The 62,784-nt window shown below is 41.2% G+C and overlaps 3 protein-coding genes across 4 annotated transcripts; 2 read left to right on the top strand and 1 right to left on the bottom strand.

The window, feature by feature from the left end:
* The first annotated feature begins 2,154 nt into the window (after positions 1-2,154).
* Positions 2,155-10,549, top strand: LOC128676930 (protein toll-like). Its single transcript, XM_053757390.2, has 10 exons — positions 2,155-2,615; positions 4,248-5,163; positions 5,433-5,614; positions 5,935-6,080; positions 6,318-6,431; positions 6,949-7,254; positions 7,503-7,727; positions 8,016-8,204; positions 8,314-8,495; positions 8,983-10,549. Exons 1-10 carry the CDS (start codon positions 2,462-2,464, stop codon positions 9,332-9,334), a joined length of 2,766 nt encoding a protein of 921 aa, XP_053613365.1. The 5' UTR covers positions 2,155-2,461; the 3' UTR covers positions 9,335-10,549.
* A 1,940-nt stretch (positions 10,550-12,489) lies between these two features.
* LOC128677326 (uncharacterized) lies at positions 12,490-14,993 on the top strand. The gene is made up of 2 exons (XM_053758076.1): positions 12,490-14,853; positions 14,952-14,993. Exons 1-2 carry the CDS (start codon positions 12,490-12,492, stop codon positions 14,991-14,993), a joined length of 2,406 nt encoding a protein of 801 aa, XP_053614051.1.
* A 1,939-nt stretch (positions 14,994-16,932) lies between these two features.
* Ser (Serrate) lies at positions 16,933-34,552 on the bottom strand. Of its 2 annotated transcripts, none has more exons than XM_053757388.2 (16): positions 34,320-34,552; positions 24,676-24,831; positions 24,046-24,177; positions 23,775-23,829; positions 23,437-23,688; positions 23,280-23,340; positions 23,025-23,158; positions 21,805-22,155; positions 21,034-21,392; positions 20,466-20,613; positions 20,146-20,247; positions 19,907-20,002; positions 18,974-19,429; positions 18,581-18,777; positions 18,059-18,400; positions 16,933-17,682 (listed from the first exon to the last, which is right to left on the bottom strand). In XM_053757388.2, the coding sequence occupies exons 1-16, from the start codon at positions 34,383-34,385 to the stop codon at positions 17,161-17,163; spliced, it is 3,429 nt and encodes a 1,142-aa protein (XP_053613363.1). In that variant the 5' UTR covers positions 34,386-34,552; the 3' UTR covers positions 16,933-17,160. The 2 variants fall into 2 exon arrangements, with proteins under 2 accessions (XP_053613363.1, XP_053613364.1); XM_053757389.2 differs by having other exon boundaries at positions 18,059-18,397.
* Positions 34,553-62,784: the final 28,232 nt, after the last annotated feature.

Raw genomic sequence — 62,784 nt, 5'->3', positions numbered from 1 at the left:
CCAACCAACCAACCAACCAACCAACCAACCAACCAACCAACCAACCAACCAACCAACCAACCAACCAACCAACCAACCAACCAACCAACCAACCAACCAACCAACCAACCAACCAACCAACCAACCAACCAACCAACCAACCAACCAACCAACCAACCAACCAACCAACCAACCAACCAACCAACCAACCAACCAACCAACCAACCAACCAACCAACCAACCAACCAACCAACCAACCAACCAACCAACCAACCAACCAACCAACCAACCAACCAACCAACCAACCAACCAACCAACCAACCAACCAACCAACCAACCAACCAACCAACCAACCAACCAACCAACCAACCAACCAACCAACCAACCAACCAACCAACCAACCAACCAACCAACCAACCAACCAACCAACCAACCAACCAACCAACCAACCAACCAACCAACCAACCAACCAACCAACCAACCAACCAACCAACCAACCAACCAACCAACCAACCAACCAACCAACCAACCAACCAACCAACCAACCAACCAACCAACCAACCAACCAACCAACCAACCAACCAACCAACCAACCAACCAACCAACCAACCAACCAACCAACCAACCAACCAACCAACCAACCAACCAACCAACCAACCAACCAACCAACCAACCAACCAACCAACCAACCAACCAACCAACCAACCAACCAACCAACCAACCAACCAACCAACCAACCAACCAACCAACCAACCAACCAACCAACCAACCAACCAACCAACCAACCAACCAACCAACCAACCAACCAACCAACCAACCAACCAACCAACCAACCAACCAACCAACCAACCAACCAACCAACCAACCAACCAACCAACCAACCAACCAACCAACCAACCAACCAACCAACCAACCAACCAACCAACCAACCAACCAACCAACCAACCAACCAACCAACCAACCAACCAACCAACCAACCAACCAACCAACCAACCAACCAACCAACCAACCAACCAACCAACCAACCAACCAACCAACCAACCAACCAACCAACCAACCAACCAACCAACCAACCAACCAACCAACCAACCAACCAACCAACCAACCAACCAACCAACCAACCAACCAACCAACCAATTATTAGTATTACTGCACATTTATCCCGTCAGAGTACAGCACTGTATGTTAGGTATACAAAAGCTTTGCCGTTTATTTTAGAGTACTTTATTAATCCTTTCATTATGTAAGCATTCGTTTGTGAAAATATACAAAAATGTAGCACATTCAATGTACTTTATACAGATAAGGCTTTCAGTCAAAATCAAGTTTATCAGTTAATCCACTAAATCCTTCCTTTTTCCGTTAAACTCGCACCACGATTGCGTAAGGTATTTTTGGTCGTAAATTTGCAACAATATTGAAAATTGGCGCTTTTTGTCTCCAATGGTAATGTTTGGGGCATTAGTTGTACTACTATTGCCAACTGCGCTGAGCTTTGCTTCCTAAACATGATTCACTGTCGACTGTTATGTCAACGTCAATTTGACGTATTGAATACTGATAGTCTGACTCCATGGAATATGGTTTACTACTACTACCAGATTTAACGTGTACCTGCCTACCTATTGATAAAAACCGTGACACGTTGGCACGGGCTGATGGTCTAATTTTGACAGTTAGTTCTTGTTGATGTCCCTTTGCCAGGCAACATAATGATGTAATTAATGTAATTTTAGTCCGTTTATAATCATAATATTTTTGATTTCGTATATATAAAATGGATGAGATAATACACAATGGACGAAGTCTAAATAAAATTAAATGAGGTTATTATCACTCTTAATCAATCAGTACATTTATAATACAACAATAAAAAAAAATCCTGTACATTAAATAAATTTACATAAAAATAAAATAGGCGATAGAGTCACAGCAACAGAGTAAGAATTTGAAAAAAAAAAAATATGCTGTCCGTTTGTACACGCTAATCTTCTTATTTAATGTGCGTAAATCGATCGTGTCGTGCCATATAACTCTCGTCTTGTTTACTTATACATATAATAATAAAAAGTGCTTACATCGAGTTGTATGGAATAATACATTCCGTTTACTGTGAGCATATTTTTATACTCTATGTTATAATCCAATGACGATTGACGACTGAATAGGTTATTTCGCTATTACTCTTTGGTAGTGGCGCTACCTACGTACGAAATAAATATTTTTTTATAGATTTTATATTGGTTCGTTTTTATACCACATAATCCTTGTCGGAATATATCTACGGGTTTTCCCTATCCCGCTTTTTTATTTCTACAGAAATAGAAGTTTTCCGTGGTAATCCCAATACGTACAGAATGAAAACAAGCACGTATTTATTATTATACGTTGTGAATGTGTTTCTGTTTTCAAAATCGAAAGGTTTTCCACAGTAGAATTTGTTGTGTAGTGTATAAAGTGATGGATATGGTGTGTATTTAAAATGCAAACGATATGTATCGTTGTAGTGAGCATTGTTTTGGGGAACATGGCGCGGCATGCGTGCGCTGCCTACGCGCCGCCTGTCTGTCCTCCGGACTCAGAATGCACGGAATACCAAAAAGCTGACCACACTAAGAGATTCTTCCAAGTGAATGGTGGGTGTTTATTTCAATTTACTACCTACTGTAAATAAATAAGGACAGATTGAAGCAGATAGCCCCAATGTAATTAAGTTTTCTTGTGTCATGGTTATGGTATAGTAGCTCAATACAGGTCAGTGTGGTCCATTTATCCCTGAAACAATACTGAAAAGTCATTCATATGCTCTTTATCAATAATACATGTAAATACTTTCCTAAAATAAAACAGTAAAACAATTGCTTCTGTACTTTTAATAAATTTTCAATAGATTTTTTCTGTTATTTATGGATTAGATATCGATTATTTAATTCATTATTTTAAACTTATCGTTTTATCTAAATTTAAAAAAAAATATGTTAATGTAACTACTGACTGTGGATCTTAGCTCTAACGTAGATATGGTTAAGTTTGTGCCAAATTTGTAGATGTAAAAATATTTACTTCTATTTTACTTTTATTGGTGGAAATCTATAATCGGCTTTCCAAATTGTATTTGAAGTGTCTATCTTCTTTCATGAAGCGGTGCTGGTGTAATGGTTAAGACGCCCGCCTGTGGGTCGAAAGGTCCCAGGTTCGAATCCCACTCGTGCCAAATGAGTTTGTATACCAATCTGACTCATGTATAGTAGTTTTCATTGACCACCACTTGCTTCCGGTGAAGAAAAACATCGTGAGGAAACCTGCACACTGGTTGATTCTTATTAACTTGTGTGTGAAATGGAGAAGACAATGGCAAACCACTCCATTAATAATGCCAAGAAAGTTATTGTGTGTGTTTCATTCCACATAATAACCACGACCTTCAGCCATGAGGAAACGACTATGAAATCTTCTTTCAAATATATAAAAGAACAAGCATTTTTACTAATCATCACCCAACCTAAACCATAGAAGCTATAAATGAAAAATTAGCTTTAGATTTAGAAAGTAGCTTTAGGTTATTACATAGTGCTCAGGTAAGAAAGGAATTTTCAAATTCTACCCCCAAAAGCGTAAAAATTGGGGGTAATGTTTGTATGAAAAATAACGAAAATCTTTACTGATCTAAGTACTTGAAAATTGACATAAATATGCAACAAAATTAATGAAACCCATGTTTCAGTATTTCTTAAAATTTGATGTTTAGGGTAGTTAAATGAGGGTGAAAAGAAATTATGAATAATTGTATAGAAAATTTTGTTAACTAAAGATATGAGTAGACAACTCAGCGGTAAACACCATTGAATTTACGAATTTACATTGTTACTGTTGATGATATATGGCTTGAAACTCACATTATAATCTGCGATGAATTTTCATTATACTTTATTTATTTTATAGCTATTAAGCCTTGGCAATTTATAGGGCACATACTGCTCACAGCTATATTCATTTTCAAAATTGTTGTGAACAATCTTTTGGAGATGGCAAATAAATTTTGAGTTCATTCAAAAGTATTGGGCGATAACTAGTTTGTTGTTACCTCTTCACACTATCTATTTAAGCAATCTTCTTGAAATTTTGCATGTTATGTATGTATTTTGAAGTATGGAGAAAAGACATAGGGTACTTTCATCCTGGAAAAACTGCTTCCGTGGAAATATCACGCGTGTGAAGCCGCAGGCAACAGCTAGTAGATTATAAAATAAAGTATATATTTTTTACAGATATGAAACTATCTATAGATATACACATGGGCCCCATAAGCCAATTGGAACTGGAGTGTCTGACCGAGAAGGGGTCACTGGACGAGAGTCCTCTGCCACAGTACAGCGCTCGGCAGGAGTTCGACGAGGTGTACATCTCGGGCTGCGCGCTCGGCTCCGCGACGGTCGCCGGCGTGCTGCGCGCGCTCAACGCCGGCGCCGCGCTCAAGCTGCAGCTCGAGCGCGTGCGCGAGCCGCTGCGGAGCGCGCAGCTGGCCGGCCTGTCCGTGCACAAGCTCAACCTCGGCACGGACTCTGACTTCCGCACGAAACTCGACGACGATTTTTTCAGTGCGTTCGGAAACGATTCTGTCCTGGTCAACCTCTGGACGAGCGGAGTGGAATACGAAATCCCTCCGCGCGGACTGGCGAAGTGGACGTCGACGAACGCCCGCATCGAGCGGCTGCCGCGCGGCTACCTGGCCTCGCTCGAGGAGCTATACCTCATAGAGCCGCAGCTGCGTGACGTGAGCGCACTGGAGGAAGCCGCGCTGCTGCGGAACCTGAGCGTGATGGGAGACGTGGCAGGCGCCGTGCCGCCGTTGCCAGCACTGCGTACTCTGTGGGCCGGTGGCTGGCGCGACCTGGAGCGGCGTCCGCTGGAGCTGCCGCTGCTGGAGTCGCTGACAGTGGTGGGCGTGTCGCTGCGGCCGGCGGCCGGCTGGCTGGCGGCGTGCGACCGGCTGCGGATGCTGCGGCTGCACTCGCCGCTGCTGGAGCTGCCGCGCGACTTGCTGCGCCACTCGCGCGCGCTCACCGACCTCGCCCTCAGCGGCGCGCGCCTCACGTCCGAAATGTTGCCGGACGACTTGCTCGAGAACAACACCGAGCTGACCAAGATCAACTTGTCTCACAACGACTTGACTACTGTCCCGAGGTAAACGTGCAGTGTTTGTATATTTTTCAGAAAGTCATTCTCATTATTAGTTCTAAAAATATTGTTTCGAATGAAATTGTCGTGATCGTTTTATAGATTATAATAGTCTTTATTTGAAACCCACACACACAAACATAAACATAAAGAAAAAATTTGGTGCCATATACTAGGTGTGCACAATTCACAATAGGCAACGGCTTAGTGTGCCGTATACGCTAATCTAAAATGCCCAGCACTGCTTTATCACTTATTAAATATAATGTTTCCAGCGCATCTTTCTTCCGCCGGCTGGAGAAGCTGTCGGAGCTGGATCTGTCCTGGAACCGGCTGACGCTAGCGGCCGCGCCGGAGCTGTTCCCCGCGCTGCCGCACCTGTCCGTGCTGCGTCTCGACCACAACCCGCTCGGAGACTCCTGCCCCGAACAAGGCACTGATCAAATCACAGCACCTCGTAAGATTATTCATTTGCATAAACTTTACCTTACAATATGATGTTACGGTTAAACCCGGCTACAGTGCGGACCACCTAGGTGCCGCCGGTCTTCGTTTGTTACACCTAGGTGTAACATGCTTATCTTCTGCTAGACTTAGGTGCAATTCGTCGCAGAATGTAGAAATGTAGATCTACGGTTATTTTTCTTCGTGTGTATCGGTTTTGTAGATCTAACTGGCAGTCAGCCGTAACATTTTATATTATTTTTCGTATTATTTTGTCTACATTATGTATATTGTTAGCAATAGTGCGAGGTTGTCACTTTCGTATTGTGGCAGAGAACTCGTGGCTGCAGCAGCTGCGGGGGCTGACGAGCCTGCAGCTCGCGAACACATCGACGCCGCGCGTGTGCGCCGACTGGGTGACGCTGATGCCGCGCCTGCGCACGCTCGATCTCTCCGCCAACCTCATCACGGAGCTCGAGGTGACGCTGCTTGCATTTCTATATCTACCAAATTCCTCAGCTCGGAGCCGTTTATTTTAAATGTGCAGCCCGCTCTTACGTATCTATGTATGTATGTCACTTCTGCAAATTTTCATTTATTAGTCAACTCCGTAACTATTTTAAGTTACTCAACTTTGTTACCATCCATACCATATCATATCTTCCAAAATGGAATTCCATGTAATGTGTGAGAATGTAAGAGGACTCTGCCCGCAGTACCGCACGCTGCACGCGGTGCGCAGCCAGCACAGCGACATCGCGCTGCTGCGCAACAACGTCTCCTCCATCGCCTACTCCGAGCAGGACTACCTCAATGACGCCAACATCGACGTGAGTGCTTTACTTATATATTTTCAACGAGAATCGACACCATACAATCTTAAAAAAATTAAATCACTACATCCATAATCTCACCTGCCTTTTCCCGACTTTTATAGCTAGTTAGCTTAGTACACTTTGTTGACTGAACGAACAATATTTTTATTGCAAATAATAAGAGCTGTAATAGAAAATCAGCAGATTATAGATTTTTAGAAGCTCCGGAGTGTCGGCGAAGACAGGGATATATGTTCCATTCGTCCCGTAAATTTTACACGGTCAATTAATAGAAAAGAAGAGAAGTGAAAGAACTCATATTTATGATACTGACAGTGACATTACGGACTAAGGAAGTCAAACTTTATACAACCGTACCGGTACGATTTACCGGAAATTTAAAGATTTTAATTACATTTTTATAATTCAAGGGCACAACTGAAAATTATCGGCAGAAAAATATTCAGGCATTTGGAAAATTTTAAATGATCGCCCATCGTCTGCGAAGGTTTAAAACGTTCGATTTGAGCAGGCGGATCGATGGCAGACGCAAATAAAGCTGGACGTGCGATCTCGGCTGCGCTGCGACTGCAACCTGTACTGGTTCGCGCGCGCGCTGCAGCGCGACCCCGACGGACGAGGACTGGCGCGCGTGTCACCGCTGACGTGCGCAGACGGGCGCAAGCTGGCGCAGCGCGCGCCGGCCGCGCTGGCGTGCCCGGCGCCGTGCGCGCGCGCGTGCCGCTGTCTCGTCGTGTCCGCGCGCGCGCAGCTCGAGGCGCGCTGCAGTCGGCTGCCCGGCCCCGACTCCGGATCCTTGCATCCCAACTATCTCTTGGTCGGTGCTCCGCTTTTTTACTTTTTCTTTTAAGTTCACAGCAGAAAAGGATGAAATGTCGACCACATAGGGATGGAGGCTTTGACAGCGCCGTGTCATATTTACTTACATTATACCGAGTTATTTAAAACTTTAATTTACGATTTGACTATTTCATTTTTCGAGAAATTTATTTGGCAATAAGTTAATTTTTTGCTCAGATTTTAGGTAAAAATACGAAATATTATTTTTAAGGCTATGTCACGCAGGTGAAGAACCTATCGTTGGCGGGTGTGGGACTGAAATCTTTCCCTCCGGCTGACGTGCTGCCGCCGTCGCTGGCGGTGCTGGACCTGCGGAACAACTCGCTGAGCAGCTCGGGGCTGCGGCCGCTGCTGAGCGCGCGGCCACAGCTGCAGCTGGCGCTGCGCGGGGCCGCGCTCGACTGTCGCTGCGGTCAGCGGGAATTGCTCGACACGCTTTTGGAATATAAGGTCTTATTCACATTCAACCTAGTTAATATATAGCCTAACTTACTAAGGATATAACTCGAGGATATAAGATATATACGCTCGAGGATTCAAAGGATAACTTTCGGACGTCTATGGACTAAATTGTGTGGTAAGCGGGAGGTCTTGTGGGAAATTGTCAATTCCTAGATGAGAAATTGACTTGATCTCTCATGAGACAATCAAAAATATATCTAACCCAATATGGACCTAGTCTGAAATAAAATCTACAATTTTATTTGGGAGATTTGAAACGTTTTGTTGTGCCGTTAGGATCGTGTGCTGGACCTGGACTCCCTGATGTGCTCTGACGGGCGGCGGGCGATGGTGGCGGTGTGCGGTGCGGGGGAGGGGCAGGGGGCCGCGGTGACGGCCGCGCTGCTGCTGCTGGGCGTGCTGGCGGCGGGCGTGGCGGCCGTGCTGGCGGCGCTGGCGCATCCCAAGCTGAGGGCCAAGATCAAGGTGCGTGGAAACTGTTACTGTTTTATAGATCTGACATGTTTTCCGTACCCGTGAGAATATTTAGAAATTCTCTTAAGTGATTCACACAACATGTCTGTCTGTCCCGCAGGTGGCGCTGCACGTGCTGGGCGTGCGAGCGGCGGGCGGGGCGGAGGGCGGGGCGGAGGGCGGGGAGGAGGGCGGGGAGGACAAGTGGCAGTATGACGCGTTCGTGTCGTTCGCGGCGGAGGACGGCGGCTGGGTGGCGCAGCACCTCGTGCCCGCGCTGGAGAGCGGCCGCCGCCCGCGCAGGTGTGTCTCACTACACCGTACTCCCTTCCCTTCGGATGTAGCCTTCACAGCTCATCGGCATCATTAGCAGTTAGCATTCGGTTGCAAAAGCGTAGTCCAAACTTCAAAATATAATAGTTAATTTGTTTACGTGAATAATAAATCAACGTATTTTACCAAATTTATTCCATTACATACTCGTTCCATTCTTTTTGATTTCCAAGATCTACATCAAAATCGACCCTTAACCCTATTCTATGATTTGATAAAAGATAAATAAAAAAAAACATTGTTTATGTAATGCAAGCGCGATTCCATTCAATGCAAATTATTACAGTTTGTTTAGCTAGCTATAACACAATACACCAATTAATTATAATACTATGTATATTTGGAAATCACAGACGGATTTTATTTGAGTGGAATGTCGCTTAGCAGGAACACGGCAGATCGTCGATCTCCTTTATATGTAATGTAACAGTAAGTAAGGGTCACGTGTGTGACGCAGGTTGTGCCTGCACCACCGCGACTGGGAGGTGGGCGAGCTGATCCCGCGGCAGATCGCGACGTCGGTGGCGCGCTCGCGGCGCACCGTCCTCGTCGTGTCGGAGGCGTTCGCGCGCTCGAGCTGGGCGCGCGCGGAGCTGGACGCGGCGCTGGCGGCGGCTGCACGCGGCCGCGCGGCGCCGCTGGTGGTGCTGCGCGCGCTGCCGCCGCCGGCCGCGCTGCAGACGGCGCCCGCGCTGCGGCTGTACCTGGCCGCCGCCACCTACCTGCCCGCCGACGACCCCGCCTTCCGCCGCAAGCTGCGCGCCGCCGTCCCGCGCTCCTCCCCGGCGGTGACGGTGAGCCAGCCATGATCTTACTGACGCGTATAATCGTAACTACTCTGGTCACTAAGTTTTGAATTGATGAATGATATGACACGGTACATATATTTTGCGACTATTTTTTATTTTTTTTCTAAGTTGGCCGCCCAAATTTAATGTTCAAACAAGAAGCTTTACTTCGGACATCATAAAATGTGTTTCAAGCTGTATATAATTGTAATCATGTCAGTAATTAAAGTGCACAATATTAGCCAACTACTACGCCCGACTCTGAGCAATGGTCGCGTGATGTTGAGTCTAGAACTTCAAACACATTGCGTCCTCATGCAACGCACGGGATCCTTTTCGAACGCAATTTTTAGTGACTCAAAATGGATCGTCAACAAATGAACAAGAAGGGACACCGTTTCAACAATGTAATAATTTGTAAAGTGTATCGTTCGGCGTAGCATTGTCGAAATCCTCACCCACGACTCGATGAGTAACAAATGTGCCTTATTAGAGTAACATGTAGTTGTCGAGACCCTGTGCCATATTATGTGGAAGTGGAGCCTTGAGTTTATGTGCTACGTATTCCTAATTCTATTTAGGAAATTTTTTTGTTTATAAATCGCAGCTTTGATCATCAGTTGCAAAGTGTAGGCAAGTGTTAGTTGGTGGATAAGTTTTATCTGCCCCCGACTGAACATGAACACGTAACTCTCTTATTCCGGCTTAACATTGTCGATTGCACGAATCTCGATCTCGATGATACTAACTTGTGACATTATTTGTGAATCCCGCATTATGAATCTTCATTCCTAAGTTTAAGAATATGTCTTTTGTTTTGAACAAATTAGATTAAGATGATATATAATGTTTTATTACAAATAAACCGAATGTGTACATGAGGTAACATTGGTATAAAAGTCGTGCTTGTCAGTACCTCATTCTCAGCTATTTTAGCCCCCAAATAGGGGAGATGACATGGTCACGGATTTTTAAAAGCTATGTATAATCTAAATCATAAAAATTTAAAATTATGTAATTTTCATTTTTATGACATATTTTTAAAAGTATCGTCATTATCAGAGTAATATATTCACTAGTATTTCTATTAATATAATGGTCTTCGAATACTGATTAAAACTAAAATTTGTCATCTACCCTCTTTTTTGGGGTGATTATTACCATCAGATGGACCGCAAGCCCGTTGCGTGTTCGGTAGTATAAAAGAATCCTAAGAATATAATATGTTTATTTAGATTTTTGTATATTATTTATTATATTTCACAATTTTGGCTGATTCACATTCTACGAAATTATTTTTGTTTAATCTTAACCGTATAGCTATGTAATATTTTAATTTAGTTTGTTCAATCTAGATGGCGCTGTTCGAAATTAGAACTCGACATGGTTTCGTTTTTGCTATATACCTATGTGTAAAGATGCATTGATAATAAATGTCTACGTTCCGGGAGTTTTGGCTTTGATTCAGATCACCCAGGCTCGGTATACCTTTGGCCAAGGGTCCTTCGAGCCGGATCGATTTTTGAAGAAATATGCACTTGGCAGTTCCTAAGTAAATAAATAGTGTGAAGTGGCGCTAGTGGTGAAGCAAAGTGAAAATGCAGTGAAGTAGTAAGTGATGCAAGAAAAACTGTAAGTACATTTGATTAGTAGTGTTGTGATAAGAACTTAGAAAAAATTCAAGTAAATTAGGACTTGTAAAATTTTCAAGGCGTAGATTCTAGGACTTAGAATAATTCGAGAAAAAGTGACGAGACGTGGAATCTATGCCGGATTTCATAGCGGTGGTAAACAAATCTAAACACTTAGAAAATTTTCGAAACTAAAATTTTGGACTTAGAAAATTTTTGAAGAAAAATAGTTGAAGTATAAAATTGAATACTTTAACCATGGAAGGCTCTATAAAAGTAATGAAACACTTGTATAGTCAGATAGAAAAAGGAAAAATTAATTTTAAAAAGTCTCCGAAGGAAAGAATCACCGAACCGTATGTGTCGACGCGTTTGGAAAGTTTAGAAACAATTATAGAGAAGTTTTCAGAGAAGCATGAATACATCATAGCTACATATAAAGAGAAAGAAGTTGAAACTTATATAGAAAGTGATATTTACAATATGGGCTATGAAATGTATATTAATTATAAAACAGAGTTAAAATCTGCGCTGAAAATGTTGTCTCCAAGTACGTCACGTGCGACGCCGTCGTTGTCTGAGAGCACGGATAAGAATAAGGATTGTCCGATTGTTAGACTACCGAAGATAACTATACCGATTTTCACCGGTAAATACACAGAGTGGTCATCCTTCAAGGATCTGTTCCAGTCTCTTATTCATAACAACTCCTCACTCGATGACGTTCAGCGACTACATTATCTGAAGACGCAAGTAAGAGGAGAAGCTGAACAGTTAATCAAACACATTCCTATTACGCATGATAATTATAAAAAGTGTTGGAAATTGTTGCAAAATAGGTTTGATAATAAGAGGTATTTATCTAATTGTATTCTTAAGCGTTTGTTTAACCTAAAGCCTATGAATTATGAGTCTTCTCAAGCTTTAAAAGATTTAATCGATACGACAACTGATTGTATTCATGAATTAACCAATTTGGAAATTAAAGTCGACACTTGGGATGTAATTATAATTTATATAATTAGTCAGAAATTGGACGCTGAAACTAGAAAACAGTGGGAAATCCATGTTAATAATTGCGGTGAGGATTTGCCTTCTTTCCTTTTGTTCAAAGACTTTATAGAGTCACGTTATCGCGCGTTAGAGTTTGTTGAGCCCACTAAAAACAAGCCTAAGCTAAATCTTAATCACATACAACCAAAAGTCCTGCACACTACTTCAACTTCAACCTGCCCTCATTGTAATGATGAGCATAAGATCTATTCGTGTAGTAAGTTTGTTAGTGAAGACGTATCTAGTCGTCAGAATATTGTTAAAAATCTTGGACTTTGTTTTAATTGTCTCGGCAGCGGCCACTCAGGGAAGGCTTGCCGTGGCAATACGAGATGCCGTCTATGTAAAAGAAAACACCACACACTTATTCATGGAAACAATACATTCACAGTTGCGGTAGCTACCGAGCAGTCAGGGATTGAGCAAAGTCAACCGGAACCGTCCACTGAGACGAGCGAGACCACAAGTATTGCAAGCCATTTTGTGACAGGAATGGGGTCAACTCAAACCCTATTAGCCACAGCCCTGGTAAAGGCTGAGTCCAAAAATGGTTCTCCTCTGATATTAAGAGCTCTGCTTGACCAAGGGTCTCAAGCATCTTTTATATCAGAAGCAGCCGTACAGTTGTTACGACTGAATAAGATTGCTGAGGCAAGCAATATATCAGGTTTAGGCGGTGGTCTGAGCGGCTTAACCTCAAAATATGTGGTTAAGGTCAAGATTCAGTCGCTCTACGATCCAACCTTTAAGTTGCAAGTGAAAGCACATGTTCTTCAAACGGTGACCACTGTGTTACCACAAAAGAAGTTCAGGCCAACTACTTGGACTGAGCTTGGCCGCATTAGTTTGGCTGATCCACAGTATAATTCGCCTAATAGAATCGATGTTCTGTTAGGCTCCGAGGTGTATTGTGCTGTCCTGAAACAAGGGTTGATTAAAAGCCCTAATGGTTTGGTTATTGCTCAGGATACTCACCTTGGATGGGTGTTGTCGGGTCAAGTTGAAGGCTATGATGGAGAACAAGCTGCATGTCATAACATTGTTATGAGCTTTCATGTTCATTTAGAAGATAACGAACTTCTCAAGAAATTTTGGGAGATTGAAGATGAACCTAGTCCAAAGAAACGTATATTGACTGCGGAAGAACAGGATTGCGAAAATCATTTCAACATGACAACCCGTAGAGATGAGACTGGTCGTTATGTGGTAGAATTACCTTTTCGTCCAAATGCTCGTAGAGACTACGGTGATACTAGGTCAGTCGCTGTAAAACGCTTGTTTAGTCTGGAAAAGAGATTAGATAAGAACAGTCAAATGAAAGAGAATTATTCTCAAGTAATAGAAGAATATTTGGAACTTGGGCATATGGAGAAGGTTCACGATAAGTCATCGACCATAGAAAGTAAAGTATGGTTACCTCATCATGCTGTTGTTCGGTTGGACAGAAGTACAACTAAAACTAGAGTGGTTTTTAATGCAGCCGATCGAAGCGCTAATGGATTATCGTTAAATGATACGTTGATGGTGGGTCCAACGCTTCAAATGGATTTACGTCATTTGATCATGCGTTGGCGTTCTCATCCCATATGTCTCACAGCCGATATCGTTAAAATGTATCGGCAAATTAAAGTGGCTGAAAAACATACAGATTTTCAGAGGATTGTATGGCGATCGGAAGATGGAGTTATACAAGACTATCGTCTTTTAACTGTCACTTTCGGCACCTCATGTGCTCCTTATTTAGCTGTAAAGGCATTACAGCAAGTAGCTGTGGATGATGGTCGTGATTTCCCGAATGCGGCAAGTAGAGTTCTGACGGATTTCTACATGGACGATCTTCTCACCGGCGCTGAGACAGAAGAAGAAGCTTTTACAGTATATAAAGAAATGAATGAATTGCTAAGTAAGGGAGGATTTCAGTTACAAAAATGGACATGTAACCGAGTAGCTTTGTTTGGGGGAACTGAACTGGAAATGGAAAGGGAGCTAAAGGAAAATGATGTCACTAAAATAGTAGGTATCGCTTGGAATCGTCGCACGGATGAGTTTGGTTATAAACTAAAAATCTCTCCTGATGCTTCTGCTCCTGAAACTAAACGAGAAGTGATTAGTGAAATCTGTCGTTTGTATGATCCACTAGGGTGGATAGCTCCATGTATTATAACAGCAAAGGTCTTTATCCAAAAACTATGGATTGTTGGATTGAGCTGGGATGATAAGTTACCACCGGGGCTTATTCAAGAGTGGTATCAATATCGCAAGGAATTACTGAAGTTAGAATGTTATCACATTCCAAGGTGGGTCCATAGGAGAAATAGCGATATAAAAATAGAGTTACACGGGTTTAGTGACGCTTCTAGCTCAGCCTATGCTGCAGTAGTTTATATCCATTGTGTTACTGTGGATAATAATATTTATACTCACCTGGTAACTGCTAAGACGAAGGTGGCACCCATCAAGCAAATATCCATTCCGCGTCTTGAGCTGTGCGCCGCGGTTCTGGTCACCAAGCTGCTCCTGGAAGTATCTGAAATTCTAAATATTGATAAGTCAGAGATACATGTCTGGACAGATTCGACAATAGTGTTGGCTTGGTTGGCGGACCATCCAAGTCGTTGGAAGACGTTTGTCAACAGAACTTCAGAGATACTTACCTCATTAGATGCTACTCAGTGGTCGTACGTCCAGACTAAGGAAAATTCTGCTGACTGCGCGTCACGTGGTATTTCGCCATCAGAGTTATTAGAGCACAAGTTATGGAAGAATGGTCTAAGCTGGTTGCAGAGTAGCACAATACAGTATGTAAAACCACATTCTATTTGCACCAAGACAGAATTAGAAAAGCGCCAGATAAAAGTACATACTGGTTGTGTGGGAAACTGTGAAGAGATGGAAGATATTTATGAAAGATTTTGTAGCTTACGAAAACTAATAAGAGTAATTGTTTATTGCAGAAAAAATTTACGTTTGAAGAATTCTACTGCAAAAGAAACTAAATTTTTATCTTACCTTACTGCTAGGGAGATTCAGTCAGCTCTTACATGTTGTATACTCCTTCATCAGCGTCACTGGTTTTCTGAATGGTCTATATTTCTGAGAAATAAAAATATTAATAGTAAAAGTAAAATATCTATGTTAACCTTTTATTCACACAGAAATGGATTATTCAAAATTGAAAATAGAATAAAGAAATCAGACTTACCTGATTGGAGAGAACATCCTTTGATTTTCCATAGATGGAAATCTAAAACTATACAACTGAGAACAGGTGATGTTTTATTAGTGTGCGAGGATAACTTAACTTGCCTCCCACAAAGTTTCTCTATGGCGAAGTTGAAAAAGTGCATACTGGAAAGCATAATTTACTCAGGATTGTAACATTTTACAAAAATGTCGCTTATTCAACGTCCAATTTCAAAACTTTGCCCTTTACCTGTAAATAACGAGTAGGATTTACTCATGTCTAGTTATTAAATATTTATGTTTTCTTTATTTAAAGGTTCTTGTTTACATTATGTATGTATTGGTTTCTAACGTTAACATGAAATAGTTTAATTTTTATGCCAAGTGCTCCACAGTGTTTACAGTCCACTGATATGTTTTATATTGTTTGTTAACGATCATTTACATTCTGTTTGCTTATATACCGATGATTCTTTTGCATGCTAATTTGATGTGAGTAACAATTCAGTTTGTAAAGCTATTTTAGATATTTTTTCAGTTTATTAAGGACCGATGGTCCTTGGTGGGCGATATGTTTAATCTTAACCGTATAGCTATGTAATATTTTAATTTAGTTTGTTCAATCTAGATGGCGCTGTTCGAAATTAGAACTCGACATGGTTTCGTTTTTGCTATATACCTATGTGTAAAGATGCATTGATAATAAATGTCTACGTTCCGGGAGTTTTGGCTTTGATTCAGATCACCCAGGCTCGGTATACCTTTGGCCAATTTTTCTAAACGTTACGCAAAATGTGATATAGCTTATGTATTGTATTTTGGATGTCAAGCATTAAGGTATAAGATTGTTGGAAGGTTTGGCCTTTCAGTTTTAGTTAAGAGTGCAGCGTAACAGCTGGCCACGGACGGGCGGGCGTCACGCGCGACCCGCGGAGACCGAGACTCAAGACCAATATCTACATCAAAGTTATCTCGATATTGCTCAGAAAGAATCTAGTAGTGTTTTGAATTGAATTTTACAATATGTGAAAATGACATACTATTTTATTATCTTGGATTACTTACATAGATATATTTTTGATATATTTCTTTTTATTGAAATTATCTTAATTACGTATATGGTATTAAGGATATACATACTTGGTAATATTTCAGTAATAAAAAAAATTGTATTTATTTCATCGCCGTAAACTAAATTATCTTGGTCTCCCTCCTGACAATTTCCCGCGACTGGCGCCCGACGCCGTCGCCGCAGCGGTTACGCTGTTACATAACTCGTTACGGCTTTTGTTTTATTCGTCCGTCGGCTCGCAGTTCGCGGCGCGCGAATGTCCCGTGGCCACTCTGTTGTCGGATCACAATATATTGTGAACTGTTTACATGCATGTACGTGTTGTGTAACAAACAATACAGTGTCGAAACTCGAAATACTCAGTTTTTTGGTTACGTTTTCTGACGGCGTGGTTCTCGTGCTTACCGAATGCCCTTTTTATTTAAAATGAGCATTCTTTAGCTATAACCAAAGTCATTATTTGGCAGAAATTATTTCTGATATATTTTTATGTTTTACATTTTATAGATTGATATATTTTATGAAAGTTTTATCTTTGTATAGAGAAATTAATTAGAATTTAAATTAGAGTTTAAATGTATACTCTGAAAGTCGAATTATATTTTTGTACACGTGTACTGACTGTGTTTATTTATTATACGCCGTCTTTGCCTATAAATATTTAAAAGAAATACAAAATGTAATTTTTTCATAATTTTATTACAACGATCACATCTATTCAACTTTACAACCTTTACAAAATAATCACTTGTTCATTTTTTAACCATTCTATAAAACATACAAAACTGCACTCTCAACATTATTTACAAAAATACATATTTACAAACGCGACTTCATTCTAACATAATAAATAGCGGCGAGAAACTAGGACGCGGCGGCGAATGGGAGATCAGAGTAAGTACAAACAATCAGACGAGCACAGTGAGGCGCTCGGGCGGCTCAGGCGGCGGCAGCGCGCGCTTGGTCAGCTCCTTGTCGCGCGGCGGCGTGTCGTTGCGCGCGTCCGCGTTCTGCGCCTTGTACAGCGAGTGCGCGCGCGGCAGCTCGTCCTCGCGCAGCGGGTTGGCGTAGCGCCGCAGGTTCTCCTCGTTCTGCAGGTTGTTAGACTTCTCCTCGTCGCAGCGGCGCGAGCGATCGGCGGCGGCGCGGCGCCGGCGCAGCAGCAGCGCGGCGCCGCCCACCGCCGCCAGCAGCAGCAATGCCACGCCCGCGCCCAGCGCCAGCAGCGCGGCGGGCGCGGCGGCCTGCGCGGCGGGCGCGGGCGCGGGCGGCGGCACGTGGGGCACGCGCAGGCGCAGGGCGGCGCCCAGCAGCGCGTGCGCCGCCAGCCGCCGCCGCGCCACCAGCTCGCTGAGCGCGCGCACGGCCGCGCCCAGCGCGTGTGCCGAGCCCGACGCGTCGCCATCCGCGCCATCCTCGTCGCCGACCCACTGCAACCGAACCATTGTGGTACTTACTTAGTAAAGGGAAATAAATGGAAAAACTGATAATATGAACGATTTGTATAATTTCCAAGAGCCATAGCAACACCGACTCTAGAAATGACATTCAACATTTCTAGATGAAAACATGAGCGAGTTAGTTTACGGTTGGATGCATTATATGCAAACCGTATTACCGTCGGAGCCACTTAACCTGGCGGGAAGATCTTCTCTTTGTGGCGGTCGAGCATCATCATCTTATGGTCGATTCTTCCTGACGTCCAATAATCATCGGTCGACGTCTCGATACAGGACTGCACGTTACAGTCGAACGGAGGATCCGCCGAAACCTTTATGTTAAGAGCGTTATTAAATCAAAACTTACAATAGCGAGATCTAGGGCGTCGTCATCGTCCGGAGCGAGATCACAGAGCAGCACGAGCGGCGGCGCGGGCGGAGCGCGCGCGGCGAGCGCGGCCGCCAGCGCGCGCCGCAGCGCGCCGCACGCGCGCTCCACGTGCGCGCCGCGCGCTAGACGCTCGCGCGCTAGCTGCAGCTGCGCGCGCGCGCAGCCGGCGGGCGCGGGCGCGCGCGCGCCCGGCCAGCACGCGGCCGGCGCGGGCAGCGCGGGCGGCTCCACGCGCCGCCCCGACACGCGCCGGCACTCGCCCAGCGGCGCACACGGCGGCCTCAGGCACAGCGTCGGCGCCGCTGGCACGCATACCTGCTCAAATAAGTACTTTTAAGACTTAAGAAGTCATAAGAAATTTACATGCATCGTTGGGTAGCGGTTGCGTGTCCGAAGAGCATATATGTAATTTATTTTTCAAAAAGGTGTGGGATGGAAAGTGAAAGTTTTTCAGGCAAGGCGATTCGAAATTGAAAAATACATAAAGTAAATGCGAACCTCGTCGGTGCGGCAGGGCATGGCGTTGGGCGCGAGGCAGTCGGGCAGCCCGCACCACAGCCGCGTGCACGCGGGCACGCCGCCCCCGCACCAGCACGCGTTGCACCCCCACCACCACGTGCCGTTGTCGGCGCCGCACGCGCCCGGCGCCGCGCGCTCCGCCCACGTCTCCCAGCCCGATCCCAGACCTGCCAGCTCTGAAAATTATTTAAACATTACGATCGCGAAATACTTTCTGATATTATTAGAGAAAGGTCGGACAGACGCAACCAATCGACGAAAGAGACTCGCCGACGACGACTTTTTATAGATTTTTACAGTATTTACGGATAGGATTTCGAGGCAAACGACTATAACGATAATTCGAAGAAGATAGATAAACTTCGCACTCACGTTCGAGGCAGCGCCTGGCGGCGCGGTCGGACGGCGCCGGGCACACGCAGCGGCCGCGCGCGCCCGCGTCGCGTGCGCACTGCGCGGGCGCAGGGCACGCGGGCTCGCACACGGGCGCGCTGCAGTCGTCGCCCGCCCAGCCCGGCGCGCACTCGCACGCCCACCAGTCGTGCCCGCCCACGCAGCGCGCCCCGTGGCGGCAGGGCGCGGACGCACAGCCGCCCAGCGGCCGCTCGCAGCGCGCCCCGGTCCAGCCCTCGCGGCAGACGCAGCCGCCCGCCGCACAGACCCCGCCCGGCCCGCACCCGCACGCAGCCGCCTCGCATGCTGCGCCCGTCCACCCCGCGGCGCATGCGCATCTCCAGCTGTCTCCCTCGCGCACGCATGTGCCTCCGTTAGCGCACGAGGCGTCGGAGCAACGGTCGATTGGTTCTTCGCGAATTGAACACGTTTTACCTGAGCAAAAGTTAATAATACGTTAGTGAAATATATCATCGAAAACATTCTGTAAAGAAATCTCTTCCCCTTTCCCTTTATGTGGCAGTTAACCCAACTCTGTACCAATTTGAGTGTGTGCATCAGTATTGAAATCGTGACATTTTGCTTCGCATATCTTATCTCCTACAAGTTTAATATTTTGATATTAAAGTGTATGCTTAGAGCATACAAAGACGTTCTCAAATAAGGGCATGAAAATACGCCGAAATGGTTCCTGTAAAGGATGGTACGGCAGTGTTTGCTTCGCGCTCGACTTGGCGGGGCACTGCTATGCCCCCAGATGCAATAAATGAATGGCCACTATCTACAGTGGTTATTTTATGAAATGAAACACATTTTCGGTAATATTGTGGTTTGCCATTGCCTGAAGATTTTGTTACATGCTTGAGGAACCAGATGAAGTGCCATAGATGCGAAGCTGAAAAGCATACCGACCTGTCCATCCGTCTCGACACACGCACGTGAAGTCTCCGGTGCCGTCGATACAAGTTCCGTTGTTGCGACAAGGATTCGCAATACATTCGTTAATTTCTGAAATGAGAAATAGTACATTGATGATGAAAACACTATGAACACAGTAACATATATTGGATTTAGGTTACTCCCTTCATATGGCCCAAATCTTCGCGAGTACACTATCAAAATATGAAAAGTATACAAAGATAAATACAGACCAGTGTCGCACAGAAGCCCGCCCCAGCCGGGCCGGCAGACGCAGTGTGCGCCGACGCAGCTCCCGCCCGCGCCGCATCCGCTCAGCGAGCAGTCCTCGCCTCCTGAACAATATTATACAGATGTTTTATTTTGAAACGGAAATTTTCTGATGTATGTATATATAGGTATAGAATGTTATTTAATGTCAATGATAATTAACGAATTTCATTTTATGTTGTTCAAAGTCTTGGCATATTCGGCAACCGTAGACTTCATCCTGTGATGTTCGATCAGTGATATACACTTTCGAAGCATGTAATAAAAGCGGAGAGTGACTGACGTGGAGGTTGGTGCGCGGGCGCAGTGTGGCGCTGCGTGCAGTTCTGTCCGGCCCAGCCCGGCGCGCAGTGGCAGTAGTAGTCGCTCTGCGCCGTGTAGCACGCTGCGCCGTTGGCGCACGGCGCGCCTGCGCAGTGGTCGCGGTCGTCCTGTAGCACACGTTTATATAGGACATGAAGAAAAAGAAATTAACAAACAAACAATAAAATAATAAAGAAAGAAATAGAAGTCCATAAAAAAATTAACCGTAATGAAAAATGAAAGTAACTTACCGGGCAATAACGTCCAACACAGGAAGGCAGCTAAAAAGCAGAGGTGGTGTTAGTAGAGTTAGTGCGAAACATCCCAAACCTGAACGAGGTTACAATAAGTGTTACATTAGATATTTTACATATTCCTCAAAAAAAAGATTACTTTAGTGTGTGTTCAAGGAGACAAAGAAGAAGCGGTTAGGCTCATGATTTTGTGGCAGTCTATTTATGTCGGTTGTAAAAACTATTTAACAAAGCGGTAAGTAATTAGCCAAAGCCAATAGTTATATTTGGTGGACATAAGTTATATGAAGTTACCTCGCAGTCGGTCCCGGAGAAGCCGACGGGGCAGATGCAGCGGTAGGCGTCGCGCAGGTCCACGCACTCGCCGCCGTTGCGGCACGGCCGCGGCGCGCACTCGTCGATGTCGCGCGCGCACGTGCGCCCCGCGAACCCCGCCGCACACGCGCAGTGGAAATCGTCCACCAAGTCTATACAAGTGGCTCCGTTGAGACATTGGTCTGCGCAGTCGTCCACGTTGACCTCGCAGTCTCGGCCGGTCCAGCCCGCCAGACACGCGCATGAATACCCGCCCAGCGTGTTGTTGCACGCCGCCGCGTTCACGCACGGACCGAAGGAGCCTTCCCGTGCTCCTTTTTCTGCGCACTCGTCCACATCTATTCAAATTCAAATCATTCAGAAATTAGACCCTCACAGGCACTTTTTCACGTCAATTTTTATATTAAATAGTTATTTCTCACAAGCTACAAACTACTGGCACACATTTTTTAAGATGAATTTTCATACAATACTTATGTATATTGTAAAAATTATAAATTACTAGATGTTGCCCGGGGCTTCGCTCCCTTGGGAATTTTAAAATCAAATATAACCTAATTGCAATCTTGGATAATGTGACTTTCTAATGGTGAAAGAATTTTTGAAATCGGTTCGGTCATTTCGGAGTTTACTCGCCTCAAACATACAAACTCACAAACGCTTACCTTTTTATAAGAATAGTATAGATTCTACCGGTTCAACGAATTATTCGTACGTTAAACACAATAAAAAGTAGTGGGGTAACCGTACCTTCCTCGCACGTCGGGCCGGCCCAGCCAGGCGCGCACTCGCACTCGAAGCGGTCGAGGCGGTCGCGGCAGGTGGCGCCGTGGCGGCAGGGCGCGCTGAGGCAGTCGTCCAGGTCGGTGTCGCACAGCGCGCCGCCCCAGCCGCGCTCGCACGCGCACGCGAACCCGCGCGGCGCCGACGTCAGCGAGCACGAGCCGTGCGCGCACGGCTGCGGCGCGCACGGGTTGTCCACGCGCTCGCAGTCCACGCCCGAGAACCCCTCCGCGCACGTGCACAAGTACTGGTCCGGAGCGGTGTTCTCGCACGTGCCCCCGTGCTGGCACGGCTCGTGTGTACCGCAGTAATTGAGATCTGCGGTACGAACAGTTCGTTGTTACAGAATTTATTGGAGAGTTTATTTATTTATTTATTACTATTTAGAAAGACTTACAGCTAAGTAACAAAAACATAGAAATAAGAGTAGGAAACAGAGCCAATTAAAACTCTCCACAGGTAACATCAAAATAAGAAATTGTGAAATCCAAGCAAAAGGGCAGTGTCACACGAAAATACACTAGCTAAAAGTTATATATATATATACTAGAAACTGAATAGTAATTTTAAAGAAGGAAAAAATAAACAGAGTATTAAAAAGAAATAGTAATTAAAATACTAAGTAATCAATTAGCTCCTGTCAAAAATCTACACTAATCTATCTAGATCAGAAAAATAATCATTGGCTAATTCACGCCGTACCTTATTAATACTATCTGTGAATAAATCAAGAGTTTTAACATAATGTTTTACCAGTCTACGCTGAGGCCACGTAATGTGCCACAAAATTATAAGTAGTCTATCTGTCTAAATACTCTGGGCCCGGTGTAGGTTCACCGAGTGGATCTTGGCCTCCGAAACCAGACGAGCACCATAGTGTTCTGTTCTACGATAAGAATCTCCAATTGACAGCTCCCAATTCACGCAGATCAACTTCCATGGTTTCGCTCAGATGCTATTGGATATGCCCGACTGGAAGTCGACCAAACACTTCCTCGATAGGCTGATTAAAAGCCACGATCCTCTTTCGTTCTCTACAGGTGACCAAGCCAGCACAGTCGTGACTTTATTTCATCCAGTATATATATATATTACCAGCTATATTACCAGCTCCTCTATTTCTCAAGTCGCTAAAATAGTTTACGTCAAATGTTAGGTGTAGATGGCGTGAGTGTTGCCCGACATACCTTGATCGCAGAGGATGCCGCCCCAGTTGGTGTCGCAGGTGCAGTCCCAGGAAGAACCGTTGCAGTAGCCGTGCTTGCAGCCCGGGTACGGCTGGCACTGCGCGCACAGCTCGCCGCGCCAGCCCGGCCGGCAACTGACAAGGAAACGTTCAGATATTTTAGGTATATACCACTCATATTTTAAAGATTGGGCTGTTTATTTTCGACAAGCCTTGATGAGTTGTGAATGGATTGTGTATTTGTTGTAATACTCACTCGCAATCCCCTGGCCGGTCACAGCGGCCGTGTGTCGGGTGGCAGCCTTCCTTGCACACGGCTGCAATAACAATTATATTATCAGTAACGTATGAAACGTTGGATGGATGATTCGATGCGTCACTTATGTAGAAGTAGCATAGCAAGTAAGACTCACGTTTCTCACAGTTGTCGCCCTGCCAGCCGGGCAGACACTGCTTGTCACCGTCGCCGGTGCAGGAGTAGTGTCCGAACTTGTCGTCCCTGGGCCGGCAGAAGGTGGTGCAGGTGGTGTTGTAGTAGTTCTCCTGGCAGAGCACTCGCACGCGGTAGGCGAGTGCGGCGGCGGCGCCCGCGTGCCGCAGCGCGTGCCACTCCGCGCCCGGCTCCACGATGCCCGACCACCACGCCTCCTCGATCAGACCCGCCTCTGTCAATTAAGTGCATCGTCTCACTAACAGTTTGATCGATACGAGTTATTGTCGAAGTGTAATAAAAATGTAAACATTGTCTTACCGGGGTCAGTGTAGTTGAAGTCGTCGTATGCTTGAAGTATCAATGTGAAAGATCTCTGAAATGATAGAAACAATATTTTGAGTTAACCATACTAATATTATATATGTGAAAGTGGGTTTGTTTGTCCGTCTTTCACGTCAAAACACACGTCAGATTTTTGGTGTGGAGATGGAGAGCTGGAGAGTGTCATAGTTTACTTCTTGCCGCGGACCGAACATATTGCATCTGTAAAATAGATGACAGGTATATAGAAGAAGTAGGTGTTGCTTACCGTCCAACGAAATGAAAATGGTAGCGCGAGCGTGTAGAGCGGCTCGGCGAGCGTGAAGGAGTCTGTGCCGAGCGCAGGCGACGCCGCGCGCCCGAACGAGCACGCGCCCGGCGCCGCCGCTGATTGGTACTCCTGCGCAATACAGTTCATGATAGCGGAAAAGTAACACAGAAAGTGAACATGGAGCAGTTCACTAAGTTGATCTAAAAACTATTCGCCAAATATCATTTGACAAAGTCCAATTTGGGAACAAATTGGTTCTTGTTTGGGTTATGTTGGATATAAGCTTCCGTCAGCCAATTCAAGGTCAACCACATCAATCGTTGTAAAAACTAATATTGGGATTGTCCATATTGAATTTGGTTTATTTGTCAAATACTTTTTTATAATCGCCAATTTTTTTTGGTGACATGACGGTGACTGCATGCTTCCCGAAAATCGACAAAATTGGAGAGATATGAAAGAACTGAACGTAACAATGGTTGATATTTGGTGCGTTAGATACGATCCAAATATATCAGCGGTGTTACATTTAGGGAATTTTAGGCAACGCTAAGGGTCATAATTGATTTACCACCAAGTTCCTCACGTCTCCGGTCACAATAAGAGAGTGACATACTGCCGTCATACCTTGAGACAGAGCTCGAAACGCGTGCGGCAGGGCGCGGCGCAGCGCTGGGTGAGGGAGCGCGGCGCGCCGCCGCAGCAGCCGCCCGCCGCGCGCTCCAGCCGATAGTTGCTGAACTCCAGGATCTGCAGCTCGAACACGCCCGCCCCCGCCACGCTCTGAAACATTACATTTTCTATGCTGAATAAGGACCAATAGTAGGATAAGCCAAAACAATGATGTCCTGACTATTCTCGCACGCACTCGTAAATTGTGTTATTTCTAAGTTTTCAACCGAAAAGGGAAAAATTAAATTGTTTTGGTCAAATTGAGTCACAAACATCATTGGTCTCAGAATTTTTATCTATAACTAGATCTGTATGTACAAGTCCGCGAGAAAAATCTTTAAACGATATTTCCCGAAATCTACAATTTAGGGATCTTCAAGCCAAGGCATTATTTGAGCTTGCGTAACATCTCATCTGGCTAGTAGTGGCCAAACGCACGCAAATCAATACATATAATAAAACAGCAAAAAAAATCCTGTACATTAATTAAATATATTTACATAAAAACAAAATTAGGCGATAGAGTCATAGCAATACACTAAGAATTTCCTGGGCAACATATGGGGTATAAATGATTTTGAAAACTGGAACACCTGATAGAGAACAATGATGATACAGCTAAACTATAGAAAATATAGAAATGACGCCTTAACAAAAGCTGTTCAGCCTGATGAGTATTTCCTGTTGAAGTATAAAAATCGTAGATCTGGATCACCAGAAGAATCATAAAGGCCCAGCTAAACTATAGGAAATATACAAATGACGCGTTATCAAACGTTTTTCAGTCTGTTGGGTATCTTCTGTATAGGTATCGTTACACTTTGTACAGTTAAATTTCTTTAATAATTTTGACTCTTTACCAAAAATTGTTCGGCCACGCGAACGAAGTCGCGGGCATCAGCTAGTCTCTAATAATAAAAAGCCGCATTACTTTTCAATTGCTGTGTTATTTGGCCCACGACGATGACAACAACGACTGGAGCAAATTAATTTGGTATAGGTAAAATCAAATTTGATTGATCATGATGATAGGTACCCGTACTTTCATCAAAATCGGTCCAGTTGTTTATTACGTTACAAACATTCAAATCTTTCCTCATTATTATATTTGTATGGAAATATAGACATTGATTGCATGGTAATAAGGATTAAAATTGTATAATATGGCTGAAGATGTCATTGTTTATCATCTTGTATAATGACGAGATATATTTATCTTTACACAAACCTACTCACAATGTATACTTCCAATGTAAGAAATGAAAATCCATACCTACTAATATTATAACGAGAAAAGATTCGTATTTTATTTTTCGTTTGTGTGAATTAACTCAAAAATTGTAGATGAAACCTTCAGGAGTAACCCAGGTTACTTTTTGTTACGGTTTTACCCGTGCGTAGTCGGGACAGAACACTGGATAACGACAGGCGTTACAGTGCAAGATTGTGAGGAACTCCGTGGAGTGAGGCGGCGGACTGCGTGGGGTTCGACCCGGACCTCACCGCGCAATGTAGTGTAATTTGGGAACGACCACTACTGAAAAGAAACTCATTAAAACAGAGTTCATCTCTATCATGTCCATTGTTGTTTTTACCTTTCTTCTAATAGTAACTACAGGTACCTGCATGTCAAAGAGTATACAAAAAAGGTTATTTATTTTTGTTTATTGTAAAGAACTACTATTAAATGTTTTGGCTTTCCTGAATAGCTGCATATTGGTTACGACAATTGAACCGAGCGTATCGATATTGTAACGTCTGTGTCATGGCAGGTAGGTACCCGTTTGACGAGTACATTGATTCATGACTTTGTTATATTATTATTATAATATTCTTATTTGCAACGAACAAGAAAAGAGTGCAGTAAAATTTGTATGCGACACTCTGAAAGAATCAAATTCCATGTTTGAACTTAGATGCAGCAGGCACCTGTGCAATATTGAACGTTATGAAAATCCCATGGATTAATCTACTGATTCCATGGAAAACCCATTGTTCTCTTGAGAGTTATGTACCTAAATTATAACCGGTCGAAATAAAAGTGATCCTCGCTGCATTCGAACGTCATTTAGACAAATGCAAACTATTCCGTCGTGTAGGCACATCAATCAATATTTAATGACATGAATTAGTATTCTTTTTATAAAATAAGTATTTATATAAGTATAATGCAGACTGGCAGAAAATATGATTCTATTTAAAAAAAAATACGAACTACTGTTAATGTGAATATTTGTTGTGATTTATTTATTTAGCTAAATACAACGGTACACAATATGTATCCTTTTAAAGTATTTAGTAAGAAAAAAATTCTTAGAGAAACACAATATTAACATCCTAAACACGTTGACTCACACTCGTCAATCTCAGAAACCTGCAAACAATTCCTGACAAGCGTCCTCCGCCATCCACGAACGCGTCACATCGAGGCAGCACAGCTAGGTAGAATATTTGAAAAAAAAAAAAAAACTGCGCACGTCTGTGTTTGGGTCACAGTATTACACCATCTTACCAAATTTTACTTGATTTGGTTCTGTAGATTCGGCTGCCTATATGACAGACGCATGAGTGATAAGGGTTCCGTTTTTTTATTTTTGTACGGGACCCTAATTAATTAGTTTCAAATCAATTCAGATTACTTTCAATCGAGACCGTCAGACCCGTCGCGTGACCCATGGCTCTGTTTACTCTACTACTACTGCAGAATCGAAAAAAACGTGATATATTGACCACCTCATCGCACCGATATCGATCACTATTGAAAAATAATGTTTAATATAATGCAGTAATCTGGGAACAGTGATTAGTGCAGAGTAACCGTGTCCGCCGGGCGCGGCTCGACCTGTCCTTATATGGTGATGACTGAAAGTCAGAGCTTATTCCTTGAGCTATTCCACTACTGAATTATTTTCAGTTTGTATCACTGCGGCACATATTACGTCACGATCAGTCGATGAAAATAAATTTATTTTTAAATCTATTTATTTTTATTTAATTATATAGTATTCGGCTCGTCGTCTCTCGACCGGCAGCCGGCGACCGGATAACAAATGTTTATATTTATTTGGTAGCACACAATTAGCACAACCATCTTACATTGGTTTCCGCTCAGCATATGTCACGGTGTTACATTAAAATTAAAACAAATTGAAATGACGACACAAAATGGCCAACACAGTTTTGCATTGTGTCTCACTCCGCGAGCGCAGGATTAAAAAAGATTCTTGAAAATAAGGCGATTATGGGTGTCGTGTTTTGAAAATTAAGTTCTAAATAGAATTTCCAAACCCCCATTCGGAGTGAGGACTCCTTTCAACTCGTCTTTAGCTGTCTACAGTGTCTTTACCTACAGACGACAATCGAATAAGGGTTCCGATTTCACCTATTGAAGTACGGAACTCTAAAGAACTAACAAACAAAAGTAATAGAACAGTCGCACGCGCGAATGTAAGTCCAACGTGGCGCCACGTGACGAGGCGCGTTGAAGTCTTTTGTATCAGAGTGACGTCGGGCGTGCGCCCGTAATATATTTATGCCATCAAAAACATGCTGTAAAAACCCAAGTCTCGCATCGCAGCTCAGTTTTTCTACTGTAAAAAGTTGTGAGATCCATATAATATCAAGCCGATTAATTTATGTAGTCCCTACTTAAGGGACCTGTCTTAAGTTATTACGTAAGTTATTATCGTATCAATATTAATATATAAATATATACATAAAATATATAAAATCTTTTAGGTTTTACTAAATAAATAGATGGACTTGGCCATCGCATGATTAGATTGTTTAGTAGACAGCGTATATCACACCTACAACACCACGGGCCATCGACCTGGTTTCTCAACAAAGTCCTTCCGGTGTGGGATGATTTAGGCGAGTATCTATAAGAAATTAATGGTCCTGAAAATTAAATGGCGAACAAGAGTATTAGTGAATTGGTTGCACGAGATCCCGTCTCCACTTCTCGGTTTATTGACCAGTTTAAATGCCCCCAGAGCCATGTTGGAATTAATTCCGACGAGCCGCTTGGAAAAATTACACATTAGTTTTGGAGACCAGGGTCTCAGTCGCGTGCGCCGCCATGGACTAAATAATCTAATATACCTAATATAATATGTATTACTTGTAAGATACATTGTGTTCTCACGCGATGGCCAAGTCCATCTATTTATTTAGTAAAACCTAAAAGATTTTATGTATATATTTATATATTATTATTGATATGATAATAACTTACATAATAACTTAAGACAGAAGGTCCCTTATTACTAGATAGATTATATAGATTTTTAGTATTGATATGACAGTAACTTATCAGAGTGAGGTCGGGTAAGAATTAAATAATTTTCGTAATAATTATATTAAGGGTGTTAATATATTTATTACCGAAATTATTTAATTCTCTTATCATTCTTAACAAAATTTAACAGATTATAATTAATATAGATTTTAAGGTAGTAAAGTTAAAATTATTTAAAAACGAAGAACGATAAAATTAGCTTAAAAACGAAGAAAGCAAATAGACGCTTTTGTTCACATTCGCACCATACCGTTATAATATTGTTCTAGTTTATTGACAGAAGCCGGAGCTCGGCTCCGCGTTCTCCGGCTGAGCTCTCAGCTCCTCCGTTCTCAGCATAATCGTTTGCATTGAAACAGTTGAAAATGAAATAATTACTTTAATTAGATAATTTGATGAGCGAATTGCAGTAGAACCAGTTGATCATTTTAGGAAGGTAACTCTACCGACTCATGCGGCGACGCTGCCCAATGCCGTGGCTGTGGCGACGCCCGCTGTGGCGAGTCCGCCAGCGTTATCTAACGGGCGGGGTTCCAAAATATTTGCGAGTTGTTTCAGACTCTTTGGCTGATATTATTTATTTTGAAGCTATCTTAGATGATAGTTATTCTAGTTATGAATAAACGATCACATCCTCTTGCGCACGAGTGAGGCTCGATATACGACAGCGCTGCGGTTTCTCGTTGCCAGCATTTCCACCAATGGCAACACTCGTGTTGTTTGGATTTGGAACGCTTTTGTTTACATGCCGCGAGCGCGCGCGGGGCGTGCCGGCGGAGGGCGGCGGGCGGTGGGCGGATCCCCTCCCCGCCCCCGCGCGCCTCCCCTCCCCCTGGCAGGCACAGCTTAGAATACCGTTAGATTGTCTGTGCCGCGATACAGATACGAGACTTTGTCTTAAGTGACTGTTAGCAAATCGAGGTGGGAACTGGCAGGTTGTTAGGCCGTACTATGGTGCCGACAGTTATCCGTACTAAATTCTGTATAGTTTATTTTGTTCGCCAAACATACAGTCAAAATATGTTATTATAAAATGATTTATCTTTTAAGGACCATTAACATGTTCTCGCATAGAAGTGACGAAAATGCTTGTTCGTTAAGTAATCAAACAATATCTAAAATGTAATCAATAAGTAGATCAAGTTCGGAGCAGACGGCCGGGTCGTTGAGTCCCACTGCTGAGCCACAGAGTGCCTACGAGCTTTACCTAAAGCTTGTCGACGTCTGAGGGTTGGCAAGGAACAAAAGAATTTGATCTGATGTAACTACATCGGTAGGTAGCTACTTTAAAATGTGAATTCGCGAAACAGAGAGAAAGAGCTCTGTGCAATTTTAACCAGCGCAGATTCGTGAAGAAGGATATATGATGGTTATAACACATCGCAGTTTGAATCAATACATTTTGTTTAAAACTATATGTACTCATTTAAGAGATTTTTAATTAATTCAAACCTATCCACACGTATATAAATAATACTTTGGATTCCAAACCTGCGAACAATATTCTAGGTACCTACCTACTACAGCACGATAGAGAATTGTAAAAACTTCTAGAGAACAATTTGAATTGCGCTCTTGTCATTTACAAGAAACCTATTTGTTGAGTTGGATGTATGTATTATTAATACGACTTTATACTTTAAGTGGGTTTTGAGTAGGTATAAGTAATGACTGAGAACCTTTAATTTCAACTTTTAAACTCTTGCCCTTTCAAAACTTATAATTGTGAACAATATCCACTTGACCTTTATCATCCATATCGTTATCATCGTGAGAATACGATCGGTGCCAGTTGGAACATTGGATGTGCCGAACGCTACTTCAAACAAACCGGTTAAGAGCAACAAAAAAACTCTTCTTCTTCTTCTATCCCATATCTCGTAAACTGCATGATCGATTTTTTAAATGATAGACTCAGATAAAAATTTAATTAATTTAGTTAATTTTATTTATTCGATTTTGTTTTGTGGGATTATAGCATGCTCTGCATTTAAATTGACAGACGGTGAAACATGTAGGATTAAGTTTTTCTTTTAACACCACATTGTAAAAAAATGTAAACTCATGTTTTTGCAATATAATAAATAAATAGGTAATCTTTGTCTTTGTCTTCAGTCAATTTTCTTGTTTTTATTGAATTCCTCATACACAATTTTTATACTCTTTCTACTACATTTTTTTTACTTTCATACGCAAAATATTGGAATAATTAAAAAACAATGCCATGCCATGTTGTCTAAAAAAAATTCATTCCTCAGTTACATAAATGGAGGGTGCCTTTGATAATTTTATCAGTGGCACACACAGGCCACACCATTACGACAGCAATATACCTACACCATAGGAAAATATAACAAAAGTCAGCGTGACAATTATATTAGAAACTGAAAATTAGCGTAGGAATGCAAATGACCAAGAAAAACTGGCCGGCAAATTACGGCTCTGTCGCTCGCGCCAGGCCCCGCTGAGGGGGCTAGCAGAAACAAGGGTGACAACTTGGGATACCGATAACAGCGCGGACAAGACACAGTAAAAAGGGAACACATATTGTGTACTTACGTACAGTATACAAGAATGTAAAAATAGGAATAGGAATAGGTAGGTAGGCACATGAATTAAATACCAATAAAAGAACAAAAATAGTTTAAAAATGGTGCACGAATAACAATGTCGATACAAACATGTGGGGCCTCGCTTTGTGACCAGCGGAAGAGTGCCGGATACTGTCTGATATCTAGACTTTTGGGTTATCATCACCTACTGTGTTTGGATGTCGAATAGTCTCAAGTGTGAATTCACTATAGTTTCCTAGTTATAAACTATAGTTTATCGATTGTTATTTCATAAGTAGTTATTCTTACAAACAACCGGATCTATCACAGTTTATTAATAATCAAACCCACGACCAACAACATCATACAATGACATAATTCCTGGAATTTCTGAAGAGCTTACATTCAATTTAAGAGCAAGCTTCGCAGTCCGGGCACGTGTCGTCCCGCGAGCCGCGACTGGTGGCCGCAACCAACTCCGCGGGCAGCGATATGGTCAGATTGATTTAGGTTTTTCTGAGTAGCGCGGTGTTCTGTCTGACAGATACATGTTAGCAGCTAACGGCGCGAAGGGACTCATTTTTCTCATCAAAGTATACAAATACATCGTTGCTATGAAACATTTCATCATCAACAAATAAACACCTATTGACTATTGAAGCCACGCGCTCTAAATCGATGATTGAAGCAGTGAATTTACTAACGTGTTGTAGGGACAGAGACCTATTTAAAAGAAAAAAAAATGAAATTGAATAATATTTGATGAGGATTTCTACTTGTTTTGACAATTAACTGAAACTTCAATATTTTTGTTTAAAATTATCTTCCAAATCATATGAACACCCAATATATTCGAAACCTATCTAATGTATGTAAGAAAGTACCTGTCGGTAGAATACCTAATACCTATGTCAATAACATTTAACTGTTTGAATGGATGTCCTGTTGATATAAATACTTGGGACTCCAGCGCCACGAGGAGTGCTTTTCTGTCAATCTACCTTTTTTTAAAGACTCGCAAGATAGTACTCGTATAGGTTTTACGGCATAAGTAACAGCAGCTCTGTCCTGCACGACGGGCGCTCGGCAGGCGGGTCACGTCCGCCCCGGCGACGGCCAGAACACTCACACGCGGAGTCGTGCCGACATTTCTATTCAGAACTGGCGACTGCAATTTAAATTTGAAGAGTTATCCGCAACGGGTTCCGTTTGATCATTGAGAGTCTGGACAGATTTGGCGAAGAGCCGAAGTTTCGAAAGATATTGTGTGAGGTCACACGCACTGTGCTGATATTACACTGGTTTCTACAGCATCTTGGAGCTCGGCAGTCGCAGAGTGAGACCTTATACAGTTTCGAGTCTGTGTTGAGAATTATTATGCAAATTGAATTTTTATAGTCCACTAGCTGGATAAAAGTACCGTACTTATGTGTTATTCCACTTTATATTTTTTTACCCCCGTGTACCAAATGACATAACTATCCGCGGTCCAGTTGATTTTGTGTGAAAGAGTAACAAAACACACATACATCCTCACTAATTTTCGTATTTATAATATTAAGTGCTTAGTAGGATGTCGTTTTTCATGAATTGGTCAAAGTTCGAAAAAAGATCAATTCGATTTCAAAGGGACTACATTTTAATCAACATACTTAGAAATATTGATTCATGAAATTCGGAAAGAATATTTCCAAAAACTGTGTGAGGAATTTTGCTTTACAAGCTTTAAAGCCTCATTAGGGGCTTATTTGGCGAGAGACTGGTTGCGAGACCGGTGTGAAAAACTGTGGGAACGGAGACTATCTATAGCGCGTGCGCTCCAATAAGGAAACCCGCTCTGGAAGCAGAGGCATGCCGGCTCTGAGAACCCGCCGTTAACACCACTTAGGTGTAGGTACTTATCAATAGTAGGTACACGTAAGTTTTATTTTGTGCCTAAGCTTCGACCCAGTCGTAATAGTTGCATCTTATTAGATTAAGTATTTCCTTATCTGACGCCTCATAAAGAGGATTAACTTTTTAACGCAGGTCATCGATAAATTTGTACATCTTCAATAAAACTTTCACAATTTCAACCGAGACTTTGCCGCGGAACCTGTTTCTTATGGCCTGTAGAATCTTTACGTTGAAAGCTCTTCTTGATTCACGGCACTCACGTTTTTGGTATCACGGCTTCTCCCGAGCTGCACTTGCTTTGTCTTAGGCGCGGATTTCGTCTAAGATTCCTATTAAATTGAAAGGAATATTATTAATCATTTGAGAATCATTATTTAATAATAATGTATAAGTATTATTATTGTTTTCTTTCCAAACCTATCTACTTATTTACTTGATGGGAAACGATTCTACTATTCCTTGCTTATCATGAGATCACGGCACGCTGCCCTGTGATTTATTTTATTATTTTTCTGAGACCAACAAGTCCTATCGATCTCCTCAAAATAAGGTCTGTAAGTATATTTCTATCTATAGACGCCCTATGTGTGTACAGAATTACCTAAACCTTCAAATGACATACGAGTATGTGTCGATTCGCAACGTCATCGCTGATTGAAATGTTGTATGCGATTTTTGTTTGCACATCACCGTCACCAGAAATTTCGTAAAACACCAATGCGTGATTTTTCGTAGTCGACGTATCTTCCTGATAATATAGGGTTTTCGCAAATTTGACCCTTAAAACTTCAACAGTAATTTTCACATAACACCACTAGAATCGTAATAAAGATGGTATGAATGTGACGTACTGGCAGCAAACAGGCGAGGGCGAGGGCGAGCAGCAGCGGCCGACGCCGCGCGCGCGCACACAGCATTGGGTCAGCGCAGCGCGCGGCGCCGCCTGGCGCGCGCCTCTCGCATGCCGCTCGGTGCACCAGCTCACTGTGACACTAACACTGCACTCTCGTCACTGTAGCGCGCGCTCGTGCTCACTCTCCAAGCGTCGGACGACGACTGCCGGCCGCACCGCCCCCTCGCCCCGCCGCGCACTCATTTGTGTTTCTTGCAGCCGCAGCGTGCAGTTTGCTGCTGCGTCCGCGCCGCCTCCGCCCCCGCCCCGCGGCGGTGGGGCGCTCGCGAATTCGCTGATATTGCCAATATGGTACTTACTAATATATTATACTTACTACTCCCGAGTTTTAGGAGCCGAGGGTAAAAGTCAAGTTATAAACGTAAAAATAAAATTTGTAACTCGAGTCATGAATTTTCACATTTCTGTTAAAGTTTGATAGGTTTTGATACTGATTACAGTAATATTTCATGCATGCTAGCCTACAAAGTACACCATATTGTAATTTACTAAGTATGGTAAGTTTTTGCATTTGGGGATATTTCAGCATATAGGTGTAGTGACAATTAAAGAATCTAAGTATAGGTACTGTAATTCTTTACCTGTAGGTATGATTTGCCTCCTTTAAGAAATATGTAGGTAATTTAGATCTTCCTGCGATTTTATTCACACACTGCCTCCCCAGCTGCTGAGAGTCGCACTTGCGTCGAGGATATCATAATGCCTCATTAACTAGCACCAGCACGTGACATCGTCCTCACTCGGGTCACGCAGCCGCTGTCTCCGCCGCGTCGCGCGGTTCCCACGCCCCCGCTCGAGGCCGCCCGGGCCCGACACGTCATCCGCGAGGCACTTCGTTGCAAATACAATACACAAGCGAAGTACCTATACTAGCTTTATTTTTATAACACTTCGCTTCTATGAAAATTCCCGAGGATAAACATTACCTTGTTTTTCTCTTCTAAATATTTATAACATTTCTGCAAGATAACACAAGAGTCACACGTCCCCAGTAAGATTCTCTACATAAAAGTATTACTTACAATCGTGTATAATAATGACTGTACAAACCAATTTTGCCCAATAATAACGCGATTATAGGCAATATTTTACCTACATAAGATCACTACAATAATATTAAGCAATTACACATCAGAAAAATATTGTTACGAATACAAAAGCACAAAAGGAAATCTCGATTATACGTATCTTCTAATTTCGAACGGAATTTTATCAAAAGTCAGTCTTTCATACGGATTAAAGTAATTTCTGACACCAGTTTCGGTCACTAATACTGCCCAAGGTCGAGAGTGATACCAGTGAAGAGTAAAGATTCAGTGGGTCAGCGATGTCGCGGTGGTCAGGCGCAGAGCACACAATACGGCCTCAGTAACGAGCGCATTGTGCGGGCCATCAGCGGCTGTCGCCGAAACACATTGTGACCGACGACAGGCAGACAGCCGCTCGGAGATGCGGGTCGGGGTTCGCCGGACTCGATGCACACGACGGATTTGGAAGAGGGATCAGTGTTGCACGGTCGGAGCTTGGTTATTTTTATGTTATTTTTCTAAGATCCTGCGCAATAAATCCTACCACGGAAGGATATCCAGTAGGCATTTTGTTCAAAATAAGAGTAAGTATTAGGTAGGTACTATTGGATGCCATCGCTACGTTTCAATCTCGTGTTGATGAACCTGTATGAATTTGATAATATTAAGGTATATCACCCGGTTAGTTTTATATTCATACTCGGCAAGAAGTATAAGAGGGTGGCACCAGCCTCGCCGCGGCTCTTCAGCCGGGGTCAGCAGCCCGTTACTTATCAATTAGATCGAGTCGCGGACTGTATGCTAATGTGCCCGCGGTGGTCTGCTAGACTGTGCTGGCAGGGTTACCAAGTAATCGAACACATTCCAATTTATTCACACTTGTGAAGTGCACAATTCGTCGATTCTCAAGTTTTCACGTCAGATACGCGATCGACACGATGAACAGTACATAAGTTAAGATTTCTTGATCAAACATTTGTTTATTTATTTACAACTTACATCTATCATCACAGGCTAACCCGATTCGGTTGTGTCGCTTACATTATTTATAATTATTTGCTTATGTATACGTATATTTAATATAAATATATTCAAATATAACTTATATTTGAAAAATTATGTCAAGACTGTCTTGACAAATAGAACCTTGTAGGGGCAAAGCCTCGATGAGCCAGATAGAGTCTTACACACTTTGAATGCATAGGTAGACCAGCTGGAGCGTTCTTCGTGTAAAGTAAGTTCATGCAAACAGTTATACTTTAGGCTTAAAAGCAATTAGCTAATTCCTTACCTCATACCGCAGACCAGGTAACCCTAGGAGGCGAGGGCGAGGGGTCCAGATTACGGGACGGGAGGGGATGCTAAGACGTGGCAGATAAATGGGCGGAAACGGCGAGATGTTATCCCGAGACACATCCGTCGCAGCGTCGTGATAGCATCGACAGCCGTCGACAGATCTGCCCGTATCGTGGCCAGGTGCCATATTATGTTTTGACTGGTAAGAAACACTTCCTTATTGCATAATATCCTACCGAAGGTATATCTCTACCGCAGACTCGGAGTAAGTGCACAGTTTTCAGTTGCATCAGAATGAGCAGTAACTAGTAAGTAAGATAGTAACCACGCAATAAGTACCTAACTAGGTAATTCCGATCTGAGTGAACTCATCAGATGACTGGATGGTTAGGTACCTATTATCTAGACTAGAATCAAAACTTTCCCTTCCTTTCAAGTAGTATTCCAGGCGAATGGTTTGGAATGGTAATACTGAGATATTATTAGGTATCATCCACACTACACCGAGCGCTAGTGCTAGCAATTGACATAACAACGCAATTAATTCGCATCGAGCGGGTCTCGTGAGAAGACGCGTGGTACAAGCGCCCGTTGTAACGCTATGTGGAGCGCACACACGTAATTGACACGGGGTCGTTAGCACCGTGGAATTAGCCGACCAAATTACCGTGTGTCGGTGGTCATTGCTCGCCAGTGGAGCTACAACCTAATCTGCATAGAGTCGGGGAAACTCGTGTGCTGCGCGTCGTAGCTGTTGCAATATACCTATTATGAAATTAGATTCAGAGTGCTAACGAAACAATGAAGGGTATGCCAACCAATAAATTTCAATCTTTATTTTCAAAATACAAAAATAATTTATACAACGTACTCGTAACATGGGAAGTCCAAATAGAAGATCGAAATATGATAGATAAATGAAATGTGAGAGTCTCGGTGACACGAGTGAGTCAATATCAAAAGGATGGAGAATCACTATGATAATTTAAAAATATGACAGTTATTGCGGACTTTTAGATGACTTTTGACGACCTCGGTGGCGCAGTGGTAAGATTCTTGCCACTGAACCGAGAGGTCCCGGGTTCGATCCCCGGTCGGGTCATGATGGAAAATGATCTTTTTCTGATTGGCCCGGGTCTTGGATGTTTATCTATATATGTATTTATTATAAAATATAGTATCGTTGAGTTAGTATCCCATAACTCAAGTCTCGAACTTACTTTGGGGCTAGCTCAATCTGTGTGATTTGTAATATATTTATTTATTTATTATTTATTTATTTATTTAGATGAAAGATCGTTGTGGAAATTATAAGAATAAAATTACTTGTGCTAATTCCAATGTAAATGTATATAATATCCCGGCACGTTAACTGCAAAGCCTCCCGACGACATTATAGCTTGCTTTTCCGACAACGATACGAATTTACTATGGAAAAGAAATTGTAAAAATACGGAGTGTGCGCATAACCTAATAGAAACACAGACGCCGGTTGCGAATAGACAATTTCTTTTTTATTTTGATACATTATCCAACACGCTTTGCTTTTATTTCGTCTCCACTTAGCTTAGTTAAAAAATTTATTGATACTTCGTATTCATTTAGCTAAAGAGAATAATGCAGTTTGTCGAATTGGTTTAATCTCATTGTACTTTTCAAATACTGAAAGGCCAATAGAAATCGCTTGTTTATATTCCGTTTTACAGGGATTCAGAATTTTACAGGGATTCAGAATTTAACAGGGACACAGAATTTTATAGGGATTCAGAATTTTTGGCTCATGTTGATTGAATAATGATGATTCAATTACACAATTAAATTTGGTCAAACTCAGCAAATTGAATGTTGCAGGTACAGCACAGGCCTGATGCCAGGTCTGAAGCTAGGTAATGACATGGTAGACCATATATTTTGTAAAAGTAAGGAGAGCATCAACCAAAGCGTTTGGTCTTTAACGCCGCCGCTTTCAATAACTTACATTAACAATTTTATATGTGACATTGACGGCATCGATCCAACTAACCAGACATTGAAAATCGAACCTTGGTGTAATATTATAAAGTTGATATTTGAAGCAAGCAACAGTGGTATCACGGGGTGACAATTTGTGGAGATGTCCGAGTCGTAGTTTATCGCTTGAATAATAAAGTTTTTATTGGTCCGCTTCATCGATTCCATATAAATGGTGATTATGATCAGCTTTACTTGATAGTTCCTTGTAATAAGTTCAGCTGGAGCTCGACTCTCAGGCGTGCTTCATATGAAATGCCTGCGTATAATACCTATTATGACTTTTATGATAAGTTTTGCACGAGCGTATAATTGTACAATAAAATAAATGGCTATTTAGATGTTTCTGAGCACCGTATCTGAACGAATTTAATCCAAAGTTAATTCTTTTAAAATGATTTTAACAATTATAATAAATATTATTATAATGAATCCGAAATGTACAATAGCATAAAAGGTACGTAAACACAGAATGCTTATGGTGTGAGGTGGAGAAGTTACAGTGGTCGTGGCAACATGTTCAGCGCAATCTCTGCGCCGGTGCAGGGTCACGGGAAATTAATTTAGTGCGTGCACTGGCCGGCGAGCGCGGGGAGTTGGGGGACTGCAGGGCCGGGGGGCGGGAGACGAGGGCTGGTTTAATTAAAATACCTTCGCCGAGCGGGAGGCGGCGCGGACTCGCTTCTGAGATTCTGCCCTGGGTCTACGCTCGAAAGGGCTGCTGTTACAGAAATATTTAACCTATTGTGGGATTTCTATGTTAGTGTCTCGTTCTGCTGAATTCGATAATGATGCAGCTTTGAGATGGTGCAGACAGATTTCTATACTTCTATTATCTTGGAAAACAATTCCAAACCATTATTTTTTGACAATTAAAAAATAAATATTTACTTCCTAGGTAAATGCATTAAGGGTACCTACATCCCTTTAAGGCAATTGTCCCGATAGGACCGAGATTAGGTGTTTTTTTATTACGTCTAAGTAGTACTAAAGACTGGTTATGCAAATTTTCCTGGATGATTGCCTGTGAACACGTGTCTCCGACATTATCCTATTATGTTTTATAGTTATAAACAAGAGTCATTCAGCTGCGAATGCTCTGTGGCAGAGCGAGAGCGAGCGTGGAGGACGGCGCGGCGCGGCCTTCCCGCGGGCTGGACACAGGAGTTGCCCCACTCCGCCGACTGACCCACAGCCCGCGGCAACTCGACTGCAATGGTGCTACTCATTTGCTATAAATATGACACTATACACAATTACACAATGCGATTCTCTCTGATCATTTGGTTCCTCTACAGACTTATTAAAGTTACTGATGGTCTACTTATTAATGTATTTGAATAACGACACTTATCAGATGATATTTTCCTTGAATGTGTTCTCACTCATAACATTAAATTACACATTTTAAAGTAACCACTACTTGTCACTACTCCAGGCAAAACATTGTGGATTAGTGACTCACCTGCCTATTTATTGTCACTAATTGCCCGCAACTATAGGACGTAAACAGAACACAACAGGTTTCGTTCGATCTTCCTCTGGGAATTCACCATTCATAGGTCCATTTGACCATTATCTTAAAATTCTTGATATCCCGCGGTCATACACGAATACATCAACATGTAACTAGGAACGTAAACAGGTGACACCCGTACTATATGCCCCTGGGCATTCTCCATTCACAGATCGACGGGAACATTGTCTCACTCATTGCCACCTGTCTCCCGCGGCAATGGCGGCTAGCAAACAGAAGGTAACAACCGCAGTCGTCCTTCCCGCAGGCAATCGCAGTGCGAGGACCACGCCGGCGCCGGCACACAGCCCCCGGCGCGCACGACGCGGTTGCACTCCCGTGAACTCTTGACTTTGCGTTTATACATCAGACGTGGTTATCATTCGCAAATTGCAATAAAATGTGCACTTTCCCCGCAAAACATGGTTGGTTAGATTGACGTTCTTCAATCTCTTTCAAATTCTTTATTCAGCAGTTGATCCATTCCTGAAGCTAGGTAGGTCTAGTAGAATTATCTTAAATCTATGAATATAAGGCTTTACAAAAATAATGAGATTGATAAATTGACAAAAAACTGTTGAGGAAAAATCTTAAAAAGTCTTCAATTATTTCACATTGTAACAAACTTGTAACATAACATTTTGTGAACGAAGGATCAAATTATCAGATTCACTATACTGACTTTTAGTCGGTGTGAATGGACCTAATTATATGGCCCATCAGACGACATTAGGAGCAATGAATGAACGTTTTTTTTTAATTTGTACCTAACAGGTTCGGAATCTTTATCGAGCGATCGCGATCTCAGGAAGACGGGCATGCGAGTTGACCGGCACGAGACCACCTGCAGTTCGCTATATACGACGCAAGAAAGAATCTCGCCGCGGCACATCAATGACCTAAAATCCTTGGAGAATCTGTTCGCCCGCAGGTCAAAGACACCTAGCGCAGCTCGAGTTACAAGTTCATCTTTATTTTATTACAATCATTTGCATAATTGCTCATCAAAGCTGTTTAGGAATAATTTGTCAAACACGGTCGAGACGTGTTATATCGCGGTGTCCGGGTCTCATCAATTTGGATGTGGCGGAGGCGGGCTGCGACACGGTGATGGCAAACACGCATTGTGTACAGCGTGTTAGACAAATTGAATGAGTGTTGGTGTTCGGCCCCCGACCCCGCGCCCCCCGCGCCCCGGACCGGTCGCAGCAAGTGCCCGCACCTGTGAGATGCGCCCGCGCCGATCATCCCACTGTTGTTCCTTCCGATCCGGTCCGAACTCGACTCCCGAGCCCCAAATTACAGCAAATTACAGGTTTGGAGTTGATTGTACCATTTGATGCTCTTGTTTATTATAATATTAAATTGTCTGGCAGTTCCTCACTTACTGGATTAGAAGATATTTTTTTGTTCTTCAATTGTAAGTTAAGTCGGTGTCAATGGCTTATATATTTTTGATTTTGGCAGAAATTATATAAATTTATAATGGAATAGGCACATCCACTACGATTCGGAGATAGGTGATATGGATAAATATATATATGCATTGCAGATAAATGATATATTATGACCACCTTAAGTCCTTCTTGAGGTTCCGTGGTTTGAGTTAAGTATAGTAAACATCTCAAGTTAAATCGAGGTACCGAGGTGCGTAGATGCTTAATACTCTTACTGGCAACAAGGGCATAATGAATAAAATGCTGGATTTGATTGTTAGCAAGTTGATGGATCAGCCGGATGAAGTCAGCTACCACACCTTTAGCTTTGTTTCCAGGTGAATTCTGTGAAAGCTCAGGGTCCGCTTCAAATTACATTTAATGCCGCCACACCGATTTCACAAAATAAATGCAACAACAATTATGACGATCCAAGAACAGAATCACAGCAGTGAAGTGTTGCATGTCGGAGGAGTGTGTGGCGCGCTCAGGCCGGGGGTGCTTCGGTTCCGGAGACCGGTTTTAATGAGTTGCCCTCCTCCGACCCCCCACCCCTCCACCGACTCTCACCCGATCCTCACTCTCGGCCACGCACGGCATCGTTTATTTTTAGCTAACTGGTTATGTCGAATCCTCGAGTACTTACTGAAACATCAGAACAATGGGAATGTCGGATTTATTGGACTGTCTCTAAAGTCAGACCTCGAGAAATCTAGTCGATATTAATACTTCTTATAGAAAGCAATAACTCATGCATTATTTAACCGCCAACAAGTGAAAATAAGAAGAACACAATATTAGTTACTGTAGACAGGTTTATGTTGATAGTATTGACTTTTAAGAAAATTAAGTTTAGAAGACGAATAGATGAAACGATAGAACTAAACTAGAAAACAATAGAAAAAAAGAAAATGATCTCGTCGAGAAAAATGTACTTAAGTATTTTTTACACCACAAATGAGCAGGTACTTCTTTGCTAGGTTTTGTAACCGAATAAAAACATAATTTAATAAATATTCATGAGGGTATTTTAATGTAGTGTGAATGTAACTGCTGGTAGTAACTTTTACCTCGCCTCAGGATAGACGCGTGGTTTTGTAATTATGGAAAAAAGGTAAAAAACTATAAAGCATCGGCGAGCGCACGTGGGGCACGACTGACTTGCTCACTGAATGTTAACTTTTGGATTATTCTAATTGTGCTTGTATCTTATCCGTATGTATTGGACATTAACATGGTCGGTGGCTTGTGAACATTCTTCATTTTCGAAGTTTGAACATAAGTCTCGCTTGACATGTTGCTTTGCCATTATTTTCTAGTCTCACTCTGTTAGGTTATAAGAGTGTAAATCACTCATTTCTAATCTTCACGTCAATCTATGCTTTGCCAGATAATGCATCTTATTTACAATCAGTAACCATTTTAATTATAACAATAGGTTGCATCATTATTACAATACACGTTACATATAGTTATAGTGGCGAAACAGACGTGACAGCCGGACTCGCGGCTGAGCGTCACCGCCGAGACTCGAGACAGGATTAAGATTCTGGGAAGCATTTCCACAGTAATTAAACCGCCGGTCTACGCGCTCTAATGCGATTAAGATAAGCCGAGGACGTCAATCAGCCGGCTCAGGAATAATCATTAAATTACACTTGGCGTTAGAGGAAACAAAATAAAGTATTATAAGATTGTATCGCGCTTGATTAAGCGCACGGAAAGTTTTGAACGGGAGCTTAATGTTAAAAATGTCTAGACATGTAGATAAAAATATCTACCTATTAGATTATTAGTTATGTACCAGTATCTCTGGGAACCAACTTACACTTTATTGCAAATTCAGTGACTCATAAGACAATACAACTAAAAATAGACTCGAAATGGAATTCCATAGAAACGAAGTACCTATGTAGTTAGATAAGTATTGATGTGGAGAATGTCACGGTCGTGAAGGTCGGCCTCGAAACTCACAGTGCACACTCAATTATAATTTTATATTGTTATATATAATTTTGAATTAACAAGAAAGGTCAAGCGACTTCTAACTTAGTATACTTTCTAATTTATAGCTAGGATACTAATTTTGTTGCTATTCTTAACTCATCCATTTTATGGATAACTATAGTGTCAGATATAACGGGATGGAAGCAATTTTGTTGAATCTAGAAACGAGACTATCTGGACAGCATAGCTTAAATTCTTCCTATATTATCTGTATTTTATCGACAGTTAATAAGAAAGCAGCTGGCGAATCACGACATCCTCACATGCCCCTGCGTCACGCTGCCGCAGGAGCGTGTTCCTGCCAGAGCTGAAGCCGGGAGATGCTCGTGTGTTGTGCTGCGCGTCACGTCGCGCCGGCGTGACGGCATGCCGAGCCGCTAGGGTCGGCTATCATCCGTTTCTTATTAAGGTAGCATGGTCAGTATGCATCATTATGTATTGACAAAACCTGACTCTGACTTTGACCTGACCTTGACGACGTCATGTGGGTCATGTGGTTGGTATGAAGAGTAATAGACAGCGACTTGCTGTGTGTGTGAATACAAGCAATCAGAATGATGCTAGCCAATATGTGCACGTATAGAACATGCGCGTTAACCAAACTAGAAATAATAATTAACTCCACACTCTCAACGGTCCCGTCCCAGGACATCAAGACACCTAGATTCTGTAATCTATCTAGGTGTTCGTCTTGATGTCCTGGGATGGTTGAGAGTAAGGAATTAGGGAGGCAATTTCTGTGGTCTCTACCAACAATTCTTACGGCTATTATACCCATTCGATTTTAAATTTCAAGCAAATTATCGGCAACCCTAGACTCGATCTCGCATGTTTGCTGCCCTGTGGCCGCAATATCCGTTCTTCCACAGGAATCGCCGCAGACTAGTGTACCATGCGCATAAATACTAATAACTCCAAGTGAAAGTGTTGACATTGACCGCAAAATTAATATTCAGTTAATAATATTTATTTCAAAAGACGGTCGATCCGTTTCTTCGGTTATTTTACTATACTAGCGGCTCATCCCGGCTTCGCTCGGGTAAAACCATAATAAATTACACACCTAAACTTTCCTAAAGAATTAGGTCCATCCAATCCAATTATTAAAAACCCGTATCGACATCCTTTGCGTATTTTTTTTTGCGTAAATTTAAAGATCCAAGCATACATAGGGACTGACGGCGGGAAGTTTTATACTATGTAGCGATGTAGGTGTACAGGAGATAGAGCTAGATGTTATTAATGATAACCAAAGTTAGATTCAGTATACAAATACTTATTGACAAGCCTTGATTAGGTAAGTTTAGTCAGTAATCAAGTGGGTAAAGGGCAAACACAGAAAAACACTACTATGTTTTGGAAAATATGGATATATTATACTTATTTTGTATTCAAGATAGAAACATGCAAACGTGCACGCTTGTTGAGCAGCTCATGACGCGGTCGACTGATGGAGCGAGGTGTTGACACAGGTGATTACTTCAGATCAATTAATTACGGCTTTAATCGAAACAGCTGAGAGAGTGGGACTCGGCCTAAGGGATCACTCTCAGATGGGAGGGGGAGTGCGGGGGGTACACACGCAATTGTCGCGAGTTAATTGGAGTCAACTGAGGATTAAGAGAGCATTACACTCGGACACTGGGTGACGAATGATCACGGCAATATTTTTCTATATCACTTTTGGTAAATTCTCCTATTTACTTTTATTTAAGACGAATAATAGAATTAAGCGATACAGAAATTAATATCTGATAAAACCTACAGGTTGGCCGAGGCGAGGCCTAGTTACCGTGTTAGTTGCGAGGGTGACACGAAACTTAGGTCAAAATTAACATTGAAGTTCAAATTCTAATCTAGAGTTTAACATAATCCTCTGCCAAAGTTTTAAGCAGAATGCAGTTTATATGTACCAGTATGTACCTTGTATAATGTATTTAAGTGGCTAAGTTTCTGTCCGTTGATTACTTAAATAATCAGCATTAGTCCCATCAGTCATCGGTTTGGTCTAGACCGGGCTCAGACTAATCTGTCTGCTCGTGTGATTGATGTGGCCGCCCATTTACTGGGATATTACGAAAATCAATTAGCCAGATATTTATCAATTAGGCTACAGTTGACAGAATGTAATATTTGCATACAAAATAGTCCTAATCCTTATTTGTAATCAAAACAATTTGGCATGATTGATAAGTGGTACCATACAAGACATTGACATGGTAGGTATTCGTTGACCGTGAGATTGAATATTGAAACTGATGAAAAAGCTGGATCAATTTGCCGATTAACAATTACCTTGAAATCAAAATCATATCATTTATTCAGAAATTAGGCCTTCACAGGCACTTTTTCACGTCATATGATGTTTACCATAGCTACAAACTACTAGCATTTCGGAACGACCACTGCTGAGAAGAAATGCCGAAAGAAACTCATTCAAACAGTGTTGGTCCCTATTATGCCAGAAGGGCTTATCATTTTTAAAATATAAATTTATGTATAATTTTTTATCAGTAATATAACAATGTAAGTACACACTAAAGTACATGGTCCAAAGATATATATATATATATATATATATATATATATATATATATATATATATATATATATATATATATATATATATATATATATATATATATATATATATATATATATATATATATATATATATATATATATTAAAATTCCAAACAGCTAATTCGATTATAAGTCAAATAAATCCGACATCAAAACACGTTCAATTTGCGATTCTCACAGAGTCATCTCACATTCACATCTCATGCATAGGTACACAAACCGGGCCTTCCAATGTTTGCGCGATAGAAAAAGTGGGTCCAAATTAACACGGGCTGAGTTTGTCTTGGCCGATTGTTAGAAAAACATAGTGGACCAGGTGCGCTGCCCCTCCCTCCCCCACCGCCGCACATGCGTGCCGCAACCTGCTCATGGTCAGGGCTGACTATTAATCATCCAAATACATAATTGAAAAAAATGCAGTGTTTTCTGTTTTTGATGAGTCAAATATATAGGAAATATAATTCTAGAAATGTGGATAACAAACATCTAACAGAAAATTGGCAAAACACAAAGAAGTATTCTAATATATTACAGAGATTTTACATATTGGAAGAAGTTTAAAAACCTTGTTTAAAAAACAATGGTTCAACAAAAATTCACATTGATTTTAAAGTGCATCAGTGGGTTTATTGTGGCCGAGATTAAAATGATTATAGTAAAATCAATTTTAAAATATATAATAATTTCTTGAAATAAATTGTCAGCCCTGGGCGCTGTTACCGGATGGACAAATATTATTGGATGATGATACGCCATTACGCATGTCCGAGCTCCACGCGACCTCTCCGCCGACAGCGACATCTAGCTTCGTGAGAACACTGCGTTCCTGCTGGATATACCACAGCACAGCTAATAGCCGGTACATTTGAGAAACAAAAACACGCATCGGTTTACAAGAGAAACAGTTGGTCTCAGCTTCAATATTTTCTCTCAAAACCAAAATAATTTATTTAAGTTCCTGTTATATCATGCCGTTCAAAAAAGGTACATGATTCTGAGCGTTACAGTCGTAAATGCTCAGATGAGAGAGAGATAGAAAATCGAAATATATAAATTAGAGTAAAGTTTGGGAGGGAAGCATTTCTCTCGAGAGCTGGCCCCGGCAACAGCCAGCAGGCGACGCGCTGGCGGCGCGGCAGGAAGCGGCGTTCGCGCGGGAAAGGATGCTCCTTTTTGCGTGCGCGCTGATCGACAGTTCTTACTCGCGCTACATTAGAAACCGATAGCCTGAGTTACGGCTGCAGCGCGCGGTATGTCATCGATATTTTTTTTTCGCCTGAGTCTTCCTGTCGGAAAAACTGCGATCTGAGTGAGGAGCTGAAATAATCTGGTTAGTTAGGTCATGTAACTGTGGCATTCGCGTTCTAAAGATCATGTAATCAAATATACGAGATGTTTTTTAATCGATATAAAACGTCACTGAATAAATAAAGTTGTTATTTTATATTTTTCATATAATCCGCAATATATATGGGAGTAAAATATCAGGACGCGCATATATTGTAATAATGTACAAATCAAAACAATTAATGATTATCAGGTTTATATCTCAGGTCTAATTAAAAGGACTGACAAAAATTCAAATTAGAAGCATATAAATAAGGAAAAAGGTATATTGTACGTTTTTCATTATTGTGATATTTTTATTTGGTCGACGGTGAACCGGTTAAGTAATGAATTGACAGAATCTAACGCTCGGCCATCTGTTCTCGAAACTAATTATTGTAATCTCATGTTTTGGTAGCTGTCTCTTTACAGAGTAAGTTATGGCTCGAGTGCTCTTGAGAAGGCAGTTCTCATGGTTCGAGAATACAGACGACTGCTAACTGCGCAGTAGGTGAAAAGCCACGTGACAAGAGACTGAAATATTGGGACATTTGTTTAACCCATACGACATGTAGAATTATGTTTAGGATTTAGTTTAGAACATTATATAAAGTTGGATATGTTGTTTAAAGTCTTGCTTTCTTAGGTCTATCATAATCTCATTATACTTTAAGTTAATATGAAAAGCAAACAGTGTATAGTGATCAGTTTTTTTTGACCCCTTACATCGATAGTTATGTTCGTCTCGTTTCCCCCTCTCACAGCTGTCCAACGGAAATGATTAATTTGATCGAGCGCAAGTTTTTGCGAGCGGGAGCAGGGGCCGCCGCCGAGATTGCGGGGACCACAGGCTGGGACCGTACTCTGGACTACAATATCTTCTCGATTCTTCGTCCTTACTTGCGATATCAGGCTCATTATCTTTATTAGTGTTTTATGTGGGTCTAACAACAAGAATTCCTAATGTTTGCGACAGTGTGTACATTTTTTATTTAGGGTAGACCCGGCCTGGAATATCGAATAGGACAACTTATATCGTCAAAACCCTCTTAAAAGTCAATGAAAGATGAAAAAGATACCGTTAACGTCGACTGGATCGTACTACGTATTTACGTAGTAGTGTGATTGAGGAGTAGATCTCCTGATGGATGGGACGCTGATTGCTCGCTCGGCGAAGAATTGTTTGTTTTGTCGAGGTTGTATTAGTCAGTTGTTGGTGGTTTATTTTTATCAATATGTGATAAAATTCACTTTACTGTGTAATTTATTGTAACTATTATTGTGTTGACATTTTATATAACCCCAATTCAGGTAAGTAAGATATAAACTTCGTTAAATATTGAAAAACTATATGTATTGTCATCACATGCAAGATCGTGGTCTAGAAATTCTAATCGCCGTCCCACAAATTCAATGCACGACATGTCAACTAGCTCTCGTATCTCGGCCGCTCGCTTCCGCTCCGCAGCGAGCGACACAGAATGGCTGCAGCGACGCGCAGTATGCAGATGGTGCGCGCTGCGGCCCGTGACAGCGCCGGTGTCAGTCTGGGCTTGCATGATTGATCCGGGGCGGTGGCAGGGCTAGTTGTAACTGCTAATTTATTTTCTACTCCATGCATTTTAGTTAAGGCGAATTAATTGATTGGATTGCGAGAAGATATTAAGTTGCAATATTAAAAGATATCTGAAATATTAGGTTGGGATCCGACCTTATTCCTCTGAAGTCGTCAATTTGATTTCTTACGTTGATCTTCGCGTTTTACTAATTTCCTGTCGTCAGCCTTCTTAGACTCTGTTCGTTATCCTGAAAAGGTCGGGACAGCAGTAACTCCGTCTCGAGTCGGCTTCCAAAGGTCGCAGCGATTGATGGTGTCACTGAGGCCGTAATTTAGCAGAATAGAAACGAAGTGAAAACATACGGTGCCTTACTGGAAAATCTATAATGACATGTGTCTTGTGAGAGCTAGAATTGGCACACACGTATGATTCTGTCTTGCATATTATTTAATGTTTAGAAAAAACCGTGTAAACTTTCTGCACAAAGTTTTCCCAAATAGTTAACTGAAAGGAAATCCTATCAAAGTGATATTCTTTTTCTTCTTTTCTACGCTTCCCTCAGGGTCGGTGAGATCCACTTATATTAAGGCGGGCGAGTCTCACGCAATCTAAGTTTCTTCCATTTTTTTCTAAAAGTCTAGTTCCGAAAGTCTAGTCTAGTCTTTCTAACTGTTTCAGCATTTTCAATAAGTTTACGGCACAATCGATTTTTTTTTCAATAAATTTACTTAAAACACAGAGTGTCACACAAAAGTTTGGAAAAATTATAAACATAACTTTCATTCGTCTACATATCGTAACGTATGGCGATCTCACCAATGGGTAATTGGTAATCCCGCAAGTGCACGCGCTGCGCGAGAGGACGTGCGACGGTTAGAAGCGGTAACGTGTGTGATGTCTCCGAGTACGTGACGAGAGGCTGCGCATGGATATGCTGTTATTTTAAACCACGTAGCAAATGTATAAATTTAATGCCAATGCCTGCCAAATTAATTGCCAGGAGACTGGTCAAGTTACGTCAATTCTCAAAAATATACACTAATACGATAGAATATGTGTATTATTAAACACAATTTGCTACTTTTCACCTCGAGTGTGTAAATAACTATAAAAATATAAAAAAATTACTTATATTTTTACATGATAAGTCGTTATAAGTCGACGTATTTAAAATAATTTTATTTTATTATATGCCTTTACATTTTGAAGGCACTTTAAAAAAGGGGTGTTTATAGAGAGAGTTTAAAACACACTTTATATATTTACCCACAGGCATTATTAACAATAGAAATAAATGAGCTCAATTATCAACTCCACTACAGATGGCGACAAGTAGGCCGCGTGTGTTATATTTTTTATCTGTAAGGGTGCGCCTGCGCAAAACAATGCGACAAGTGTGTAAGGGGCTGATGCTGGGGGACGAGCAGTTATTCTAATTTATTTATTCTATTTCTATTGTGTGATTATGAGCGAGTAATGGTGTCGTGCGTGCGCGGGCATAATGTGAATATCATACATATCGCATTACGATTCGTGGCGAGATCTTTGTTTTTAATTGGATTTCCTTTAAAGGTATATTCTGCGTGGAATTTGTTACGGGGCACGACGTCACAAAGAGAGAGCACTTCATACATTATACTGAAACGTCTAAGGAAATAACGCGTAAATCTGAAGATTGTTTAGGTTGATTAGAAGCTGTCAATAAATCATATGCCAAAGATGACACTTATATTTGACACCCATGTCGATAAAATAGTCTCGAAGGCTTATAAAGCACTTGGCTTTGTTTTACGATGTCCGTTCTTATTTCATAATATTAAAACTATTAAAATTCTGTATTGTACTTACGTGCGTACTCCTTATACAATGTTTATATCGATCGCATCGAAAATGTTCAAAGGAAATTTGTTAAATATCTTTGTTTCCGTCTGCACATTGGTTGCAGTTTTGACAAATATTTGGAACTTTGTAAAAAGCATCACTTGGTTTGGCGGTGTTCACCACAAGCGTAGCAGGAGCTAAAAGAGTTTTATATGACTACCTGCAGATCTAGTATTATTATTTTTCTTTCTTTCTTTACTCATTTTTTAGTTTATCCAACCACTTGTTGTTTTTCACAGGAGTAGAGTAAAAAAAAATTGTTCAACTTAATTGTTAACTTATAGTACCTACTTCAAATTTATTCGTGAGGACCTGTTAATGGCTTTATTGATTTTTACGTGTTATTTTAACAACTGTTGGTTTTCCTTTATTAAAATAAAATAAAAATAACATGAGATAACACTTCTGAGTTCAGAAAATTAATCATAACTCGATTTTGGTAGATTTGTGAACTATTAGAAACAAGATGAGAAAACTTTTGAGTACTGCAGGTTGAATATATTGATTTCATTTTAAAATGAGATAATATGCTTTGCTAACTTTATGCGCCTAGAATTGCAGTCTACGTCTAAATGACCCGGCTACTACCCCATTAAGTTGGCGCGAATTATGCGCCCCTCCGTCCGCCACAAAGGCGGTTCGTTTACGATCGCAGATCATTGAAATCTGTTATGATTTTACGACAGCCGCCTGTGGTCGTATAAAACAAGTGAATAACAGATGCGCGCCAATCTGCGCGGCCATTACCGGCGTTCTTACGGCCTGTTACTGTAACTACAAGCTGGGCGATCCGACCAGTTAGTGATAAGTCATTTTGTTATTCCAAGAGCGTTAATATGCAATAGTTTCCATTTTAGTGGTAGTGCAGTGCCTCACATGTAAATAGTCTCCTCAAATACCTGTTATCGAGTGTAAGCACATTTACAATAGCCGGTCTAGTCTTGAAATGAGCAACTATTTTACCATCTGCAATAATATTGTGGAGGAATAATTTTAGACACTTACTTAATTGAGAAGCAGCTCATAGACACGTGTCGTATAAGAAGAAAAGTAATATAATTTTGCAGTATATTTCGTATTCCATAACGTGGCAAGTTTACTGCCGCTTCGTTGTGAACAACAAGATGTTCAACAAATGACGATCACGTCCCGCGAGTTATGGCGGTCGCGTCACGTCCCGCTTTACGGCCGGGTGTGAACGCGTCCGCGCTGTCGCGTGATTTACAAACTGCGGCGGCCGATATTGTTGCAGGTTTTACAGACAAAGAGAAACTGTGTGTTGTCAGATATTATGGTAATAGTTACTAATTCGTCTGTTCTTCTTTCCTCAGTGATTAATGGGTTAGCGGTGAATATCTAAATAATGCTATATCTTCTATCTATTTATATAACACTCTTCCGTTACTGATTGACTGACTGACTGACAGACACACAACGTACAGCCAAAACTACTGGGCGTAGGAAGCTGAAATTTGGCATGGCAGGAAATTGAACTAAAGATAAGAAAAAATACGAAATTGAATCCCATATGTTTACACATATGTCTTACAGAATACGCGATAAAAGAATGACCGAGATTTTATTATGAAATAAAACAAAAGTTAATACTTATATGTATATTAATTCCAAGCCTTATTAATTTGATAAAGATGACACCAACCTTTACATCCAAAGAAATTATAATTTTCTCCATGGATGTAAAAGTCATCTCTTAATAAATGGCCAGTAATAAACCAGTTAGAGCTTATTGAAAATCAGTATGCTCGGTCACAGCCAGCCATCGAACTCTTTCTCCTGCTTTCAATGTCACCTTTTGTAGCTCGCGACTTGAGCTACTGCGGCTGTTCGTGTGGGGTAGCAGGAACTAAGTCTTGTACTACATTGCCTTAGTGATGTTTGTTTAAATTATTGAAAATAATGCCTATCTTAGTATACAGGGTTTCTTTTTAATCTGTACAAATTTTGTGACACGGATGATGAAACTGAGTTGGTATCCAACGAAGTCGATGTAAAATTTCATGTTCTGAGTGTAAAAAAATCCCCTGTGTCGTAGGAAAATAACAAATTAACTAGATATCATCTACAACATAACGTAAAGGTCATAGCAAACTACAGTTGGTTAGCTGAGATCAATCATCATAATTAATATTGTATTTGTCAGCAGAGTGGCTGAAGATATTGGAAAGTGAGGTAGGAGTCAGCAGTTAGCTGCTGAAACAACTTTTGTGTGCGTCAATTGCGTATAGGACTTGGTTCCCAGCCACAGTCTAGCTGCAAAGCCTCGCTACCGTGACTGTATGAGTTAGTGTGGACTGTGGCCAATCGCTTGATTAATTCTCAGATCCTTCTCACGAGACGTTTACGAGGCATCAAATAAATAACTGTACCTTTAGTGATGGAGCCCAGCTGTCAGCCGATTTCAAACACGTATCGCCTTGTGATAAAGTTGCTTTTAGTAAAGGATTTTACCTATACCTTATAGATTGGATATCAGACAAAGCCCAAGCTTTCTACAATTATGTGCCGCATTTCAACGTATTGGTGTAAAATGTAAATTATAATAAGCATTCGGGTCACACATCAAAACAGCAAATTTAGTATATATTGAAGCATATGATTTGCGAACATGTGCGAGTTGAACTTGCGTGAGGTTAATAGGCTTGTAATTTTTTTTTTCAAAATTTAAGGTTCAGTGGTTTTGGAGATCAAAGGGCGTCAACAGCCACGCCAGGGGTAATACGAGCGTGTACTCCTATATGTGTTTTTGTATGACAGTATTATTGAATTTAACAATTTTTTAAAATAAATACAACAGCGTGCATATTTAAAACCACCACTAACCATACAAAGCGTCATCTATCATCTAGTCAGTTTTTCTGGAAATAATTAAATTTAAAACCACTAGCGCCATTTATCCAATTTATTTAGAATTAATTTGACATATTTCTCGAATTATTTAAGAAAATCACCTTTAGAGCGCGTTCCCATTGCTCATTTGTGTTCCGTTGCGGCGACGCAGTGCTCCGTCGTGCTCGGTTGTTTGGGTTTGACACTGGCCCGAGTTTACGTACGTCGAAACTTCAAATAATTTTTACGTTGTTCTGCGTTGATCTGTAGACGGATGTCAACATGACGGAGTACGTGGCAGCACAACTGAACAATAGGAAGACCCTCTTATATGAAAAAATTTTGATTTACTCTGCACGTCTGTGTTTGGGTTATAGGATTTGGCAAGACGGTGATTTTACTAAATTTCACATGATTGGGTCATGACAGACGGATGGACAGATAAACACGCGGGTGATCCTATAAGGGTTCAGATTTTTTCATTTTTTGTACAATAACCTAAAAATCAATTAATGAATGAATCATTGATTTGTAGGGTTCCGTAAAGTTAAGTTCGGTTAATGTTTGATATTCTAGAGTAAAATGTAATATCTATCCATATGCAATGCAATGTTTCGATGTTACAAGCAGTGTCGCATTATCTTATTTAGCTTGGACTTCGATCTTTCTCCTGTGTTACAACTTTAATCTTTATGTGCCATTTTATGTACAAAGGATATTACACGCATCGTCACTGTTTCTTATCACTCGGTAATAAAGTTCATTTCTCGATTGTAGCTAGGTCAATGCGAGGTTACATACAAGTGGTTATTTCACGGGTGCGCGCAGATTTCACGGCAGGTAGCGGCCGGCGTGACGGACGCGACGCGCGAGCGACAGGCGACGCGGCCCGGCGCGAATCTCTGCTTTGCTATGCTGATCAATAAACTTGTCTCGCCTAAACCCTTCTCCATCTTATTCTTATTGAGAGCTGACGGAATTTTCAAAATTACAGATATTTCCAAAATTGTATGGACATATTGCACGCTCTTATTATTTTCATCAAAATAAAATATCTGTTTTGTTCCAGCCTATGATTTATGACACTACGTATTTATGTAAAATTAACTAAAGGTTCACAAGTTGGTATGTCTATAAGAGTCTGTGTAATCCCTGTAATGAAATGTAGCAATATTAATACGTACAAAAATAATGAATATAAGAGGATTGAAATAGATCATTGGCTATCGCGGCGGGCGATCTGCGATCCGATTGAGTCGTGAATGCCAGCCTCTAACTAATCATGTGCGCCGGGTTCCGTCGTGATGTAGTAATTAATGAGAATAATACCGGATCAAACAAATAGTAAACGCATAAGGAATGCCCCGTGATCTTGACGTTGGAACAGATGTATAAATAAACGGCACGTCGGCGCAGGACGCAGGTATCCGTGGAGGAGTTGCCGTGTATCGCGCGCGACTGGTTTAAAGTCAGAAACCGTTTGGACATTCTTGTGTTAAAAATTATAGGGCTGAGATTTTCAAGTTTTCTGGATAATGCTCAAACTGCACTTGACTGTATTTATGCTTCCTAGTATACGTGCACTCAAGTGTAGACTACTCAAAGAGTTCATAAAAACGGCACAGCAAAGTACTCGTACTTAAGCATCTGTCGTCTTTAACACTTAATGCACATATAAATATTGTAATTATGATTAAGATAATAAATAAAATAAATCATCAGGTACAGGAATATCTAATAATTAGATTCAAAAAGCACTGCACTAATACTTCATCATAATTTAACCTTTGTTGTAACCCAAAGCAGGTGCACCGACTCCGAAGTAGCAACCTTACATCCTCATGCGAGATGGGACTGTGTCGCAGCAAACTCAGGCAGACGATTTAATTAAGGGTTGGAAGGGGGCTGCGGCGGAGAGGAGAGGGGAGGCTTATCTTCTGTTAATTCGTTGGGAGCCGATAGACGGTCGTTTTTTGTCGCCCGAATCTGTCGACATGGTGAACTTCCTAGTAAATGTAGGGTTAGTATGACAACTTCACAAAGTTACTTCAGCCATGGAATTTATTACAAAAAAACATCAATCAATACATAGTTATAATAAAAGAGTAAAAAAAGTTTGTATATGTATAATAAAATAATTAATATCGAAGAGGAAACAATAATAGAGTTAGAATTAAAAAAAAATGTCTGTCTGTTTGTGCACGCTATTCCGGAATTACTGGATGGATCTGAATGAAACTTTTTTTGTTGTATAACTATGAAGCCGGTGCAACATATAAAGTATTAGTTGCTCCCCGGGGCGTCGCTTCCGTGGGAATTCGGGATAAAAAGTACCTACCTATATGTTATTCCAGGTTATATTATACCCGTGTACCAAATTTCATAACAATCCGTCCGTAGATTTTGCGTGAAAGAGGAACAAACATACATACATCCTCACAAACTTTGCTTTTATAATATACTAGCGGCCCGTCCCGGCTGTACTCAGGTAAAAAGATAATAAATTATACAGCTAAAACCTTCCTCAGGAACTATACTATCTATTGGTGAAAACCATTTGAAAATCCGTGCAGTAGTTTTCGAGTTTATCGCGAACAGACAGACGCGGCAGAGGACTTGTTTTATAATCTGTAAGGATACGGACTAATAGGCTTTTTTTTGAAAACTGTAACAGTTTATGCCTCACTCTATCGGACCATATAAACTATAAAAGGTTTACTAAACTACAAAATCACCCTTTATAATCACCTTAGGAAAAGTGGTGCATAATCTATATAGAAATGATGTCTTAGCAAAAGCTAAGCAGTCTGCTATTATTATTGAGCATTTACTGTTGAGATATAAAAATCAAGATAGAAAATTTAGTAGTAAAGTATTTAGAAACATTTTATCCTATGCATATCTTAGCACAATAGTTCACGTATTGCCAAATCTAAGTTCGTAACAATACCGCTGTTGGGAACTTCACCTTCTTTAACATGTATTGTACTGTGCCAGGTGGGTTGGGATCGTATTAATCCAGTTACCGATTGCAGATCACAGTGCAACGCGTGGTGACAGTGAGCCTGTTCGTGTTGTGACCCGAGGATCGCTACGGGCTATTGCGTGGAAGTGATAGCTGCGCTTCAGCCTACTCCCGTGGTAATGCGTAATTAAAGTTCCGTATATAAATAACCAAACCAATAGTGAAAAAAACCATATCGATTTCCGTAGCTCGATTAAGATTTACAAGACAAAACATTTAAAAGGATAAACCCACCGAAAAGCGACTTAAATTTATTATTTTAGTGATATAACTATTGTGGTTTAGAGTTTTCATAAATACTAATCTTTGGATTATAACACATACAGAATAAGGAAAACATATATAAAACAGATCGCGTAACACCAGCAGATCCGTGCTATCTCTGTTAGGCAACGGCCGGATGGACGCCGGTATCTCATCCGCCGATAGCCGAGCAGCTGCTGACGAAATGAAGCTAAAAATAATTGCTTCTAAATCGACATTTATTAGATTGGTCAATATAAATGACTGACTGACAACGGGGACTACTAAAGCTCAATTGCTACGAGAACAGAAAAACATAGGATTTTAACACGAGCACAAACTTAATATTCAATTTGGAACATTGCAAAAGAGTTATTTTATTCCTTACACGAAATTAAACATTCATTTTCTGACGTGCAATAAAGTGGTTAAAATTACGAGAGTTTTCTAGTAATAAGTAAGTAGGTATTGCATAATCATATATTTTACCATTTGATGCCTATCTCAAGCCATTAAAGCCATACATCGCACTGGCCAGCAACAAACGTCAGAAGAAGAAACATCCATTCAAAATCAGACAAATGATTGAAGACGCCGGAAAAACGTGTCTACTTAGTCACCAATCGTCTGTTTCAGTCGTAAACGCCGGAGCTTTGTCCAAGCTTAAAAAGCTAAGTATTCTCAAGCTTTTTGCTGGTTTACATTGATGTACATTGAACTAGACACCCCAAATGTTATTCGTGTTTATGGTTTTGCGAGCGTTTATTTTCACTCGTCAGTGAGTGATCGTCAGTGACTGCCCCCTCCACTGTAAAGCTGTGAAGCCCTCCATCTATCAAATCTTGGAAGTTTTGACCAATTTCGTATTCCGCATTGGATTTGGGAGGTGATGTAATATTGGCATCTAAAGGTGCCTATTGATATTGTATGATACAATGACCCAGATTCAATGTAAGAAGTTTGAGCTCATTATATTCGTCTTGAGAAATATTGAGAGAAACAAAAACTGCCCTCATTAATGAAACTAATTGTTTTCCTTACACCCCTAATGAATATGTAGTCTATAGCGATGTATGCCAATAATGATGTATCACAAAGCTGAATGTCATATATGGGAATGTACATTGTTGATACAAAGACGTGTTTTTGCGCATACACCGAAGTTTTTACGTGTGTCGCGGCGCATTGTGGCGCGCAAAAACAGTCGCTGCATGTTATGACGCTGGGATGCAGGGTTTGGCTCGTCAATTCTCTATTGTTCTCTTTTCGAAAACTGAGATTTTATTAGATATGATCAGCCAGGTCTAGCGTCTACTTGCCAAGTGGTTTACGTTTCTAGTCATACATTTTCGACTAAACATGGTAGAATAAGGTGTTAAGTTTTAATCGTAAAATCACCTCAATTGCACAAATGGAATAGCAACCGAAGTTACATGTGTATATAATATTGATACCTATATTTTATTGTATAAGTAGTAGAATTGTTTTTTCACTTTATCTATTTGTTTTGTCTTTTCTCTTAGTTTTCTTGTAGTTATTCTAACATTTAATAGCTGTCGTTGTATATATGTATGTCATGCTGTGTAAACACGTTTAGGGTAGCAAGCTTGTTCTTCTAGCTGTCTATGTGTTTGTTATCTGTTGTTGAGTTTTTCTGTATAAATAAAAATCAACTTAATTTGTAATTTTTAAAACTTTGAAAAACTAAATCTTTAACGGTATCATGATAAGTTTACCTTGTACCAAATCAAATGTACTTAGGTATTTTGATTTACATTATAAGTTTGTACTATACATGTCCCAGATTATCTGGTTGACATTACTCTCAAAGTAAATCAAAATCAATAGCCCACCGCACATGTAACGTAATGAGTGTTTGTACAAAAGTATCGTTCAGTCGCTTTGTCCGTTCGTCAGTATCAGACGGCGATCGTCACGCCGCGTGTCGGTCGTAATGTAGCGATCGTATCGCGGTATGGGAGGCTAATGGCAAGAATATAATATTCTATTAGAATCTAATGGCTCATTGCCGAAACATTCTTTGTTGACGCCCGGCTGCCGACGATGTGCACAACATACTAGACATGCTATATGTCATGTAAAATACATAGATGATACGAAAATAACTCTTACATAAATTGCTTTACATACAAAAGTAATACGGAAAATCTATGTATGGTAATGTCAAAGCCAGTGTTGGTATAGTTTTCTGTCCTGAATATTTGGATATATTTTTTTAAATCATAATCTCAACACTTATTTGTATTACAAAAATTTGATCTTAGTCTTGGAACATGAAGACAAAATTGTCGAAATAGTTCAACAATAAATTTATATTGTTCGACAATAAATAAAATATGAGCCATGGATATAAAAGCTTTAGATAATAAATAAATAATAAATAAGTGAATAAATAAGCATATAAGGAATAATCATGACCCGATCGGGGATCGAACCCGGGACCTCTCGGTTTCGATCACTTTACCACTTTCAGGCAAGCTCTTTACCACTGCGCCACCGAGGTCAGAAAGCCCATGATTGTGATTTAGTAAGTACTAGGGAGTAGCTCCTAATTCCAGGAGAGAGCCTCATCCAGTTGACATTAAAGTCGTCGGAAAGCAGACAATGTGTCTCGTAGGCGCTAGCCTCGCTCAGTATTGTACAATGACGTTATCGTGTGTGAGCTGCGGCTGTCACAGCAACAAGAACGTCAGAACTAGAGAACGCTGAGGTACTTGTTACACGTATGTGGAACTATTGAAGACGGTTTAGCAATCGACCGAATCGAATCGTTTGAAAATCGCTTTGCCAAAGTACTATAAAATCGTGACTAATAGGAGGTTTTAAGGCAATTATTTAATTTGAGTAATTCTCTGTAACTCCATTGCCCAGCAGTGGGACAGGCTAACAAAAAATACTCTCCGTAATATTTTTACTAAAGAATTCATATTTTCAACATACTAGACATGTTCCCTGTGATATTTAAACGGGAATCAATTTATTTAGATGCACAATCAGTTTGATCTAAACTACAAAAAACATTACCTTCTGGTTTCAAACTGTGCTGCGCCTGTACTTCGGCTATTTAGGCCATTAGAGTGTGAGCAAGATTGTCTCATACATTGTTATTACTAATGCTCGGATGTCTGTCTGTCCGTCACAACACTCGGATCGCGCGATCTCTGTCATAATGACAAAGCTATCAGATCTGCTCTGATGGAGGCTTGTCAAAATAGGATCTAATTTTTTGTTCAATCGCATTGGGCAATGTAGTTTGTTGCTCGCTTCCCGGAATTATTGTTATTGAAATGTTTTTCAGTTGAGGCAGCAGACTTGATTATAAGTTATTTTTTGTCATTTACAGGAGATCATTTGATTAAAACTTAAGTGAAAAAAGTTCTCTATAAAACCGCAACTATAGTTAAATTTTCTGTCGATAATTACACGTAAGTTCCGTATTTTCATTGACAATGGCTGTTATAGAAGATGTATGTAAAACAGTAGAAAAAAAATCCTGTACATTGAATAAATTTACATAAAAATAGAATTAGGCGATAGGGTCACAGCAACAGAGTAAGAATTTGAAAAAAAAAATGTCTGTATGTTTGTCTGTTTGTACACGCTAATCTTCGGAACTACTGGACGGATTTGAATGAAACTTTTGTTATATAGCTATTGGGCCCGGGCAACATATAGGGTATAAGTTATTTTGAAAACTGGAACACCTGATGGAGAACAATGATGGTACAACTAAACTATAGGGAATATAGAAATGACGACTTAACAAACATTGTTAATTCAGATGAGCAGATTCTGTCGAGATATAAAAATCGAAGATCTGGAACACCTGATGAAGACCTATGATGGTACAGCTAAACTATAGGGAATATAGAAATGACGACTTAACAAACATTGTTAATTCAGATGAGCAGATTCTGTCGAGATATAAAAATCGAAGATCTGGAACACCTGATGAAGACCTATGATGGTACAGCTAAACTATAGGGAATATAGAAATGACGACTTAACAAACATTGTTAATTCAGATGAGCAGATTCTGTCGAGATATAAAAATCGAAGATCTGGAACACCTGATGTAGACCTATGATGGTACAGCTAAACTATAGGGAATATAGAAATGACGACTTAACAAACATTGTTAATTCAGATGAGCAGATTCTGTCGAGATATAAAAATCGAAGATCTGGAACACCTGATGTAGACCTATGATGGTACAGCTAAACTATAGGGAACATAGAAAGACGCTCTAATAAAAGTTGTTATAAAGAAAGCATTTTCTATTGAGGTATAAAAATCGAAGATCTGGAACACCTGAAGGAGAGTCATAATAGTTCAGCTAAACTATAGAAAATATACTTTTTCAGTCTGATCAGCGTCTTCTGTATGTATAGGTATCGTTACATTTGTCTGTACAATTAAATTTCTATAATAGTTTTGACTCCTTACCAAAAATTGTTCGGCCACGCGAACTAAGTCGCAAGCTTCAGCTAGTCTTATATATATGTAGACATTCTTAGTTAAATCGGTTGAGGACATATTTACAGGACATTTGTAATATTTAGTAATATGTCAGATTTGTTGGTCTAATTCCGGAAAAGTTTCCTTACCTTTATATTATGAAAGCCCATATAGGTAACCTCACTTAAAAACTCACTTCAATTGTTACATTTCTGTTTATATGCATGCAATAGTCAGACTTGACTACCATTAGGCAATTATTTTCTAAACATATCTTAATAAGTTGGTTTGTAAGATTCACTATCTTGACGAGTCGTGAGTGTTCCATCTCTCCTCCAACAAAAACGTCGGGCATTATGCAGCGGGATGCAAACGGTACATGACGGAGCTCAGGAGAGCCTGGAGACGGAAGCTGCTCGCATTCCAGCTCGTCAATGATGGCTGTGGCATTCCTAATACTAGATACACCAGGTATCTCTTCCCTGTTACTAGTAATGGCACCAGCGAGCTCAAGTCTCGTGTCCGCTTCATCTAGACATCATTGGAGCACATTACTAAGTTTCTGGTATTTTACTAAAACGCTTACTTTAATAATATTGAATACGACATTCCTTTCGGAGCAAAATTTTGATTATTCGGCTGTTTGGTCTTGACTAAAAGAAGACAATTCCTCAATCAAACTATCTATTTCATACATACATTTGACCATAAGAGGTCAAATGTATGTATGAAATAGATAGTTTTTAGAGGAATTAACAAATAGACACATCATCAACCGCGAAGTACATTTGCAGTATCATACAACAGATTGTTAATAGTAAATTAGTGCACCCATTGGACTCAGATTCCCGGACAAAAACCCGTAAAGTAGTACATATGTGGCGGGCAGCGGGTTATGTCAGAGTCTGGCTTGGGCAAACGGCCCAACATTTTGAAAAAATCCTATTTAAATTCACTGGATTCTTAAAAATAATCCAGTTTCGGGCCGGCGCTGGTCAGAACCAGTCACACGTTATGTCAGCGGGCGAGTGGAGGCCGCAGGTTGCGGGGCGAGGGGCGCGGCACCTGCACGCCGCGGGGCCGTTGACCTCGGCAGCATCCTCCGACCCCCGACATCCCGGCCACCACTCGGCAGCCGATCTCCGTTGCCGATCTATTAATTTCTTT

This window comes from Plodia interpunctella, chromosome 17 (genome assembly GCF_027563975.2).
Source record: "Plodia interpunctella isolate USDA-ARS_2022_Savannah chromosome 17, ilPloInte3.2, whole genome shotgun sequence".
NCBI lineage: Eukaryota > Metazoa > Arthropoda > Insecta > Lepidoptera > Pyralidae > Plodia > Plodia interpunctella.
This window is presented reverse-complemented; position numbering and strand designations above follow the sequence as displayed.

Excerpts from the sequence above, each read along its gene's own strand:
- Ser (XM_053757388.2), bottom strand. The coding sequence starts at position 34,385 with ATGCTGTGTGCGCGCGCGCGGCGTCGGCCGCTGCTGCTCGCCCTCGCC. Across the intron at positions 20,248-20,465 it reads GCCCGCGCACCAACCTCCAC|GAGGCGAGGACTGCTCGCTG; the intron begins GTCAGTCACTCT and ends AATATTGTTCAG. Across the intron at positions 17,683-18,058 it reads ACGCCCTAGATCTCGCTATT|TGGGTCGGCGACGAGGATGG; the intron begins GTAAGTTTTGAT and ends GTTCGGTTGCAG.
- LOC128677326 (XM_053758076.1), top strand. The coding sequence starts at position 12,490 with ATGGGGTCAACTCAAACCCTATTAGCCACAGCCCTGGTAAAGGCTGAG. Across the intron at positions 14,854-14,951 it reads TAGAAAAGCGCCAGATAAAA|AAAAAATTTACGTTTGAAGA; the intron begins GTACATACTGGT and ends TGTTTATTGCAG.
- LOC128676930 (XM_053757390.2), top strand. The coding sequence starts at position 2,462 with ATGCAAACGATATGTATCGTTGTAGTGAGCATTGTTTTGGGGAACATG. Across the intron at positions 5,615-5,934 it reads TGATCAAATCACAGCACCTC|AGAACTCGTGGCTGCAGCAG; the intron begins GTAAGATTATTC and ends GTATTGTGGCAG. Across the intron at positions 6,432-6,948 it reads TCAATGACGCCAACATCGAC|GCGGATCGATGGCAGACGCA; the intron begins GTGAGTGCTTTA and ends CGATTTGAGCAG.